The following is a 68,928-nucleotide window of genomic DNA, read 5'->3' on the forward strand; positions in this document are numbered from 1 at the left end:
AGGTGCTCACCCAATACTGCGGATGACAGATGACGCGTCAACGGTCAGTTCCAAGTCAGTATGAGGTGTGCTGGGAGACAAACAGAGAGGCAGCAGGGTGTGAGGGGAAAGAGTAGGGGTGCCACTTTTCAGGGGGTGATCTTAGTCAAGTGATTGTCCCTCTTTGAACTCAGTTTCCCCACTCATAAAATGGGCGTGAGAATAACCAGATCACTGCTGGTTATGTGCTGGGCACGAAGCTCCCTAAGCAGAAGGGATGATAATTCTGGTGTGATTACTACCTGGGAGGTGGCCCCTGGGCCCCTTTCTCCCCTTCCAAGCCTGTGCTGGGGAAGGGTCTGGGGGTCTTGGAAGAGGCTGTCTGTTTCCACGGTGGAGCCTGCAGTTTCCTCACCAGTCCTGTGGAGCCCAGATCTCAGGGGCAGGGGGAGGGGCTGGGGCAGACCCCTGGGATGTGCTTGGCCATGGACAGACATAGTCAACCCCCTCAACCACTGGGGTCTGCACATTTCTGGTGACCACAGACCTGGGGAAGTGGCAGAGGTGTACTGGCCCTTAGGAGCACTTGGTCTAATGGGAGAGGCAGGAAACCCCCTCTACCCTCCCTCCCCCCAACACCCAGTCAGAGGGGGGAGGCAGTATACCAAGTCACCCTCGTGATGACCTAAGTCTCTTCGGAATGTCGAAGCTGGGGGGTCCCTTCAAACCTCTCTCAAGTCTCCAGGGGCTTGGCCTGGAGAGACCCACTCAGGATCACAGGGGCGGGACTCACGTGGGGCACGTGGGGAGAGTGGGTGTGCCTCGCAGGCACTGGGACAAACCGGAGCCTGCATGCCCTCTAAAGACCTTCGAAGTCAGGATTTTACAGGCAGCCCTCCAGACCCACCACCCCCAGACAAGTCTGTGATCTAGTTCCTGCCCTTGGCTGGTCAGCTGGTGAACCCCGTCCCACCTTCCCTTTTTACAGATGGGGAAACTGAGACCAGAACCAGGAGGTAGTTTTCCAGCTGTGAGACCTGGAGCAGATCTCTGCCAGCCTTAGTTTTCTCCTTTGCCTCCGGCACAGGGCTGGTGTGAGGACAAAAGGAAATGGATGTGCAGCACTAACCTAGTGCCTGGCACAGAGATAAAACTCAGCGAATCTCGCTGTGATTTATCACTAATTATTATCGTTGTGAAGCACCAGTGAGGCCCCAGGCCACTTTTAAAGGCGAGGTGATGAGGCTTGGGGAGGAGGAGCGGCTGGGACTCAAAGGCAAGAACGAGCAAAGCTCGCACCGCACCGGAGCGCCTGGGCCCGGATGCCCCGTCCCCTGTCGCCGTCCCCAGGGCCGCCCTTGTTTCCATGGCGACGGGGGCCGCCCCTCCCGGGCCCCCGACCCCTTTACGAGGCGCAGAGGCGGTTCCTCGCAGCGGGGAATGGGCTCGGGCCGGCCGTAAACCGCACGCGGCAACCCTCAAAGGCTGCACCTGCGGGGCTGGCAGCCCGGGCGGGCGGGGTGCGAGACGGGCGCGGGGGCGGGGGATGCTGGGCCGCGCCGCCCCCCACCTCACCCCAACTCCCCGCCCCGGGCCCCTTAATTCACTGCCCCGCTCCCGGGCAGGTGGGCGCCGGCCCCTCAGGGAACCGGAGTCCGACACCCGACCCCCTTGGCCCCCGGCTATTGTCTCGCTCCGCCCTCCCCTCTCTCCGGCCTCCTCTCCGGCTCTCTCCTCTCCACGTGGCCCGGGCTCCTTCCGGGCTTTTCCGGGCTCTCCCGCAGCTTCCACCTCTGTCTCAGGGCGTCTCTGTCTCTCGGAAGCTGGAGAGGAGGGGGAGTGCCCTTGGATGGAGATGGATGGGTGGCCCCAGTCTGGGACGTCAGGGATGGCGGGTGCCTGGGCCCCCAATCTTGGGGGCACTGGTCAGGCACCTCTTAAGGAATCAGGAGATAAGAATAGAGGTTGGATTTTTTTTCATATTATGTACTTATTTTTGAATAGGTCACTGATGCATATGGTGAAATTGTCAACTGCAACAGGAAGAATACACAGTAAAATAGCCCACCACCCCCCAGGTCCCCACCAAGGTTCCCAGTTTCCACACACAATCACACACACTCAACACACACACACACACACACACACACACACACACACACATGCTTCTCAAGGCAGGGCTGTGTCCAAGTCTCTGGTCCCCTCATGCTCAGCACAGGATTCAACACAATACGTGTCAGAGGTCACAGAGCTATCTACCGATGTGAGCATGTGTGTGTCTGTACACACATACACACACACACACCCTACCTAGGGCTTGCTGGGGGCACCTCAGGGGGTCCAACCAGGGAATATGTGAATGGTGGCAAGTTTGGACAAGTGGCTGGGGCATGATGGATGGGATGGCAGACAGATGGATGGATGGATGGGCTGGTGGAAAGATAGACAGACAGGAGCTGCCAGGAGGTGACTACCTGGCTGGGAAGGGCTGTCTGGGAAGTGATGGATGGGACACAGAGAGGGCTGTGAGGGGCTGGGCCCATTGGGGAAGGAAGGAAGGAAGGAAGGATGGATAGAGGGACAGACAGACTGACAGATGAGGGAGACAGATGAGGAGTGGGGGAGGGGTGGGTGGGGGGTGGACGAGTGATGAGAGACCTTGCTGAGAGAGGGGACAGGGTCTTGCTGGGGAGGTTGTGGCACAGATGATGCATAGGACTGGGTGAGGATGGATGCTCACTGCTGGGCTGGCTACAGACAGGTGGACAGACAGATGGACTCGTGGATGGATGGGTAGATGGATGGGGAGGATAGCTGAGGAGTGACCAAGGCCCTGCTGGGACTGGTTGATGGAGACGGCTAGACAGATGAAGGGAGACAGGACAGGAAGCAGGGGCAAGGGTGGGGTGGGTTAGGAGCTCCTGTCTTGTCCCAAGGTGGTCCCTACCGAGCCGCCTAGACCTGCGTGCCTGGACACGTGTGTGTGTGTGTGTGTGTGTGTGTGTGTGTTCAGACATATGCAGTATTGGGGCCATGGCTGTGTTCACAGTACTTCTCAGTGTGTGTGTAGACATGTGAGCGCACAGGCCTGGTGATGGGCATGAGAATAGAGGCCTGGAGTGTGGGGTCCCTGCCCTTCCCTCAGGGGCTAGTAGGGTCCTGCTGGGTTTATCCAGGGCATGGTGGGAAGGGGACCTAGGGCAGGATTCCCGGTGAATGAAGCCTTGTGTGCTTGTCAGTGGTGTCAGGGCGGAAAGGGGCTTGGGGTCAGACTTGGAGGTTTTCAGAAAGCAAACAAAGCAGCTTTCCTACACTTCCTCCCTTCCTCCTCTGAGCCTCCACCAGGCCTGAGGCCAAACAGACAGGACTCAGGCAGGGGGGTGGTGCCTGGCAGGTACTGTGCACCTGGGCCCCCAAATACGGTGTCAGCAGTAAAAATGATCACTGCTGACATTAGCGGAGGACTTGCCATGTGCCAGGCACTGTGCCGAGAGAGTGTTTACACTTTCACGGCTCCCCCACAAGGTGGGTATTGTATTATTTTTATCCCCAGTTGACCAAGGAGAAAACAGAAGCTCGAGAGGTGATGCTCCTCACAGGAGATGGTGGCCGTGGGAAGCCAGAAGTGTACCCTCAGCCCCTTGCCAGCCACGGCTGGATCCTCTTCGCCACATCGGCACAGCGGACTCTGGTTGGCAGGGGCACCCTCAGAACACAGAGCAGGGAGCAGACCAGGGTGGAGAAAGGACAGGAGTGACCTCCGGACCCTTGGTTAGCACTGGGGGCCACGGAGCCCGACGGGCTTGGATTCGGATCCTGCCTTTGTGACTTGAGCAGGTCACTTCATCTGTCTAAGCCTCAATTTCCTTGTCTGTGAAATGGGGAGCATGCCGCTCACAGGAGCTGTTGTGAGGATGAAATAAGATAATGTAGGAACAGCACTTGGCAGGTCTGAGCACCCCAGGGCCACAGCAGAGGATCCTGGAACTCAGGTAAATCCACTGGGGCCCCTGGTCACGCACCCCACCTTCTGCAGCAGCAGGAACCCCCCCATTAGTCCCATTAGTCCTCGTCTCTGGAATGCGTCCTGGGCCTCTGGGTGTGGCTGAGCACCAGATGGTAGCCTGGGCCATCTTCATACCTCTCTAAGTGGGGGAGCCACTGTTTCCCCCCAAGGTACCCACGAGGAAAGTGAGGGAAAGAGAACAGAAATAGCTAGCCCAGATCACACTGTGCTGTGAAGCTACTACACTGTGGGCTCCTTCATTCCACAAAGCTCCAGGCCGGACTGCTGGGGCAGGTACACCATGAAGAAGGCAGGCAGCAGCCCGGCCCTCTGGGAGCTGACACACTAATGGAGGTGGGGTGGGGGAGGGAGACAGACAATAGGCAAATAAACAATAATATGTAGAGCATGGCAGCGGGTGGTAAGTGAGATGGAGAAAAACAGCAAGGAAGGGAAGTAAGTAGGGAGTCCAGGGGTGGGGCCGGTGTTGCTCTTTTATTTTAAATAGAGTGGTCAGCTAAAGGAGGTGAGGGAGCCAGCCCTGAAAACTGAGTGGGGGGAGGGAGTGATCCAGGCAGAGGGAGAAGTAGGTGCAAAAGCCCTGAGGCAGGGCTGCCCTATTCCTGTATCCAAATTCACTTATGCCAAAGGTCTTGATGAGGCACCTTCCCTGCAGCTGATAGCCTTTGAAGGTCAAGAGAAGTTATTAGTGGGACTTCCCTGGTGGTCCAGTGGTTAGGACTCCGCGCTTCCACTGCAGGGGACACGGGTTCCATCCCTGGTTGGGGAACTAAGATCCCACATGCCTCATGCCTCCCCCCACCCAAAAAAAAAAGAGAGAGAAGTGATTAGTGAGAAGGTGCTTACGCTGAGCTATGAGTCAGAAGGCCAGGGCTGTAGTCTTCACGCAGTCTCTGTGACCTCCAGCAAGTTCTTTCCCCTCTGTGGCCTCAGTTTCCTCCTTTGTAAAATACAGAGATTGGACTTGATCTCCTAAGACTCCATTTCAGTGGCCATGCTATGACTCGGTCAGGGGAGGGGTGTGGTCCCAGCAAGGGCTTTGGAGGTACTTTTGCCCCCTCAGGCTCCTGACCTTGAGCAAGTGACTCTGACTTCTCTGAAACTCAGTGTTCTCTGTAGAATGAATGGGGGTAGAATCCCTGCTTCTCAGAGTGCTTGTGTGTATATATGAGGTGGTGCTGCAAAGCTCTTAGATCAGGGCCTGGCACATAATCGGGGCTCAACAAATGGGCTCTGCTTTTACTTAGATTTTTTAATAGTTTATTTTTCTTAATATTTATTTGCTTATTTATTTGGCTGCACCAGGTCTTAGTTGCAGCACGCAGGATCTAGTTCCCTGACCAGGGATCGAACCCGGGCCCCCGGGCACCCTGCATTGGGAGCGTGGAGTCTTAACCCAAGTCCCTACTTTGATTTTTTTAAACACCTGGTTAAGGACTGGCACTCAGAGAAGGGAGAAAGGCCAGTGGTCCGGGGATCAGAGAAGGCTTCTGGGGCGGGGTGGCGGGGGGTGCCTAAGCTGAGTTTGGAAGGGGAAGAGGATGTGGCCAGATGGGGAAGAGGAGGCCAAGAGGAATGAGGGGTGTCGTCCGGGAGCCAAGAGCAGGAGGAAGGGGGCTCCGAATCCAGGTGCGAAGCAGGCAGAAGATGGGCGCCCAAGCGACACTGATCAGGGACACACCTCACTCCCGCCACTCCTCCCAACTGAGGCCCCACCCCACCCGGAGGCTCTGCCCCTTATCCAGGCCCCACAGGCAGGATTTGCAGGGAACCCACTTCAAAGGATCCCAGGAAGCTTGAGCAAGTCCCCAAGGAAGCGGCACAGCCTCTGACCCAACTCTGGGGATGGGGGAAGCCCCACAATTATGGGAGGGCTTCCTCCCACACTGCCCCCGCCCAAATGAGGGAGCCCACATTTAAGTTCCCCTTCCCTGACCATCTCACTGGCGAAGGGGAGCTCAGTAACACTTCTGCTCCGGCAAGTTCACCCCAAAAACCTCGCCTGAAAAGCTGAACTTCAAGTCCCGCTTTGCGGTTGCAACTGGGGAGTGGGTTCCTTTGAAAAAGATGGAGTCCTAGTACCTGCGTGGTACTAGGTACATTTACTGAGCACCTACTGTATGCCAGTCTCCATGGGGCATGGCAGGATGGAATAAAACTGGGTTTCTATCCCTCAAGGAGCCCCCTGCTTAAAGGGGAGGGAAGGTGAGGAAGTAATTATAACCCAGTGTGAGAGCTGAGGTCTGTTCCAGGGTGAGATGATTTATTTGCCTGGGAGTGCCCAGCTGGCTTTTCCAAGTGACTTTTGATTATAAAGGTAACAGTAGCTAAAATGTAAAGCTCACTCACCCTGTGCCAGACACTGCGCTAAGGGTTTAACGTATAATCTCGTTTAATCCCAGCAGCAGTCCTGGAGGGTGGAAATCATTATTATCATGCCCATTTTACAGATGTGGCAGTTGAGATTATAAGGCTTGCCCAAAGCCACACAGTTGGTTAAATGGCAGAGTCCAGGTCTGCTGGACCCATCACTCATTCTTTCATTCATTCACCCACCAGATCTGTCTCGGCACACGCTGTAGGCCAGGTGCTCGCCTCCATTTGGGGGCTCCAGTGTCTCTTCTGTGTTGCTCCAAGGTAAGCCTTGAAGAAGGAATAGGAGTTGCCAAGGTGGAAAGGGCATCCAGGGAGAGGGTATAGCTTGGACAACGGGATGCAGGCATGAAAACACATGGTGTGTTCAAAGAAACACAGCTAGACCGGGCTCTGGACTGAAACACACTTAACTTTTTAGTTTCACCTCTGCCATGTCCTGGCTGTATGACTCTAGGCAAGCAAGTTCTCTCTGAGTCTCACTTTCTTCACCTGCAAAAATGGGGACAATATTAATCCTTCTGGGGCTTCTGGGAGGATTAGATGAGTTTGCATAGGTAAAAGTGGCTTGGCACATAGTAGGCCTTCGAGAAAATGAATTGAAAGAATGGAGAGAACTGATTTAGAGGGTCACCATCAAATGTGAGCACCTCTTGAGTGACTCCTTGTACGGGGCACTGTTCTAGCTGATGCCAGGATTGCAAAGGGGTGTTGGATTCGTTCCTTGCCTCGGGGAGCTTACAGTCTAGTTGAGAGACAGTTCAGAGGCTCCGAAGACAAGAAAGAGTTGAGCTGGCTGAGGCCAGGGTCCTGGAGGGCATGGGGTACAGGGGCTCCAGAGGCTCAAGGGAGGGCCTGATCCCTGGGGCCTTCACTGCAGAGGTACTCATTGGACTGGCCTTGAAGACTCCAGCATTATGATTCCAGGCATCTGGGCTGGGGCGGCTCTTTGGGTCCTGTGGAATTCAGTGTTTTGAGAGGCAGTGGAAAGAGGTACCTGGGAGGGGGTGTGCCGCATTCAGGCTGCCTGGGCTAGAACGCTAGTTGTTTTCCAGCTTTTACAAGCAAGTCTGATCCTCTGCAAAAGGGCACAGTAACAGTGCTCACCTCATGGGTGAAACTATTGTTTCAATGTTTATCTTTGTCGTCTGGTTGCCACCAGCCCCTAGCCAAGTCCTAGCAAAGGGTGGGCACCTGAGCAGGCTGGTGGGCTGGAGGTGGGGATTAGGAGGTGAGGCCCGTGCAACCACACACACACACACACACACACACACACACACACACACACACTCAGGCTCCACCTGCCTGTACTTACGGGAAGGCTTACTTGCTGCAGTGGCTCTCAGGCCCCGAGGGCTCTTTGGGGCCTTTATGGGGTAATTCCATCTCCATTAGGGTTTATTATGTCACTATAAATACCACTTTTCCATGCGCTTTATAAGACTCACCGACTCACCGAAGAACTTTCCTTCTCAGCATCCAGTCACCCAGAGTGGGAAGGACTCAGGGTGAGACAGGAAGAGAGGGAAGGGCGTTGTCACCAGGTGAGTGACTAAAGACCAAGGAGCTGCCCCCACTCCACGCCCTGCTGCCATCTCACACACCACACTTCCCACACGCCTCTGCTCATGTCCTGTGTCATAGATGAGCCACACTTAGCTCTGGGCTCTCAGCCCCCAGCTAGGCACATCCTCCAGGCACTCAGCCCACAGCCAACAGGGCCTGCCTGCACCCCAGCATGTGGGTTCGACCTTGCGGGGCCATACATGGAAACCCACACATGCAAACCCACACATGCCACACAACGACTTTCACACGACGTCGAACTTGCCAACACCTTCATTCACTCATTAGTTCATACACTCAGCAAAGGTTTGCTGAATACCCACTATGTTATCAGACGCTGTCTCTTTTCCACAAACATCCCTGCCCTCTTGGACCGCATCTTCTAGTGACGCGTCCAACATTCAGAGCTTGCAATGGTATGTAACACACATGTACAGAGTCTTACATACAACATACAGGAAATATTACGCTCACCACACAATGTCCATAGCCCAGAGGGTCCAATACAAAATGCAAAACACTTATCCATACCATGTTACACACACACACACACACACACACACAAACACACACACACCCACACCCCTCACCGGCCATGCGCAGCGCCCTGTGCACACCGCCCGCCCCACCCGCTACAGATGCTGCTTCCTCTGGCTGCACCACGTGTGACCATAATAACAGCTGAGATTTAACAAGCACGTTCCGTCATCCTGGCTTCTGCAGTTAACATGCATGATCGTATTTGATCTTCACAGTAACCCTCTGAAGTAGGTTTATACATCTTCCAGATGAGCAAACTGAGCCTCCAAGAAGTGAAATGTCCAAAAACTCATAGGCTGACTCCACAGCCTACAGTCTTGACCCTGCCAAGTATGGCACACTCATAGTCACACGCAAATCCTCTCATGTCCACACATGCTCACACACACACATGTCCACGCACTCAATCTCATGGACACTCGCACACTCACACACTCTCAGAAGACCAAGGCTCTCCTCCCATCATCTTGATCAAAGGCTTTAATTATACTACCCCAACACCTGTAATTAACCCTCCCACCCACTTCCAAGGGAGATGTCTGGACCCGCTTCCCAAGGGCTGGCGTCAAGGCCGAGGGGCCAAGATGTCCACATCTGGCAGGGAGGACCTGGGTACCAGAGTAACTCAGTGTGGCTGTCTGGTGAGCAGGTCCAGGAGAGTCAAGAAGAGGATGGGGTGAAAGAGAAGGAGGTGGGCAGAGGGGGTTGTAGCCTCCCAGGAAGCCAGGCTTGCTACAGCTGCTCCTCCTGGACTGGACTGGCCAAATGGCGATTGGGCAACAGGCAACCGTGGGTGGCCAGGCAGGCAGGAGAGAGGACATTTCCTCTTTGTTTCACTAGCACCAGCCACTTCTGTCAGGAGGGGAGATGAGCTCATGCCTGAGGAACCGTTGGGGAGAGGCCCCTTGAAGGGGCAGGTGGGAAGCAGGTGTCCTGTCCTCCAAAGTGTCAAAGCAGACCAACTGATTCTACCATGCCAGGGTTGGGGCATAGGGGTGCTCTACCCAGCAGCCTCTTGCCCACCCTTTCCCAATATGGGCAGTGGTTAAAGCAGAGACTACCCAGATTCAAATCCTGGCTCTACTACCTTTGAGCTGTGCAAACTTTGGGCATATTGTTTAAGCTGTTGGAGCCTCGGTTTACTCGTCTGTAAAATGGGGATAATGACATCTACCTCCCAGATGAGAATTAAAGGAGATCATGCATGTCTGACTCGTTTTTAGACGAGGTTGCTCTCAGATTACTGTATTCTTATAGGCCCTGAGCAGAGAAGCTCTCCCTGACCTCCAATGGTTTGGTGCACAGTTTAGAAATCCCAGGAAGAGGGGCATCTGGGTCTATTTTGGAGCTCTCTTTCCAGGCAAGGCTGCTAAGCAGGCAACTGCTTCTTGACCCTCCAGGCCATTTCAGCTCAAGCCTTCGGGCCAACGTTGAGCTCGGTCCCAGAGTGCAAAGGGTGAGAGTGGGGGATGGCTCAGCGCAAAACCATCCCCACGTCTGGGCCGAGGATTCCCGGCTCAGAGATCCTCGAGGACTAGCCCTGGTTGCACTGGCGCTTGGAGGCGCTCAAACTTGGAAGGACCTGGGGGGCGCCAGCGAGTCCAGCGGGCCCAAAGAGCCCCTCCAAACCCCTCGGGACTTCCCTTCCCTTCTCGCCGGGTGCCGGCCCGGCCCCTTTAAAGACATTCCTGAGGGCGTGGCTTCGTTGACGTCAGCGCGGGGCATGAATGAACAGGAGCCGGTTCTCACTCAACTTCCATTAAGCACTCGGGGCAGAAGTTACGCGCAGGCGGCAGGAGGGAGCCGGCCATCGAGGCCTGCGCGCGGGCGTGCGGGAGCCGGGCACGGAGAATCGGGCTGAGAGCGAGGAGCGCGGCATGGAGCGTCTGGCACCCCGCGCCTGCCTCGCCCTCCTGTGGGGCTGCCTGCTGGCCGCGGCTGCCGCGGCGCAGGGCAAGGAAGGTGAGTGTGCGCGCCGGCGGCCACCCGGCCCGACCCAGCCGCGGCGGCCGGACCCCCGGACCCCCGCTCCTCCCGGAGCCAGGCGCTCCTGGACGCGCGCAACTTTGGAAACTGACCTGGCGCCGCCCAGTCCCGGAGTGCTGAGGTCGGGAGGACTTGCTGGCTGCGATCGGGACGAATCTGGGACCCCCCCCCCCACCGGGGGTTATAGGGGCTCCGGGGACTAAGAGGTTGGGGCCCGGGCGCGCGGGGTTCAGAGGCCGCAGAGAAGGGGACCCGGAACTCTACTCAATGCTCTGTGGTGACCTAAATGGAAGGAAATGTAAAAAAGAGGGGATATATGAACCTATAACCGATTCACTTCGCTGTACAGCAGAAACTAACACAACATTGTAAAGCAACTATACTCCAATAAAAATTTAAAAAAAGAAAGAAAGAAAGAAAAGGGGGACTCAGGGGGGCCACACGGTTACAGCCAGTGTGGCGGTTTCAGGAACGCGTCCCAGTGGGGGCTCGGGGTCCCTGGAAGAATGGGCTACCTGGGGGCCTTTCCGCCGGCTCAGCTTCACGGTGAATTCGCTAACCTGCTTGCCCCGATTTTGTGGAGGAAGGCGTTTCTGTGGAGGCCCCTCATTTTGGGGAGGGGTCTCTTCGACAGGCGAGGAGACAGACCCCTGCAGAAGCCCCAGCTCCCTGAGATTTTCTCCACGCCCCCTTATGCCTCCAGTCGGGGAGGAGAGCTTGCGGGGAGTTTCGGGCCAATCTGTCCACGCACAGCCTTCCCTCCTTCCCTCCCCGCACTCCCAGGTTCGGGGGGCAGGCTCGGGGCCGCGAGCGCGGACCGGAAGTCCCAAAGTCAAGCGTTCTGAGCAAGGGGTGACTCAGAACGAGGAAATGCGGCAGGTGGGGGCGCGGCCTCCCAAGGTGTGGAGCCGTCACCCCAGGGCCACCAGGGAGTCCGGGCACCCGGGGGTGGGGGACTGCATCACCCACCCCCGCCCCGGCGCTCCCGCTGCCGCGCTGGGCGAGGGGCCGCGGACTTTGCCCTGGGCGGGGCGGGTGGTGGGTGGGGACGTTGCCCCTCGGCTAGGGTCGCGGAGAGGATGGGGGCTCTTGCCCTTGGCCGAGGACCTTCCTGTCCACCCAGCCGAGGCCGGTTTCAGTTTCCGACTGAGAACGAGTTTTGCCCGCTCTCCGGGGCCGAGGGAGGTTTCCGCAGGCTCCACCAGGGGGAAGTGCGGAGGAAGCCCTGGCCCGGTGAGAAGTTTCCTTGAGCCTTGCCTTCCTTTTCCGCCTCCCAAACTGGGGTTGGAGGTTTTGCTGTTCCAAGTTGGGAGGAAAAGAGGCCAGAGCTGGAACTCTTGGAGGGTGGAGGCGGGGGTGGCATCCTGTCCCCGTCCCTGAATCACTCAGGGTTTCTAGTCCCAATGTGCTGGAGGAGTGGGCGGCAGGGATTTCTGTGATCCTCAATACCCGCCCCCCCCCCCAGCTTTTCGTCCTCCCCCTTCCTGGGGGATTGCGGTTGGAGAGAAGGGGAGAGACAGCTGGATTCACTACAGTCCTTTCTTGAAGGCTGCCCGTGGCGGGTGGGGGGATTAGGCAGGAGGGATGCTACTGGGCGATTGTTGTGCTGCAGCCTTGTCCTTGTGCCCCTCTGCCGAGCCCTCCCCAGCCTAGATGACTAGTGCCCCCCCATGGAACGGGGGAGGAAAAGGACAGGGGAACATTCTTCCTTAGGCTTCAAGAGTGCCTGTGAAGGACTCCCTAAGGAGGTGTGCCTGTAGTGGGGGGGTGGGGGAGTGATGGCCCAGCTGCCGGGATTCTGGCTGGATGTGCTGGATCTGCCTGGGGCTGGGTTGTGGGGTGCAGAGACGCAAGTTCCTTCAACCCTTCACCCAGGCTGCTCTTGGCTTCCCTTCTCCTTCCCCGCGAGTGGAGGAGCCAGGCTGCCTTGGGAGATCCAGATGGAGCCTGTTAAATTCTCAACAGCCACTGAATCTGTCCTCCTTTTACAAATGGGGAAACAGGGAGGCCCAAGCCCTCCCTCAGTAGGGCCCTCTGTATAGGGAGGGTTAAGTCTGAGCATCTGGCTTCTTGGGCTGCCAGAGCCCAGGCCCCCCACACCCGGTTGTGTGGTGTGTTTTTCTGAGAAGTGAGAAGAGCTGGGCAGGCGTGCAGGGCTTGCTGACTTGAGGTGCAGCTGGGAGGTGGGCTGGAGAGCACTCAGGAGGCCTGGAAAGTCCTTGGCTTCTTGATTCCGTAAGAGCCCAATGTGCCCTCTGTCCCCTTCCCTTTTTCTTCTTCATTCTTCCCCCTCCCCGCCCCCCAGCCCCCTGCCTCCCTGCTTCTTTAGGAATTAGCTGGTCTTGGTTCAGTAGGGATGGGGGGAGCAGGGAGGTGACACTAGGGGAGTGGGTGGTCGCACTGCCTTTGAGTAAAGAGCCCTAAAATAATATGGACCCAGAAGGATGACATTTATGATGGAACTTCAGACTGAGAAGGAGGTTTTCCTGGGGGTGGGAGGAGGGACGGGGGGCTCCTGGATGAGCCCTGCTTAGCCCAGGCTTCTCAGTGAAGCCTTCGGGGCCAGCCGAGGGGCTGTTGGCCCCCGCCCCTTCCAGGGGAGCAGGAGCCTCAGACCCTGGAAGCCGCACCCGTCAGGGTGGAGGGACCGGGGCTGGGCGCCTGTTCCTGGTGATCGGTTCTAGGGAATTTCCCTGGGAGGGGGCTCCTTCCTGTGTGAAGGCTTCTTTTCTTCTCCGATGAGCCCTGTGGTATTTCTAGAGCCAGGCCTGGGTCTGGAAGGGCAACGAGCTCCGGCAGGGGTGGTGGGGGTCCCTCCGTGCCAGGTTAACCCTTCAGAGCCTAGGAGCCATGAGCCCCCTTCCCCAGGGGCGCAGACTGCAGCTTCCCACCCCTCTAAGGAAGGGGGATGTGCAGGACCTTGAGGAACACTCACCTTTGTCCGCCTACATACCCAGCTGGAGCCAGGAGCCCCCAGATTCCTTCCTGTGTAGCCAGAACATTCCATTTGCTAGTGGGGTTAGTGAGTTTTCCAAGCCTGAGCCTTGGGCATGTCCGAACAAATCCCTGCCCCTACCCGCCCCCCAGCCACCCTCCCCTGTCCCCTCAGCCTTGGGGCCGGTGCCACATCGGATTTCCTCTCCCTGTCTGGGCTGTGAGGCCCTTCCTAGAGAGACTTGGCCCGGGTCAGCAGCGGTCAGGTGGCAGTGCTTCATCCCCAGGCCTGGGGGCCTTCAGCCCAGGGGAGCAGGGCAGTCTGTCCTCAGGAAAGGGTTTCTCAGACTCTACTCAGGCCCCTCTCCCCCTCCCCTCCCCATCTCTCTAAATCGGGCCCATCTCCGCCTGCCCGGGATTCCACCCTTAGAGTCATTCTTCCAGGCCTAGGCCTTGAGGAATGCACCTTCTTGAGGCCGTATTCCTCATGTTCCAGAGTCCAAAGGAAGTAAGCACTTGGTCCCTTCCCCCCTCCACCTTAGGGCTTTACTCTCGGAATCCAGGGACCTTGTGTAGGGTCCATGCCTCAGTTTCTCCAATCTCGTTATCCTCCAGGGAGGGTAGCTTCTATTGGCAGCTACCTGGACCTTACTTGGAAATGGAGGAGGGGGCCATAGTGGGGTCTTGGGTCTTGGGTCTTGGCTGTAGCCCCTGAGCCTGGCAGAACCCGGGGTGGACCAGTGGGAGGTGTCCAAGGGGAGGGCTGGATCTAGGGAAGCCCCTGGTAATGTGTCCTTCCCTCAGGCTCCAGATGCCTCTCTGGGGATAGTGTGGTCCTGGCACCTGGTTCCTCTGGGCCTGGAAGTCCCCTTTAAGGGTTTCCATCCCCGGTCCCCTAGCACCCCTGGCAGGGCAGTGGCCAGGGTGTGAGGGACAGGGGCAGCGGGAGCGATTTTCCCAGGGAGGGGACCTCGCCAGCTGTGTGTATCTTTGGGTCCCTCCTAAAGGCCCCTATGGGTTCAGGGCTTTATCCTGCCGGCTCTGTGGCTTTTGTGGTGGGAAGATGGGTTTCCAGACACCCCCCACCGATCCTGCTCCCCTCCCTGGAGCTGTTTCCACCTGTGAACAGCTCTCTCCTCTTGGAGGGCCGGGAGACATGTGTGTACATACGTGTGCTGCATAGGCACATGCTACGTGGCCTGGGTGGGGCTGAGGATGTTTTGTGCTGTGTGTGTGTGGAGGGGACGTGGCAGGAGCGGACCAGAGTGCCTCCAAGGCCCACGTGCATGTGAAGTGCTGCGGAGGGGCCCTGTTTCAGGAAGCAGATGGGGCAGCGTGGTGTCACTTAATAGCCCTGCTCACCCCAGCTCTCTACCCAGCTGTTGTTCCCCTGCTGGGCCGAGCTCTGTCCTGCTCTGCCCAGCTGGGGGCTGCTGAGGGGGCGGCGTGGGCTGGGAGACGTGAGGCCTCACCCAACCTGCTCTGTGACTTTGACTAGGTCCCATCCCTTGCCTGGAGCTCTGCTTCCCTGTTTCTGGAGAGACGGGTCTCTTGGACATGGTGACCCTGTGTGGTGGGGTCTCTCTCTGAGGGCTGAGGAAGCCTTCAAGGCTTCTTGGGATTCCTGGGGGACTCTCACCTTTTCCACCATGGCCTGACCCCTGAAGATACCCCCAAGCTCACCCAGTGCCCTCTCTCATCTCTTCCAGTCGTCCTGTTGGACTTTGCTGCAGCTAAAGGGGAACTCGGCTGGCTCACACACCCATATGGCAAAGGGGTAAGCCTTCAGGGTGCGGGTGTGGGCATGAGGAAGCTGAGACCCAGGGAGGATGGGGCCTGGCCCAGATCAAACAGCTCAGCCAGGGTTCAAACTCAGGTTCCTGCTTCTCACACCAACTGGGCAGGCTGGGGTTGGAAGGTGGGGAAGGGGCCCGAGAGGTGGAAAGAGCTGGGGAGACAGCTGAAGGCCCTAGCAGAGCAGGACCCTTGGATGCCCCAGAAGGCTGATGGTCAAGAGGGATCCCCTCTCGCTCCCTTCATTCCCCTCTTGGGTGGGAAGGGGTTAAAGGCTCCCCCTGCCTTTGAGGTCCCAGCCCAGGAAGTGAGGGGTGAGGAAGAGACAGGGAATGTGGGCTCCCAGGTCCCCACAGCCCCGGGAAACCAGATCAGGTTCCTTCCTGCTGGGCCCTCTCCCTGCTCCTCCAGCTGTTGTTTCCCTTTCCTGCTCGGGGTTGAGTTTGTTTTGCCTCCTTCCCACCCAAGTTCATTCCCTCCCCTCCCTCTGCCCTGCCCTGCTGTGACCTGGACTGGTGGGCAAGACCCCAGGGTCCTCTCCCTGGCTTTGCCTGTGCCTACTGTGTGGCCTTGGGGAGGATACTGCTGCTCTCTGGGCCTCAGTTTTCCCCTTGTTGAATTTGTTCTGGGGCTTTAGCTGGGGAGAGCGGTGTGTCCAGGGGGATAGCTGGGGACAGTTTCTATTGCTGGCCAGATCTGCGGAGTCAGGCACTTGTCCCTGGTCACCTTAGCTCCGAGGAGGCCTGGAGTTTAACTCTAGTGGATTTCCAGGATCCTGGAATGTTCAGCTGGGAGAGAACACAGATCACCTAATGCAACCCAGTCATTATATAGAGTGGGAAACTGAGGCCCAAGGGCATCTGAGGCCCGTGTGACACAATGCAGCCCAGGTCTTTTTCCTTGGCCCCTTCTGGTTTTTTCATTCATTTGCTCATTCATTCAACAAGTACTTTCCTGAGTACCTACTCCATTTCAGGTAGGCCCTGGGGATACAGAAATGAACTAGGTGCAGTCTCTGCCCTAAGGAGCTCAGAATCTCGTGTGGGAGCCAGGTGTAGTTGTCACCACTTAGGTGCTAAGATAACAGAGACTGTGGGAGCCAGGGGGAAGCACTTGCCCCAATCTTGGCCCAACCTGGGAAGTCTTCCTGGAGGAGGCTGAGCAATGTTCTGAGGAGTGATGGGGGATCATCCATTGTTTCTGACGTAACCTCTTCCCCGCCACTCACACACATCTACACAGTGAATTATAATGATAATAATAATAGGGGTAATAATGATAATGATACCCGCTGCCTTGTATGACTGTCACCCACGCCAGGCAATGTGCTCAGCATTCGATAGACATTCTGTCATTTATCTTCACAGCAGTTCTGTGAGGTAGTTCTTGCCCCCATTGTACAATGGGGACTTTGAGGCTCAGAGCGTTTAAGTGATCTGCCTGAGGTCACATGGGACCCCCAGCCTCCACCCTCAGCTCACTGTCTAATATACGGGTTCAGCACTGCAACACTGGGGTCAGGGACACCAGGGAGTCAGATCCAGCTCAGCCACTTGTAGTGTGTGACGGTGACTTGAAGCCCCTCCCTGGGCCTCAGTTTCCTTCCCTGTAGAATGAGGACAGCAGGAGCCATAGAGCAGCCTCCTGGTGCCCAGCTCTGCCACCTGGGCAATGCCTCTGGGCCTCAGTTTCCCCCAGGCACCTGCCCACACTAACCTGTCGGCCCCTTGCAGTGGGACCTCATGCAGAACATCATGGACGACATGCCCATCTACATGTACTCCGTGTGCAACGTGGTGGCCGGCGACCAGGACAACTGGCTCCGCACCAACTGGGTATACCGCGGTGAGGCCGAGCGCATCTTCATCGAGCTCAAGTTCACCGTGCGTGACTGCAATAGCTTCCCTGGGGGCGCCAGCTCCTGCAAGGAAACCTTCAACCTCTACTACGCCGAGTCTGACGTGGACTATGGCACCAACTTCCAGAAGCGCCAGTTCACCAAGATTGACACTATCGCGCCCGACGAGATCACGGTCAGCAGCGACTTCGAAGCACGCCACGTGAAGCTGAACGTGGAGGAACGCTCCGTGGGGCAGCTCAGCCGCAAGGGCTTCTACCTGGCCTTTCAGGACATTGGTGCCTGCGTGGCGCTGCTCTCTGTCCGCGTCTACTACAAGAAGTGTCCCGAGAAGCTGCAGGGCCTGGCCCACTTCCCCGAGACCATCGCGGGCTCCGACGCCCCCTCCCTGGCCACCGTGGCTGGCACCTGCGTGGACCACGCTGTAGTGCCGCCCGGGGGTGAAGAGCCCCGCATGCACTGTGCAGTGGATGGCGAATGGCTGGTGCCCATCGGCGAGTGCCTGTGCCAAGCAGGCTACGAGAAGGTGGAGGACGCCTGCCAGGGTGAGTGACGGTGCTGGGGTGGCAGAGAAAGGGGGTACTGGGGTGGAGGCTGTGGTCCGGGATCTGGTCTCAGCTCTGGGATGTGGGGATCTTGGTAAGGTTGTCCCTGCTCAGACATGCAGTGGTTCTGTTAGTGAAAATCTCGGAGGCTTCCTGGCCTTATGATTGGATTCACTCATTCACCGAGAATGAATACCTTGAGAAACAGTATGGAGGTTACGAGTGAAGACTCTTGGAAAGAATACCTGGGTTCAAATCCCAGGTCTACATTTAGCTGTGTGACTTTAAGCCAGTTCCTTAACCTCTCTGTGCCCGGGTTTCCTCATCTGTAAAATGGAGATGAACATAGTGCCCATCTTGTAGGGTTGTTATGATAATCAAATGACTTAATACTTGTAAAGTTCTTAGGTCAGTGTCTGACACATAAGCGTTTTTTTTTGTTATTTTTGATTCATCCCACAAGTATATCTTGAGTATCTATTATATACCAGCACTGTGGGCACATAGCACAGTCCCAGGAGCTAGTACCATCTCTGTTAACTCCCTGTGTGACTTTAAGCAAGTCACTTAACCTCTCTGGGTCTCAGGCTCCTCTTTTGTACATGGAGGTGAGTGAATTGAACCCAGGATTCGCATCCCCTGGCTGCACATGACAGTCACCTGGGGAGCTTTTTGAAAAATGCCTTCGTGGAGGGGATACTCAGGATCTGCCCTCCCTACCTGACCCTCCCCAGGGCCATAGCCTCAGATCCTCCCATTGGGGCTTCTACTGATGACAGACTGAGCCCAGAGAGGGGGCCAATTAAATCAGACTCTCTCTGGGAACAGGGCCTGGGCATTAGTGAGCTCACACTGGGAGGCTGTGGCTTGGCCCGGCCAGGACCTGTGACAGCGGAAAGCTCTAGAGCAATGTGGAGTTTTTCAATGGGTGACTTCTTCTGGAAATGGCTGTGGGGCAGGGCATTTGTGAAATGTAGGCTGACCTTTGGAAAGCCAGCTCATCCCCTCTCTCTGGGAGCTTCTTTGCTGAGATAAGCAGGGTGTTGAGAAATTGGGGGGTTAGGCCCTATAGCTATACATACCGACTGAGTGACCTTCAGTAAATCTCTCTTCATCTCTGGCCTCAGGCTTCTTGTCCGTAAGACAAGAAGTTCAACTATACTAGCAGACTGTATACTTGGTTTTTAGTCATGGATCCTGCAACCCATGAAAGGGTTTCAGGTGTTGGAGGAGCCTGAAGCCCTTTCTCATGGGCTCCACTTGCCTCTTAAAACAAATCCTCAGAACCCTGCTTAACACAGTCTGCAAACCCCTGAATGAGACGTTCCCTCAGAGCCTTTCTGTGCCTGTGGTGCAGTCTCTGCTCTGGCGCTTCCCACCACCCTGTTGTCCTCCCAGCTCTCCTCTGCTCTTCGGGCGGCCCCTGCTTTAGGGGACCTCAAGTGCACACTCCCAGTTTCAGACAATGACTGGGGGGGTTGCGAGGGAGCCCAGTGGGTTGAGCAGACTCCTCCCACATGACATCCTCACACAAGAATGCAGGGGTGGGGGGTGAGGGGCAGCTGAAAACTTTCCACAGGCTGGTGATTCAGGCCCTGCAGAGATAAGTGGACAGTTGAGGTTGGGGAGGGGTGTCTCTCTCCAGGAAGGGGGGCAGGCTTCCCTCCCCAGGAAGTGGGGGGTCAGGGCCTCGCAGGCTTTGTTTGTGAAGAGTTGAGCCACCCCAGGGTAGGGAGGACTGGTTTCCAGGAGCGAAATCTTTGACTTTGCTTGTGGGACCCTCTCCACTGCCGGCCACCTGTTGCCTTGGTTTTTCCTCCTTAGGATCCCTCTCCCAAAATTCCCTTCAACGTGGTTTAGGGACCCTCTGTGTGGTTGGGAACCCCCAGCCTGGCTACTCTTTATCTCTCCAGACCTTCCCCAGCACACCTGAGTGGGATGCCAGTGGAGATAATAACAGTAATTCCCGTAGAAAAGTGCTCTTCAAAAAAAAAAGAAAAGAAAGAAAAGAAAAGTGCTCTTCCAGGGCAGGCACGAGCTCGAGCTCGGCAAGCGCTTTATCTGGCTGTTCCTGCTGAATCTGCACCACCTTTCGTGAGAGGCAGGGACTGTTATCAGTCCCACTTAACAGACAGGAAACTGAGGCTCAGAGAGGTGAAGAGACTTGCCTGGAGTCACACAGCTAAGATTTAGTTGCATCAGGATTGAATCTAGGCGATGCAGCAGCGTCCAAGCTGGAGGATGGGTCAGGAAACGGGGCGGGAAATGACCAGTTCCTTTGGAATCCCTGACTCAGCTCCTGGCCCTGGGACAGACTCTCAGGGCAGGCCCGGGATGGTGGATCCTGGCGCAGGATGTGAGGTGGTTGAGGGGCTCTTACTGAGCATGTTAAGGGAGAAATGGAGAGAGATTCAGGGTCTGCCCCCCCCACCCCGCCTCACCCTCCACGGGGCCATGGACCCAGATTCTCCCATTGTGGCTTTTATTGATGACAAACCAAGCCCAGAGAGCGCACTGGGTAGGCCAAGGTCACCCAGCACCTGGTCCTGGTTATTCCCAGCGTTTGTTTCTCCTGAGAGTTCTTTCCCCAGGAAGCTCGCAGCTCAAGAAAGAGTTAAATGGACAACGGAAGAGAGGCACCTCCCAGGTGCTGTGCGGACAGGTGGGCACGCTGCCCAGAGAGCTCTTGTGAGCTATGTCAGGAATGAGCCAGCTTCCCTCCAGCTCCGCCCCCCCCCCACCCCGCCCTACCTCCCCAGGCCTGCCTAGGGGACAGTGGAGTCACTCAGGCTGACCGTCATCTCCCCCGGGGCGGCTTTGTCTCCCTGTTTGTCTCTGCTTCCTGTGCTGGCATCGGCAGCTGAGCTGGTGGGGCCCCGGCTAGCGCCTCAGCCGTGGGGACTGCTGGCCAGGTGAGCAGGTGGCCAGCGGCTTTGGCCAGAGGCTCAGCCCAGCAGCTGGGAGGCCAGAGCTGGAGGTGGGGCTGCAGGGTCAGGAATTCCCTCCTTGGAGGCTCCTGCTCCCTCCAGGGGCTCAGCCCCTCGCTCCTGCAGCTTCTCTGTCTCCCCCAGTTCATGGACACCTCATCCCACGCTGAGCATTTCCCAAGCGAGGTTTCCTTCTGTCTTCACAAACAACCCAGAGAACCTGAGGACTTTATCCTCATTTTACAGATGAGGAAACTGAGGCCCAGAAAGAGGAAACAGTGACCAAAAGAGCTGGGGCCTGGCATGGGGAGGGCTGTCCCCAAGTGCCCCTGGCATATATCTTTCTACCCACAAGCTGTGTGACCTTGGTGAGTCCCCTCTGGGCCTCATTCTCCCCAAGTGTAGAATGGGTAGATTGGAGCCTTGCTGACTTAGCGATCAGAGCCTACCTCCTGTGACTTTCTGCCGTGGTTCCTTTTGAGAACCTGGGTTGCTCTGGCAAGCTGCAGACTGGGTGACCTCACTGTGTGTGCAAGGAGCCGGGTCCTAGTGCTGGCATCCTGAGTGGCCCAGGCCTCTCCCAGGGTCCAGAGTTGAAGGGGAGGAGCTGGTTGAGGTGGTCCTTAGGCAGGGTGTCCCTGAGCCATGGCAGGGGCTGTTGGCAGTCGGGACAGGGCTGATCCCCAGGCGGGGAACTCTGTGAGCTGTGACTCTTGGGCTTGTCCCCTCCCTGGGGAGTGCCACCGGGCCTTATTTCTGTGGAGTTTCCTCTGGCCTGAATGGGGGGTTGGGGGTGGCAGCTCCCACCTCTGTGCCCTGCTCACCCTGCCCTCAGCTCACACTGGGGGCAAATTCAGACGCTGGCAGCTCCATGGGGCGGCCCGTCCCTCCCTCACTGAGGTGAGTGAGTCCCCAGTACGGAAGGAAGGAGGCAGGGAAAGCAAATAGAAGATAAAAGGCTGGTGGTAGGGAGACAGCGGGAAGCAGAGGCTGTGCTTATCACAGCTTGGTTGAGGAATGCGCACAAAGATAATTCCCCAGGGTGTGTGGGAAAAGGGCAAGGTGCTAGCAGCAACTGGGCCCCTGGGACAACTGCTTCCATGGGGGCAACAGGGCCTGCTGGGGACTGAGAAGCTGCCGGGGTCTGGAGTTATCAGTTCCCCTCATTTGCAGGGTCAGTAACTTACGGGGTCGCCTTTTGCTGCCCGTCAGGGCACCAGACAAAGTCCAGGCTTCGCATCCTTGGGCTGAGGGTGTGCACGTGGTCGTCAGCTGGGCATGGCTTGGGGAGGTGACTGGCTGCAGGGAATTGTCACTGTGACCTCTTGACCCTGTGACCTTGCCACCACCAGCCCGGGAGGTTGTTGGGCCTTGGGGGAGGGGCTCTGCCAGGGGCTGGATTTGCGTCATGCCAGAGGGTGTATGTCCCTGAGTCACACCCCATGCTGCCACCTGAGGGGCGGGCATCGGGAACTGGAAAAGCTGGGGTGCAGCTCTGGGTGCAGCCACCATGCCCCAGTTCCCCTGCTCGGAGTGGCCCGGGCCTGCCAGGCGACCGGGGTCAGAGGAGTTCTCCACTGGTGTGTCAGAGTCAGCCTCCGGTGCCAGGCAGGTGGTGTCCCGGTGCACCGTCCCCGCAGGGTCTCCCTGGGGACTGAAACGCCGCTCATTTCTGTGGCCCTAGAGCTCGTGTTTAATGAGCACGTGGGTTTTGTCTTTACTCGCATATTCATTCATCCATCCAGTCAGCAAACACTAGCTGAGCACCTACTGCATGCCAGACCCTGTGCTGGGGCACGGGACACAGATAATTCTTGCTCCCCACGAGCTGCCAGTCTCATAGAGGATCCTAATATGTGCAGAAATCATTTCCAATGAAGCATGAAAGCCAGGCTGTGAATTCCCCTGGAGCAGAAACAGTGTTTATCTTGCCATGGTCTCCCAGCACCCAGCACTGTGCCAGACACGTAGGAAACGCTCAATTTCTATTTGGTAAACATAAGATTGAGTAATAGATGCCCTAATGGTTAGAAAGGGACCAGAAATTGGGCAGTCTGGGAGGGCTGCGTAGAAGAGCTCAAGCTGGGTATTGAAGGATGCATAGGAGTTTGCTGGTTGGCGGAGGGACCATGGGTATTTTGTGTATGTGAGTATGTTTGAGAATGTGTGAACACCAAAAGTGTGACCCCTGTCCCCACTTGCCTGCCCAGCATGCCAGGAAATCCAACCAGGCTAAGTCAGGAAGACACAGGGGCCTGCTGGTGTCAGACACATGATCTCTGGGGCCCCTGAGCACGGGCACACTCTGGCAGGGCCCTGGGAAGGCCCCTTGAGATTCTGTGGTTGGAGGAGGGGGCACCACATTCTCGTCAGGCAAGTACATGCCTTGTTGGTGCTGCCTCTCCACTGTAATATCTGGCACATCCGCAGCGGAAATCTCTCCAAATTCCCTCTTTCCTGCCGGCAGCAGGCGGGCCACCCCCGGGCTCTGGGACCAAAGAATGGAACCCGCCTCTTCCCGCACTTCCGCCTCTTGGCATAGGGCTGGAAGCTGGGGAGCAACCACGTGGTGGGGAGTGGGGACATTGTGGGTTTTGCAGGTGGCTAAAACCTTGTGGGGGCTCGTGGTCCCTCCTGAGCCTGAGAGCCTGAGCGGGGAAGATGTGATCGTGTTCTAGGGGCCCCTGAGCACCCCTACTCAGTGGGGCCTGGACCACCTGGAGCCAGCACTTACCCAGAGTGTAAGCCCCTTGGGTGGACAAGTCAGGGCATTTGGGGGAATTGAGATCCCAGGATAAACATAGCCCAGCTTTCTGAAGTCTCATTTTTACTTGAAGATTTGGGGGAGGAGAGAGCTATTTTTGTATTGTAACAGATAAGTTATGAGGAGGAATGCAAAATACACATGGATTTCTTAAATACAATAGGAGACTTGAAAGACCTTTGGGCCTTGAAGGAGGCCACGTTGGCGGCCCCAACAAACCTCCACCCACCCCCCGGGCTTGATTCTAGTCTTTTCTCCCCATAGGACATAAATGTGCCCAGTATGAGAAGACGTATGTTAAGAGGTGGCACAGCCCCTCGCCCCGCCCCCCAGCTGCTCTGAAATTAGTCTTGGGATTTTCTGGCTGTTGAAGCGGGTCAGACCTCCTCTCCTCTCTCTTCGGGCTTGTTTCAGAACATTGATTTCTCTTTGCTCCAAACTGAAATGTTTGTGAGAAAGGGGGGAGGTTCGAGGTCAGGCATCCTGGGTTTAGGTTTTGGGTTCGTGTCTTAGGAGCTTGTTGAACTTGGCCAAGTTCTTTTGCCTCTCTGAGCATCCGTTTCCTCACCTCCAAAGTGGAATGAATGATAACAGTGCCTAGTATAACAGACTTATTGTGAGGACTAAATGAATGTCAAGTGCGTGGCCCAGGAACTGCACACAGCAGCTGCTGAATCAGTGGTCGCTGTTTGTAACTGGGGCTCCAGGCTCTGCACAGAGCAGGAGCCGGGTCCCTTCTGTCCTGGACAAGCCCCCTTCCCTGCAGCATGTGCCTGAGCTCTTTCAGGGCCTGTGCTGACATTCTGAAGTGGCAGGACAGGCAGAGGAGGTGAGAGAGACTTCTGGGATGGTCCCCCTGGGGCCTCCAGCAAGCAGTCATTAACGGGAAGTCACTATCCAAGACCTTAGGAACTGGGTGTCCTTTGAGTCCTGTCCCTTGACTCCCCACCTCTGCTCGCATAGAGGACTAAAGGACGGAGACTGTCCACAAGTTTTTCTTGATAGTGTAGATCTGACTGTGCCATTATTCTCTACGTCAAACCTTCAATGGCTCTCACTGCCCCCAGGCTAAAGTCCTTGACCTGGCATTAAAGGCCTTCCTCAATCTGGTCCCTGGAGATCGCTCAGCCTTATTGCCTGCCGCTCCCCTGATTTCCGACCACAAAGGCACTCATACTTCCTGTGTTAGTCTTGCTCTTTCTCACTCCCAACTCCTCCTCCCAGTATTTCTGCCCTGCTGAACTCCTACTCGGCCTCTAAACCCCAGCTGAAATATCTCCTCTATGACTCCACAAACCTCTAGCCAAGGTTGTCTCTTCCCCCTGAGCCCTTTGCCTACCCCTTTATTGATTTATTTATTTTAACTTTTTATTTTCTATTGGAGTATAGCCGATTAATAATGTTGTGATAGTTTCAGGTGCACAGCAAAGCGACTCAGCCATACGTATACATGTATCCATTCTCCCCCAAACTCCCCTCCCATCCAGGCTGCCACATCACATTGAGCAGAGCTCCCTGTGCTGTACAGTAGGTCCTTGTTGCACACCCCTTTATGGTGGACATTGTCACGTGCTCCTGCTCCCAGAGGTCAGGGGCTTTGTCTCATCTCGAGGTCCATGCACTGGGCTGGACGCAGAGTTGAGGATCAGTGTTTGATGAACGTGACACTGAGGCTGGAGGTATCTCAGGACCCTCTCCAGAGTAAGCTGAGGGCGGGAATGATAATTGTAGGGTTGGGTAAGGGGTCCCTGGGTGACCCCACCCCATCTTGGTCACTTCAGCAGCTGCCCAATCCCTGGACAGCCCTGCACAGTGTCTGGGTAGCTTCCTGTCTGTGGGACCAGGAAAGGGCTTGGGGCAGGGGCAGGATAGGGTGGTGGGAGGAAGGAGCCTCTGGAATCAGGTGTCTGAGCCCCGCCCGGCCTGGCCAGGACAGGACCTGCCACCGGGGGAGGGAGAGCTGCTTCCTGGCCGCCCTTGTGAGTGGCGGAAATGACTGGGTCCCTGAAAGCAGGTCCAGAGAAAATGCTGGGGGCCTGGCCTTTCCTGCTTCCTGGTCAGCCAGCCCCGGAACAAGAAAGCGGTCAGGTCCCAGGGTGGGGGGAACACCTGCAGAGGTGGCATCCTGATGCCCCTGTCTGATCTGTTAGTCAGCAAACACAAATGGCGAAGAAGAAGCAGTCACTGCCCTGGGCAGCTCGCAGTTCAGGTGGGAACCTGCCAGGCTGGTCCGCACAGATTAAAGGAGATGAGGCAGGTGGGCAGCATGCTCTGTCCAATGCTGAGCCGGCTGTGAGATAGGATTCTTAGGAAGCTGGAAGGTGAGATGCGGGCCTTGAATGCCAGGCTCAGGGGCATGGAGCTTCTTGCAAGAGCCACTGGGGAGGGCTGCAAAGGTTTGGAGCAGGAGGGCAAGGCACTTCCTGGGTGCCTGGCCTGAGCTAGGTGTTTAGCACGCATTTTCTCATCCCAAGACATTTTACCAATGACAAAACAGGCCCATAGAGGTTTAGTGACTTGCCAGGGGTCCCAGGACCAGGGAGTGAAAAGTCGCTGGGGGTGAGAACAGGCTGAGCTGACGTCTGTCCCTGTGCCTGCCAGCCTGCTCGCCGGGGTTCTTCAAGTCCGAGGCATCCGAGAGCCCCTGTCTGGAGTGCCCCACACACACCCTGCCATCCTCCGAGGGGGCCACCGCCTGCGAGTGTGAGGAAGACTACTTCCGGGCCCCGCAGGACCCACTGTCAATGCCCTGCACACGTGAGTCTCACAGCGGGTCAAGGAGGGGTGACAGAGCTGGGCGTGGTGATGTTGACATGTCCAGGCCTACCTGGATCCGAGCTCTGACCTCTGCCCTCTGCACAGGCCCGCCCTCCGCCCCGCACTACCTCACGGCTGTGGGCATGGGCGCCAAAGTGGAGCTGCGCTGGACGCCCCCCCAGGACAACGGGGGCCGCGAGGACATCACCTACAGTGTCACCTGCGAGCAGTGCTGGCCCGAGTCAGGCGAGTGCGGGCCCTGCGAGGCCAGCGTGAGCTACTCGGAGCCACCACACGGGCTGACCCGCACCAGCGTGACAGTCAGTGACCTGGAGCCCCACATGAACTACACCTTTGCCGTAGAGGCCCGCAACGGCGTCTCGGACCTGGTGACCAGCCGTAGCTTCCTCACTGCCAGCGTCAGCATCAACCAGACAGGTGAGGGCCCAGGGGTGGCAGCTGTACCCTTGGGGCCCACCCAGCTGGGGCTTCATGAGGATGGCCACTCAGGGTTTGGCTAGGTTCAGAGAGAGACAGCAGCAAGTGGTTAAAGGCACAGTCCCTGTAATCACCTCCAAGCTCTGTGACTGTGGGCAGGTTACTTAACCTCTCTGAGCCCCAGTTACCTCACCTGTAAAATGGGCGTTCTAGGGCTTTTGAGAGGATTTAATAAACTCTTGTATATAAGGCTCTTAGAACAGTGCCTGGTCCATAGAGAGGTTATAGCAAGAGTCAGATATTGTTTTGTTTTTATTATTTAGGCACTCATAAGTACTCACAGGGTACCCCCGATGTGCTAGTCTGTGGTGGGGCCCAGCCTGGGGCTTTGTGCTCTGGAGCTGGAAGTTGAGAATCCCAGGTCGGGATCTAAGGAGCCTGGGCTGTGGATGGGAATGCGTCTGGGTGCATCCCCACTACTCCGCTTCCCCCGCGTGGCTTTTCACACCCCTCCTCTCCCCCCACCGTCCTGCCCAGAGCCCCCCAAGGTGAAGCTGGAGGACCGCAGCACCACCTCGCTGAGTGTCTCTTGGAGCATCCCTCCACCACAGCAGAGCCGCGTGTGGAAGTACGAGGTCACCTACCGCAAGAAGGTAACTCTCAAAGGGTTGGGGTTGTCCCCGCTGGGCTTCGAGCAGAGGACCAGCTGGTCACATAGACGCTCACTGCACAACACAGCCATCTGAAGAAGCGCTGTTCTGCAGATGAGGAAACTGGGGTCTGGGGTCTTCCTGAGAGTTGCCTCTCCCAGGCCAGCCCAGCAGAGATTTGTGGGAAAGAAGACATAGTGTTCTGGAATCCCCAGAAGAGATAGTCTTGGGTGGTGGGGAGCCAGGTCTTGGGGATCAGACAGACCTGGGTTTGAGTCCTGGGTCACGCATTTGCTGGTTATGACCTGGAGTGAGTCGCTTCACTTCTCTGAGCCTCAGCTTCCTCCTCTGTAAGGAGAGCATCGAGGTTGCTAACGTAGCTTGTCACCTTGCTAAGCTGGGGTTGCTCTCTGGTGGGCTAAGCTGATGGCCCTGCCCTCACTGTCTGTCCCTCCACCCGCCAAACACCCACAGGAGGACTCCAACAGCTACAACGTGCGCCGCACTGAAGGCTTCTCCGTGACCCTGGATGACCTGACTCCGGACACCATCTACCTGGTCCAGGTGCAGGCGCTGACGCAGGAGGGCCAGGGTGCTGGCAGCAAGGTGCACGAGTTCCAGACGCTGTGTGAGTCGGGGACCAGGGTGTGGGCCAGGCCAGAGTCCTGAAACAACCGGGACATCGTGGGCGGAGGGAATGGCTCAAAGAACTTAGAAGTGTCCCCTTCCTGGTCGGCCAGGGCCTAGGACAGCCCAGTGTGGGTCGGCCCCAAGTCTGGGGAGGGGGCAGAATTGAGGGCTGGGGGTGTGGGAACCAGCTGTGTATCCAGGGCAGTGTTGTGAGAAGGAAGGATGTGGGCTCTGGTATCGGTGGGCCCAGTTCAAATCCTGCATCGTGGAGAGAGTGCCACACACCTGAGACTACCTGCTGTATTCCCTGGGGAAGCCCTCTCATTTGCTATCTATGAAATGGGAATAAATATCCTCATGGACCATCACTGGTAAAGGCACCCGGCAGGTGTCTTGGGGCCCTAATGTACAACCGGGGGTATTACCATGATTTGAAGTGTGGGGGGCTCCCTTGTCATCTGCTGGTCTCTCCCTGGCAGCCACGGAAGGATCTAGCAACATGGCAGTGATTGGTGGCGTGGCCGTTGGTGTGGTCTTGCTTCTGGTGCTGGCAGGAATTGGCTTCTTCATCCACCGCAGGTTCGTTGGAGCCTACGCCCCGGCTCCCCAAGGGCTTAGGTGGGACAGAGGGGCGGGAACCTCAGTTTCCTGTATGGAAGATGGGGCTGATAGGAATCTAGTCCCTGCCTCCCGGGGGGCTGTAAAGATGTAATGATCTGTAAAGGGCTCAGCACAGCACCTGCGAGGCTCAGGGCATGGTGGTCATTATGACAGTGCGTCCACACTTCCTCGGGACACGCGGGCAGGAAGCTCTGGGGAGCTCTAATGAGGAGAGCCTTCATTACAGCCACTTAAGGGGCCATTACGGGGTGTAGATCCCAAGGAGTGAGCCCGGCTTGCTCATTTCCTCTCCCCCTGGCCTTCCCCATGCCCTCTGCCTGACTGAGCATAGGGCTGAGCACACCAGGCCCGCAAGCTGGACCAGAGTAGGGTCAGGAGGCTCCCCGGCTGGGGCGGGTCACTGACCTCCCTGCGTGTTTGGTTTCCCATGGGGTCTCTCAGGAGGAAGAGGCTGCGGACGCGCCAGTCCTCGGAAGACGTTTACTTTTCCAAGTCAGGTGAGATGCAGCACCGCCTCCATGCCTGGCCTGCTGTCCCCACGGGCCTCCCCAGCTCTGTGGTAGAGATGGGGGCAGCCAGGGCACTCCCTGGGCGTCCTCGGGCAGCTCAGAGGGCTGAGCCAGAAGCTCCTGAGGTGTCCGGACTGTTGCCTACTCCCCCTCCCCCTCCTCCAAGGCAGCCCCTCGTAGGGACCCCTCCCCTCGCCAAACTGTCTATGACCCTGCCCTTCCTTCCCCTCCCAGAACAACTGAAGCCCCTGAAGACATACGTGGACCCACACACATACGAGGACCCCAACCAGGCTGTGCTCAAGTTCACCACCGAGATCCATCCGTCCTGTGTCACACGGCAGAAGGTGATCGGAGCAGGTGAGGTTAAGCGCTGGTCGAGGGGCCTGGTACGGGTTGGGAGCACCCGACGCCCGGGCTGACTGCGGTGTGTCTCCCACGTCGCCTGCCTGCAGGAGAGTTTGGGGAGGTGTACAAGGGCACGCTGAAGGTGTCGGGCAAGAAGGAGGTACCCGTGGCCATCAAGACGCTGAAAGCCGGCTACACAGAGAAGCAGCGGGTGGACTTTCTCAGCGAGGCCAGCATCATGGGCCAGTTCAGCCACCACAACATCATCCGCCTGGAGGGCGTTGTCTCCAAGTGTGAGGCCCGGCTCCAGAGTGGGGTGTGGGGGACCCACGCGGGGAATGGGGGGGACTGCCCCCCGGGGCCTCTGATAGAGCCTCTGTTCATAGATGTGCCCACCCCAGCCCCGCCTGTGCCTCTTCCCTCCACCCGTGGCCATCCCCTCATACCTGTGCTCACCCCTGCAGACAAGCCCATGATGATCATCACCGAATACATGGAGAATGGGGCTCTGGACAAGTTCCTTCGGGTAAGGACGTGGGCCGGGGTGGGCCGGGATCTGTGGCCGGTGCTTAGGGGCCCTGGTGGGCACGGGGCTGGCTGGCAGCTGAGGGCCTGTGCTCTGACAGGAGAAGGATGGCGAGTTCAGCGTGCTGCAGCTGGTGGGCATGCTGCGGGGCATCGCGGCCGGCATGAAGTACCTGGCCAACATGAACTACGTCCACCGCGACCTGGCTGCCCGCAACATCCTCGTCAACTGCAACCTGGTCTGCAAGGTGTCTGACTTCGGCCTGTCCCGTGTGCTGGAGGACGACCCCGAGGCCACCTACACCACCAGTGTAAGGGCTGGGGCGGCTGTCACCTGGGATGGGGGCCTCAAGGTGAAGCAGCCTTCGCTCTGCTCTGGGGTCCTCTCCCCTACACACCTGGGGCGTGGGCCTCAGGAGGCAAGGATGCCTCTGGGGAGCATGGAGGAAGGGCCCTGACTGCGATCGTCCTGGGGGTGGCCTAAGGGACAGTAGTGATTGGCCAGGTCCCCGCAGGGTGGCAAGATCCCGATCCGCTGGACGGCTCCGGAGGCCATCTCCTACCGCAAGTTCACCTCCGCCAGCGACGTGTGGAGCTATGGCATCGTCATGTGGGAGGTGATGACGTACGGCGAGCGGCCCTACTGGGAGCTATCGAACCACGAGGTAGGCCCCCTCGCCCTGCCCAGCCCCATCCGGATTTGAACTGAAACCCTTTACTCATTCTCGAACCCCAGGGGCTGGGCAGAGAAGAGTTTTGGGGGCTAATCTTCATCTGGTACAGCCCTTCATTGGTTCGCTCAGTGAATGTTTATTGAGGGCCTACCATGTGTCAGGCCTTGTGCTGAGCTCCAGACCCAGTCCCTGCTTACACTCAGCGGAAGGACGAGGAAAGAAGTAGTGGGTGTGGGGGAAGTGTGTGCGTGCATGCATGTGTGTATCTGTGTGTGTGTGTGTTTGTGTGTGTGTGTGTGTGTGCACAAGTGCCTGGTGCCTCATGCAGCCTGGAGGCCTGGAAGGCTTCCCAGAGGAGGCCACGTCTCGGCTAGGACTAAGGCACAATAAAGCAGCAGCCAGGTGAAGACACAGAGGGGGAAGAGTGCTCTGGCTGAAGGGAGCAGAGTGTATAGGCGCCCAGAGACCGCAGGGAGGCTGGCTGCAGGGCACACAGCATGGCTGCTGCCCGGGGTACCCTGTGAGGGAACGAAGTCAGGAGACCCTTCCTCCTCTGGAGACACCCTCTTAGCACTTGTCCTTTGTGTAGCGCTGAAGGTTGTGTGTTGTGCTCAAGGAAGGAGGCCCAACCCCTCCGTTTCGGGGGCTCCCCTTCTCTCCTCTGCCAACCGCTGTGTATGGGGGAGTTTGAGGGCTGTGAAGGCACCCCTGACCATCCTGCTCGCCCCCTCCGCCAGGTGATGAAGGCCATTAATGATGGCTTCCGGCTTCCCACACCCATGGACTGCCCCTCTGCCATCTACCAGCTCATGATGCAGTGCTGGCAGCAGGAGCGCGCCCGCCGCCCCAAGTTCGCCGACATTGTCAGCATCCTGGACAAGCTCATCCGAGCCCCTGAATCCCTCAAGACCCTGGCTGACTTTGACCCCCGGTGGGTTCCATACCCTCTGTCCAGGGTGGCCCCCAATTTTACTCCTGAGCCACTTCAGCGTAATGGGCAGCCAGGGGCGGTGGGCAGGGGGCTCAGAAGTTACGCGTGGGCTTTACTTAGACTGGACCGGGTTGGCTCAGGTGGCACTAACGGAACCAATCAGCATATACGGTAAATGTGCCAGCGTGGCACTCAGCGCTTCACGTGTTTTAACTCATTTAAACAACTTAGGAGTTGGGTCCTGTAATCATCCCCCGTTTGTAGATGAGGAAACAGACGTAGGGCAATTAAGTGTCTTATGTGCCGGCAAGTGGCCAGGCTGGGTCTGTGACTCTGAAAACCTGACTCTCTTAACATTTGGTTATTTCGTAGTCACTGGTGGTGGTATCGTCAGTAGAAGCAGAGGGGCGGCAGGAGCTATAAACACTGAGTGCTCCCGACACATCAGGCAGACTCCCGGAAGCCTACCTGACTTGGCTGCCCCGTTGCCCAGATGAGGAAACCGAGGCACAGGGCAGCTGAGTGAATTGCCGGGGTTAGGGAGCAGCATCATGGGCTAGATGCTGCAGCCCCTCACTCGCGGGCCGGTACCTCCTGTTTCAGGGTGTCCATCCGGCTGCCCAGCACCAGCGGCTCAGAGGGTGTGCCCTTCCGCACGGTGTCCGAGTGGCTGGAATCCATCAAGATGCAGCAGTACGCCGAGCACTTCCTGGCGGCCGGCTACACGGCCATCGAGAAGGTGGTGCAGATGACCAACGAGTGAGTCTGCGCTCGGGCCCCGCCTGCGCCTGCCCCCTCCCGCCTCCTGCCTCCCCAGGCTGCCTCTGGCTCCACCACCCATCTGCTCTTCTCTCTACCTTCCCAACGCTCCCCTCTCTTCTCTTTCTCTCTCCTTCTCTTTTGGGGAGAGTGGCTTTGCAGGAAGGGCAGAACCAGGCTGGCAGCCAGCAATTCTGGTCACTTACTCGTGGCTCCGTCCTCCTCCTACATCTTTTTTCCACAGCGAGAAAATAATAGTAATTGTGATCATAACCGTAGCATTTACCGTGGGGCTGTGCCAACTCTGTGCCCGAGCACTTTGAACCAGCCCTCGTGATAACTTGGCAGGTGGTTCCCGTCCAGTAGTCCCACTGGGCGGGTCAGAAAGAGTACAGCCCAGGGTCCATGGCCATTTGGGGGATTCCAGCCCTGGTCAGTCAGGGTCCAGAGCTCAGGGACCGTGGAGGTCATTAGTGGAGAAACGGAGGCTCAGGGAGGTTACGTGGCTTACTCCAGGTCACACAGTTTGTAGCTGAGAAAAGAAAGGCTTCACTTCACAGCCATCACCTGGTTGAATTCCCTATTTGCCTTGTGAATAGGTGCTATTATTACTTCCCTATTTAAGTAGGGAAACTGAGGCTGAAAGGTTACATAGGTTGCCCGAGGTCACGCAGCCAGTTAGGGGCAGCGCTCCTCTCCAGGATGCTGAGAAGAAATGGGCAGAGCCGTTGGACTTTCCTGGCTGATGCCGAGGAGAGAGGGCACCAGGCCAGCCCATCCCAGGCACCTCTCCCCGTGTGGTTGACTCAGTCCTGCGGTCCAGCTTGGCAAGAAGTGCCAGTTACCCCTTGCCCTGGCCCTGGGTTCTGCCTTTTGTCAGGCTGCCCCATGGGAGCTCTTCTCTCCTCCCAGCTCCAGCATCAGGGACACTTCCCGGCATGGCCTTGGCATGGACACCTCCTCCCACCCCAGGAGGGAGAAGACATTACCCTCTTAGCCTTTTGTGCTTCTAAAAATACTGTTAGTTCCCAATAGCCCAGCTTGTGTAAGGTCCAAGGTCGTGGTGGGAATGAGCCTTGGGGCTGAGAGGTTTTGGGAATCACATGGGAAGGGATGACCCAGGCGTCCCACAGTTCTGGGTCACAGTTCTGGGATTTGGGCCTGTGTCTGAACGTTCTCCAAGGCCTCTGAAAACTGCTCAACTGGGCTTCTGACCTGCTGCTCAAGGCCTCTCAGACCAGGCCCCGGCCTGTCCCAGGGGAAGGCCGGGATGAAAGTCAGGCAGGGACAGAGCTGACCAGAGGGCGGCCCGGAAATGTGGAGAGAAGAGACGGGCCCCAGGGTATCTTTTGTTTCCAGCCAACTGCAGGGTCCAAAGCTTGGGCTCTGCAGTCACACCTGGGTTCGAGTCCCACACTGGCCACTCCCTAGCCGGTGGTTTTGGTCAAATTAGGTTCCATCTTTGAGCCTTGGTTTCTGTTTCCCCGTTGTGGGGATTGCATGGGTGCAGTACAGATGATGTGCCTGGTACGCAGTAAGGGCTTAACCCACGTCACTCTTCCCTTTTCCTCCATGCCCTTGCTTTCCACCCATAGCCCGTGGGCAAATACCAGGGTTCCTCGGCTCCCTCCTCGAACCTGGGAACCTGGAACAGCCCCCTTTGCCCCTCCAGGAGCGCCCACCGAGGACAGTACAGTTTCTCTTCTGGGTGAGCAGAGCTGAGGGCACGGAGAAGTGCATACAGGAAACACATGTTCGTAGAAGCTTCCCGAAATAGCCCGGGGTGCTCCTCGGCCAATTCCTTTCCCACGCGCAGGAGCAGGGACAGGGCTGTCTTGGATCGGTGGAGGGTGTGTGTGCTGTGTTTTGAAAAGGCCTGCATAAAGGCAGGAAGTCATTCCACGCTGCTTCTCCTCCCATCAGCTCCACTGGTGCTCAGACCTGGGGCCTGTGTGACTCACACCACTGCCTCCTTCATTATTTCAATTAAATGAAAGAAAGGGGGGTCTCAAAGTGCTTTTTCACCCCGAGAGTTGTGTCTACACATGCTGTGGATCCCAGTGCGAGGCTCTGAGCCGCTCTCAGAATTCAGCCCTTCTGGGATGGGGTCTGGGTTTCGGCTTCAATGCCCTTACCCCCGCCTTTGCCTCCCTGCTTCCTTTGCCCCCTCCCAGGGGGCTGGCTGCTCGGTTCCCTGTGGTCCCACAGTGGCCACCTTTTCTCGTCTTGAGCATTCACCTTGTTATTTTGGAGTCACTTGAGTTTCTAGCTAGAGTAGTGAGTGGTTCTAAATGTGTTTCGAGGAGCTAATGAAAGCAGTGGATGTTACACCCCAGAAAAATACCCAGTCCAACAAAAGGCCCGTCCAGTGTGCGAGGCTGTGGCATACAGCGTCCTGAGAGGGCGTGGGGACATTGGCTGATAGGTCTTCTGGTCTCTGAGTGCCCTCAGCACAGGCTTGGCTCTGATGGGATGTTTGCTGAGAGGATAAATGATCAGGCCACCTCTCCCTCCACTCTCCTTGCGCCAAGGGCCAGCGCACAGTCGGTGCTCACCGGGGAGGTTGTGGCCTTTGAATTCCCTCAGGCCGGGGCTGGCCTTGCGAGTGCTCAGGAAGAAGGTGGCCTCAGTCATGTGCTTCCCCACCCCTATGATGGGAGTTGATCCGAGGAAGTGACTGCCCTGGATCTCCGAGTGGGGAACTGAGGCTGGGGCAGGAACAGACTTGCAAGAGGCTGCAGGCATTGGCCGGTCTGGGAGCCTCATCCTGTGTGTGTCTCTGCTTATAGTTAGGAAATGAGGCAGGGAAGGTTTGGGGGGCTTTGTGTTGGAAGAGAATGGGGCTGGGGCAAGTGGCTTAGAAGCATCTAATCAGAGCCTCCTATTTTACGTATAAAGAAACTGTGGCCCAAAGACAGGACAGGACCCACCCGAGGCTCTGGTGGAATCCAGGACTAGAATTCGGCCTCCTGCCTCCCAGCCCAGGACTTTTCCTCCTAGATGGACCTCAGAAGCACCCTCAGTTCCCGCCCTGTCAAGTTAACTTCACCAACCTGGGAGAGGGGCCCCAGGCAGCCTGGGCAATGGCTCAGTCGCCACTAAAGCATTCATTCATTCATTCATTCATTCAGCAGACACTCCTTGAGGGCCTCCTGTTTACCAGGCCTATCCTGGACCTTGGGAGGGGCTGGGGGTGAGGGGATGAGCCTGGGGCACTAGGCCCGGCCGTTGCTCTGCTATAGCTAACATAACCCACTGGTCCTTAAACCATACATCAGGGTCTTTGGGATCTGATCAAATGCAGACTCCCTGCCCCACCTTCAGAACTTCAAAGTCAGTGAGTCTGGAGTTGGGCCCAAGATCCTGCCTTTTCAGTAAGTGCCTCCTTCCCTTCTGGTCCGAATACTTATCTGGGAGCCACACTTAGAGACCTACAGGTATGGGGAAAACAGTGCTTCTTTTCCAACACCCTCAACTGTATAGGTTAGAAATGGCACTGTAGTGTTAGGTTAGGAAGTTCTCCCAGATGTCTGACTTCTGGCCTTCCTGCTTCAATGCCTGAGCCACCCTCCCACACACCTGCTCTTCTGTGCTCAGCACTTCTCCAGGGGCTCCCAGAGCCTGTGGCAAAGTCATGTCTCTGGAATTGCAAATAGGAGCTTGCACCATATAATTAGCTCCCTTTACAGCCAGGAGAGGGCCCATAAAAACCTGGGTGTCTTCATGGGTTTGGGCTGGTGGACGAGGATGGTGAAAGAGGAAACTCCCAGAGTAAGCAGTAAGGTCCGCTCCAGGGCTCCTGGAGTGTTAGTGGTTTTACAAGGGGATGGAGGGGCATGGAAAGGAGGGGCAGGGAAGGGCTATGGGCTCCTGGGTGTGTCTTTCTATCTGGTACTAATGCCGCCTTACCCCTCTGCCACTAGTATCCGGGATCTCCCACTCTCCAGTTAGGCACTGTTATCCCATTTTACAGGTGAGGAAATTGAGGTCCCTAAAGGGAAAACCCCTACCTCAGGGTAACCTAGTCACTGGATCTGGTCACCTGAAAGCCCCTCCCATTAGAGACCAGCAGAACTTTAACCTCTGATGGCCCCTCAGCAAGGATTTCCTGAGTCCTTCCTCCGTTATGAGAACTTGGAGGGAGTGGAGGTGAAATAAGGCGATGACTGTGAAGAGACCTTGGGCAGAGAGCTTTGAGCGACACCCCCAGAGGGTCCCTGGCATCTGGTGATGGCATCAGTGCTGCCTGGGGAGGAGCCTTACCTGGGGACAGACCCCAGGGTGGGGGAGGGAAGCCTTTGTTCACAGCTGGCTTGATTCAGCTCCTCCACCTCTTAGCCTGGGTCACTTTGGGCAAGTCACTTCACCTCTTTGAGCCTCAGTTTTCTAGTCTGCAAAATGGGGGTAAAAACAGCACCTACCATAGAGATTTTGTGCAGATTTGATTTTAAAAAAAAACAAAGCTGCTCGCATTCAGCACTTCAATCATCTTCCAAATTTTGTCGGTGTCGGCAGGCTTTCAGGATAAGGATCCTCTCATCAGACCTCTGCCTTACGAGCTCTCTGCCCCCCAGGCACCCAAGGCCCCCTCCCCGGTCCCTCTTCTCCCCCCTCACCTCCCTCCCATGGCTGCCCACCTCTCCAGAGCAGGCCCCTCACTCTCCCTCTCCCTCCCCCGCACAGCGACATCAAGAGGATCGGGGTGCGGCTGCCCGGCCACCAGAAGCGCATTGCCTACAGCCTGCTGGGCCTCAAGGACCAGGTGAACACGGTGGGGATCCCCATCTGAGCCCTGACAGACCTCGTGACCCCCGCAGCTAAGAATACTTGAAGAAACAGACTGGCTTCCCTGCCAGCTCCATGCTGGGCCACTAGGGACCTTATTTATTTCTAGTCGTTCTTTATTGATGCCACCCTGAGGGCTCTGCTGGGGGGTCTTGGACGATACCTTGGCCTGAGCTGAGGAGATGCTCAGGGACCTTGGGCAGGGGGGCCTCTTCACCTACAAAGGACAGACAGCCAAGCACTTAGCAGTCACCATCGTGTTCCCAGCATCCCCTGGGGCAGGAGCCCTGCCAAGGCCTTTGGACACACACGTGGGACATTGCTAAACTGACCTCCCCTTCGCCGTCTCAGGAGGTGGGGCGGTCAGCCTGCAGCAGTCACAGGAGCAGGGTACCTCCCGAGAAGAGGACAAACAGCAAAGTCAGCTGGGCAAGACCCACAGTGGTTCTCCCGTCCCTCTAGTGCCTTCCTCAGCCCCCCAGGCCCCATCCTCAGCCCCCACGGGCCAAACTCTTGCTTCCTCGGGGCCCTCACAGGATGCTTGGTTGTGTGGAGGGTGTTTTTTTTTTTTTAAATATATATTTTGTACTTTGTGGAGAGAATGTGTGTGTGACGGAGGCCTGGCTAGGACTGGGGGCAAACAACGGCCTGTGTCAGACATTCCCAGGCTGGGGGCTGGCCCATCCGGCCTCTCACCCCTTTAGACAACATTTTCTACTCTGTCAGTATTAATGATTTTGTTCTGTTGGGTATTTTTTTTTGAACCTTAATTTATTATTATTTTTTTTATATTTATTGTTAGGAAATGACTTATTTCTGCTCTGAAATAAAGTTGCAGATTGTTCAAACAGTGGGATTGGAGAGGCTTTGTGTCAGCCGTGGGTTGGGGAGGGCTCACCCCACCCAGAGTGTTTAAACAGAGCTTCTTACGCAAGGCACACATGTCATGTAACCCTGGGAATGGGGTGGGTGGGAGGTGGGCGGAGGGCCAGGGAGCGGGCCCTGCCGAGTCCGGCTTCCATGCCAACAGGCCTCTGTCACCTTTGATCTCAAGGCTTCTGGAGGGCTTGGTGGCGGGGGGGGGGCAGGGGGAGAACGGTGAGAACAGCCATCAGCCTCCCTCCCACACATCTCCATGGAGTTGCTGAAATAGATTCTTCATCCATGTAGAGCTCTGAGGTTTACAAAACTTTTCACAAGTTTGGGCTTGTTGGAGCCTTAGTGCTCCGAGTTTTGTGGGTAGCCCCATTTTACAGAAGAAGAAAACTGAGGCCGGGCCCAGTGACAGGGCTTGCCCAAGGCTACACAGTGAGTTAGAGGCAGAGGCCAGACTTGAAAGCAGTGCCTTGAATCCCAGTTAGATGCTTTTCTCACAGAGGGGCGACTGAGACTCAGAGATGTGCAGTGACTTGCCCGAAGTCACACAGCAGGAAGGAGCAGAGGCTTTGGGGGAAGTCAAAGCCCGGATATTGCACCCCAAACCTTCTCCACTGTACCAGGTTGCTGCCCGGTATGCCAGAGGTCGTTCACAGTTGGCCTTAGGAAGGTGTCATACACGGGTGACCAGAGACAGGACCAGATGAGCAGAAGTGGTCTGGGGCACAGGAGGAAGCCTTCCTGGAGGAGGTGATCCAGAGCTAAGAGCTCAGGGACAAGTAGGAATTAACCAGTGAAGCATTGGGAGAGGGTGGTGCAGGCAGAGTAAACTGTGGAGGTATGAAACCGAGTCATGTTGTAAGGAGGAACCACAAGCAATTTGGTGTTATTAGGGCGTGACGTAGGGTGCTGAAGAGGTCTCCAGGGCCTTGTAAGGCAGTTCCAGGAGTGGGGATTTTAAGTTGAGGGCAATGGGGTGACACTCAAGATTTTAAATAAGAAGAGACGTGATTACAGTGCCCCAAACAGAAGTCACTGGTAGAGGCAGGCCCAGAACTCGGGCCTCTTGACTCCCAGCCTAGAGCTATGGGGAGACAGGAGACATTCTGGCAAAGTTGGGAGGGTGCTCAGCTTGCCTTGGGGCCTCAAGATGCCTACTCTGCCCTGACTCCCTACAGCTGCAGGACAGCTGTCTCCATGGGGAGCTCTGGGTCCTGGCCCACTGAGCATCAGTGTTTCCTGAAGTGTTGGGCAGGGGGGTTGGGAAAGGTAAGGGAGGACAGGGACCAGTTCACCAGACCTTTCTCCCATTAGCACTGGGCCACCTGGGTGTGCTGGGCATGGCGGCTGAGTCAGGCCTTCCTGGGACCTGACCCTTGCCTGTCGTGCCCCAGGTGGCCACCGTGGCTCTGTTGCTGGGCTGTGGCAACTGCCACCACCGTTGACAAAGCTGTTGGTCCAGCAAGGAGCAAGCCTATAATCCCCCAGCGGTCTGGGCTGTGAGGGCACCTGAGACCAGGCTCAGTCCCATTCCCAAAGCGACTTAGCCACCCAATGGCCCCACTGGTGAGCAGGAGTGGACACAAGAGGTGGCTCAGCATGGTGGGGAGGTGACAGCCTGTGTTCCCTCACTTACTCTCTCACAGCCCCAGTGGACATAAGGCCTACTAAGGGCATATGACATTGCACAGGCCTGTGGCCTACAGACTGGGTCAAAGGCCAGTGGACAGCCGTCTGGAGCCTCCAACAGACCCCACGATTGGCAAGAGGGGAAACTTAATTTTTTAAATGAGGGCAAACCCAGTTCTCCCCTGTAAAGGGCCTAGAAGCTGTGACATCCTGGTAGCAATAAGCACATCCAGCCCCCAGATCTTGGTTCCTAAACACCACTCTCTAATAAAAAGAATCAGAGCTCCTTAGAGAAATGACTGATTCCAGGGCTGAGGCAGGGAAAAATGCAAGATGAGTCTGGAGCATCTTGCAGTGCTAGAAAGTAGGGAAATGCTCAAAAAATAAACAGATCGCGGGATATCAGAACAGGAGCCAACCTGAAAGAGATCCCAATGGCCAAACCTAAACCAGGATGAGCAACAGAGCAAAAAACAGAATTAGATTATCATCCAAAGTATAAAATAAATATCCATGAGTCCATACTGATATAATGATTGAAGAAATAAATAAATGGGGGAGACTAGACAAATCTCCCTTACAGAAGAATTTCAAATAATTCATGTAGGTTTTCCCCCTCCAGGAGGTGGAGCTTAATCCCCCACTTCTCTGAGTGTGGACTGGACCTAGTGAAACCCTCCAAAGAAAGGAAGTATAAAAAGGGTTTTTAAAAAAAAAGAAAGAAAAAGAAAAATTTTTTACAGTAGAGAAACCTGGCAAACAGCACCATAACCAAGTTAACACCATCAGTGAAAAAACAAACAAACAAACCCAGGAATATGTTGCTTGAATTTGATTGGGTGTCAGCAAACACACAGGAGTTACCAGGTGCCACCCACTGCTCCAAGTGCTTTGCCTATATTTACTCATTTAATCTTTCCAACAACCCTTTGAGGTAGGTACCATCATTATCCCATTTTATAGATTTGAACAGTGAGGCACAGGGAGGTTAAGTAACTCGCCAGAGCCACTGGCTCAAGCACAGAAGGAGCAGGAGTTGAGCCCAGGCAGTCTGGGGCCTTGATAAAGTGGTTTTCCGTTTGCCACCTTCAACTGCCAAGACAGGACATTCTCCTCTCTCTGCTATAATGGGCACTTCCGGAAACTGAGGCCACATAACCTGCCCAAGGTCTCCAAATACCACAGGGCCCCAATGCCCCAGGCACCCAGATTGGAGTGGGGAGGGGAGAGGATGGAGACTGCTTGCTGCTTCCTCCTGCTCTGGGCCATGCTGGGTATTGGGGCGGTAGGGATGAATAAGGTCCTTCTCTGCCCTCAAGGAGCTCTTAGCCAGGCAGGGGCAGCAGTGGCAACACAGCAGGATTCAGGCCAAGAAGGAGAGGAGCTGGGTATCATAGGAGCCAGAGGGGGGCACCTGACTCAGCCTGGAAGGTTCAGGCAGGCTTTCTGGAAGAAGAGAAGCCATCCAAGTTGAGGCCAAGGTCAACAGGGAGTCCATCAGGTGAGGGGGAGAGAAGGGTCCCCAGAAGAGCTTGTCCCTGCCCTCCATACTCCAGACCTTTGTGAGTGGGGCCTGAGTCTCCCTCATTTGACTAGGACAAGCCCTGCTCTGGTTCCAATGCCACCCTGGCCCCTGGCTGTTGCACCATGAGCAGCCCTATGACTCCAGCCCTGCTCTCATTCCCACCCCAAGCAGAACCTTCATCTCTGGCCTCAGTCATCTCAGCTGGGAAGTGGGCCTGCAGCCCACTGCCCTCCCTGGGCTCTGAGTTGCAGGGGCCTTGGCAGCCCTCTGATGCACCCAACAAAGCCCTAAAGGAGGCAAAGGCAGCAATTACAAGGATGCTGGGTGGGGAGTTGCCCTCTTTCTCTTCTGCTCCCGGTCTGGGTCGCAAGTCAAAACAGTATCACCAGGCCCCGGCCTTGGGTCTTCTAGTTAATTAGTAAATCATAGAGGAGTGGGCAAGCTCTCTGCCCCTCCTCCTCACCCCATTCCCCACCTCTAGCTGTGGCCCAGGGCTGAGGGTAGGGCCTGGTACACAACAGATGCCACTAGAACAGGGGTTGGATGCTTGCGATGTGTAAAGTGCTTGCATTCTCAGCTCTGGTCTTCTGTGCCTTTGCGCATGATCGCCATGCCTCCATGGCCCCCTCCCCAGAACAGTGTTTGGCACCCACTAGGCCCTCAATAAATATTTGCTCAATAAACAAAGAATGAAGGAGAGAGGGGCCACGCTTTTGGGATCTGGGGGCTCAGTGGAGCCATATGGAGCCAGATTATTCAATATCCCCACATGTGGGTTGTGTCCGGGAGGCATGCTATGCAGACGGCCTCAGCTCTCGCTGGCTGGCCAGGACCATGCACGCAAGCAGTAAAGGAGAAGGGATTGAGCATTTCTGAGCACCCACTATGTGCCAGTCAGTGTGCTAAGCCCGAGACCCACATTGTCTTATTGAAAGATCACAATGACTCTGCAAGGCATGGATTATCCCCATTATACAGATGGGGACACTGAGGCTCAGTGAGGTTATGGTATCAGACCAAGATCCCACAGCCAGGAGGTGACAGAGCAGAATATGAGACAAGGGCTATCTCATCCCACTGCCTGCTGCTGAGTGACATCTGGGAGTTGTGGGGTTCTTAGGAAGCAGGGCAGCAGGAAGACCCTTGACTGGAAGAAGAAGGGGGCTCTGTCACCTCCTGACGACCTTGCTGTGGGACCCTGGTCATGTCCCTTGGGGTGCTGCATCTCGGTTTGTCCATTTGTCATATGGAGGGTGTGAGGAAGTCCATCCAGGCTGGGCTGAGGGGCTCCTGCTCCCCAACCACAGATTGCCCCCCCCCACTCCTGGCACCCTCTCCCCAGGCAGCTCCAGGCAGCAGGCCCCACTCCAGCCCCTCGGGGTCTGGCTTTCTAATGCAAACCTTATCAGCTATTCTCTGTTGGCAGAACCAGACCGGGGTTTCTGGGAAGCCGCGGCTGCATCCCCCTTGCCAGGGGCCCCATTTCAGCAGCCTCATCACATTCCCCAGCAGCCTCGGCAGCCTGGATGGACGGATGCAGTTTCCACTCTGGTCTGGCAGCCAGGCAGCTGCATGACCAGGTCTCCTGCTGGGCAGAGGGGTCCTTCCCCCAGGGACCAAGCCTCGGGGCCAGGCAAACCAATCCCAGCATCTGGGCCCAGATAGTTACACTCCAAAGCCCCAGGACGTCTCCACACGCCTCTTCCCCCAAACTCCACACCTCTCCCATTGCTCCTTCCAGACACCCCAACCTGTTCTCAATTCCCCATCTGAGCCCTCCCCCATCTCTGCACAGACTCCCCTCCTTTAGTTATGCTTGAGGAAACTGCACTCACTCTTCCAGGCCCAACTCAAGTTCTCCATCCTCCAGGAGACCTCCAGAACCATTCCTGCTACCAACTGATTTGGGAAAAACCAGCCCCATTCTCCCATGCGGCTTCAGCACATGGACCACAACGGGGCTGGAATGACATTCAAGGTGGGTCCTTCTGTCCCTCACTCGCTCCTCTGAGCAAATGAGGGACAGAAGTTCCCTCCACATCCCTTTCTTCAAGAACTCCATGAACTGGAACTGTTATCATCTACCCCATGGGCAGGGGGACTGTGTACCCCATTTGCCCATGATAACTTACTTGGTCACCCTACCGTGGGGTATACAGAAGGGAAAGGCTTGCCCAAAGCCCCGCAGCTGGCAAGTGGCAGAGTCAGGATCAGAAGTTGGCACGTTGGCCCAGAGCCCTGCTCCCCACTGATGGGTTTCTGAGTGAACGAGACTAGGCTTTCTCCAGGGCCTACTCTGTGCCACCCACTGCCTGGACCTCTTTCCCACACACCCTTGGCATGGCCCACCAGCTTCCTCTGACCTTTCAGCGCATGCATCACAGCCTCAGAGAGGATCCCCCATCACCCAACTTAAAGGTACCCCTGACCCCCACCATATCTCCTTCATGCACTTTTGACTCTTTACAGCTACAGGCTCACATGATATGATAATCGTCTGTCATAGACGCCACCTCCTGCCTGCCAGCCAGTTCCATGAGGGCAAGGGCAGGCCTGTTTCGTGACTCCTGGATCCCCAGACCAGACTCCTGTGGGCTGCCCTCACAATTTAATGTAGGAATCGGTGAATGGTTCTTGGTACTAGGGAAAGGGTGGGGAGTGGGAGAATCCAAGTGGTCCCCTCACAGAACCCCCCACCCCCCAGTCTGCCTGGGGAGAGACACTCATGGAAACTAGAATACTCAAAAGTTCAGTGCTGTGTGCTATGACCCAGAGAAAGAGCAACTTGGTCATTCTGGGGTGGGTCAGGGAAGGCTTCCTGGAAGAGGCAGCCTCTAAGCTGACTTGAAAGATGAGGTGGTAGGTTCATCTCAGAAGCCAAAGGACAGCCAGTGTGGCTGGCCTTCCGAGATGGTCTCGTTGCCCTGCTAGGGATTTAATTTTGATCCCGAGGGTGGCACCAAGGAGCAGATTCTTAACATGGGGGGAGGGGGATGGGCAAGAAAAATCTCAACTTTTTTTTTTTTCAGGATTGTGTTGTCCCCTTGTAAAATGTTTTGCCTGCCGTTTGTAAGACCAGAGCCACTGCCTGCCTGGCCCTGCAGGGCCTGCTCTCCAGAACAGGACTGAGCCCCGGAGGATGCAGGTGTCCCGGTCCCACACCCTTCCCACCACATCCCCAGCCATCTGTGTGGGAAGGTCCATTGTGGTGGCCTCTGACATCACGGCGGGGGGCAGCATGATGTCACAGGGCCTCATTGTGGCCATGGAGGGGGAGGTGCCCCCCACCAGAGGCCCGCTCCCCACCCCCTGCCCAATCCTATTAAGCACGGGCTGGGGACAAAGGAAGGCGCTTTGTGCTTTAACCCTGTCTGAAGTGAGTCACTGGCTGCAGAGGGAGGGGACAGCAAGAGGTTGTGCATTCCAGAGCCTGCCACCTCCCCCGGCTGGGCCTCCAGGTCGGGCTGGAGGCCCTGCTGCCACCACCAGTCGCTGCCCCCATGTCCCCAGGGCTCCGCGCTGGGCTCCCAGCAAGTAGGACAGCAGAGATAGGGTCCAGGCCCTGCACCTCCTGCCCCAGGTCGCCCTCAGATCTGGGGCCAGAACCTGTGATGAGGAGGCTAGAGGCAGAAACCCCTTTTGGACCCCTGACATGACAATCAGCCTTGAGGTGAGGACGGGAGGCCCTGGGGGCTCCAGGGGGCCCTGGGTGGGGAGAAGGAGCAGAGTCAGCTGAAGTCAGAAGGCAAAAGTCCCTGAAAGACAGACCTGGGGGAAGCAGCCTCTGTGCACAGATGGGGGACCGAGACCCAGAGAGGGACAGAACTTGTCACCCAGCAGCATCCGTGAACATTTATTAAATACCTACTGAGAGCCATACTAGTCTGTGCTGTGGGTTGGTCGTCTAATCCTTGAAACCCTGGACGGTGGTGGCCAGCACCAACCCCAGGCCTGGCCACTTTGGACAGGGACTCAGGGGTCCCTGAGGGACGAGGGACAGGACTCCTGAGGCTCAAGCTCTGGGGTCAGAGGACCAGGTTTGCAGTTTCTCCTCGGCCTATGCACTAACTTGCATACTCTCCCTCACTGAGTCTCCGTTTACACATCCATAGAATGGAACTAACTGTACCCCTCTCAGGGGTTGTCCTGAGGGCTGGACGAGATAGTATGAGCACCCAGAACGCTCCTCCAAATCATTAGCCCACCCTCACCGCCCCCTCAGCTGGAGGTGGGGGCAGGGAGTCTCCTAGTCCTGGCACCCCAGCCCCACCTCCATCTCTCCTTGGGTTTCAACCTTCCGCCAGGCTCTTCCAGGCTGGCATCTGGAACCTGTCTGGGGCCTCGACTGCTGGCTGGGGACACCTAGGTGGGGGGAGGTACAGCTCCAGGAGAGGCCTCGGCACCACCCCTACCGCCTCCCAAGTAGGCTTCTCCATCTTTGGCAGAGTGCCTGGGCATGCAAAGAGGCCAGGGGTAGCTTGGTTTCGGACAACAAAGTCCTGTTTCTCCCCAGCCTGAAGAATGCCTGGCACCCCCTCCTGCCCCCGCCCCATCAATATCTATTACCTAGGCCTAGCGTTCACTCCATGGGGCCCAGGCTGGGCACTGGCTCTGCCCTGAGCCTCTGGGCAGCGCTGGCCCTTTACAGTGTGAGTGCCACTCCTGCCCCTCAGCAGCCTCCCCTGCCCACCATCACACACACACACTCGCACGTGCACACACACACGCACACACGCGCGCGCGCACCGAACAGCCCAGCCCTTGGGTCGGAGCCCTGAGCCCAGCCCAGAATCCGAGGCAGTCTGGGGCAAAGATGTCTGCAGCAGGCTACGAAGGAAGAAAGGCCCCCAGAGCGTGAGCGCCCTGCCTCACCTTGCTGTTCCTGTGTCTTTGCACTTGATGATGTTGTTAAAATATCCAAACTTGGCAAAGCAAAAAGTCACAGCCCCACCCACGCCTGCCCCTATTTTTTGAATTGGTATTGACATGTGAAATCCCAGGGTCTGAGCCCCTGATTCTGTTCAAGCCCCTTATTTTTACCAAGGAGGATGCAGAGGACCAGGATGGGCAAGAGGTTTGCCCAGGTCCACAGAGCCTTGTAGGGCTGGGCCTAGAGGGAGCGTAGGGACCGGTGAAGGCCACACACACTCCGGTGGGATCTCATTCTGAGCCTAGCCGGGGGCAGGGGGGAGAACTGGCCTCCCTGGTAATGGCTGCACCCTTTGTACAGGTGAGAACACTGAGGCTTGGAGGGGAGTGGCCCAAGGTTACCCAGAGAGGGGCAGAGCGAGGATTTGAGCTCCAGCCCTGGGGCCCTACGGTTGGGATGGATTGTCAGAGATGCTGAGCCCCAGGTCCCCTCCCTGGCCACCGCAGACCCCAGTACAGCCCCAGGCCTCAGCTAGGGCAGGTCTAACTGGAAGGGGTGAGGCGGGTATTCAGGCCCAGGCTGCTGCCCTGGTCTTGACCCCTGGGCGGGCTCTGCCCTCCTGCCACAGCCCTGGCCAGATTCTGCCCAGACACCTCAGGAATGTGGGGGGAGGGGGACTCAGGGAAGATGGGGCCTGGGGTCCAGGGGTGGACAGAACAAAGAAGCCACGTGTCTGGACTCTCCCTGCACCCTGGGCTGGACCATAGCTGGCAGAGGGGGACCCCCGAGGGTGGCTCAGGCATGTGTCCCTGAGTGCTGTGTGACCCTTGGAATGCAGCTACCCGTCTCTGGTTTCCCGGGCTGCAAAATGGAGTGCAGGAGCAGGGGACTGCAGGCCGAGGAGCCTGCTGAAGGTCTGAGGCTGGGGCTTCTGGCAGAGGGGTAGAGAGAAGAGGGGGTCAGCCCTGCGGTGGGCTCCTCTCCCTGCCTCCTGCCGCAGCCTCAGGAATTGCCTTAATTACAGCGTCAGCCTCACTGTGCTTCCTGCCATAAACCCAGGAATCTAAATTAGAAGGCAGGAGGCTGGCTCCCCCTTCCCTCCCACCCCTCAAGTCTGCCGGGAAGTTCTCCTGGAGACAGACCGCTGGTGGGGGGCTAACTACAGAGGTGCCCAGGGCTTAGACTGGGGTGGGGGCCAGGCAGGCGGGCGGCTGCCCCCAGAATCCTCATGTCTGTGTCTGCGAGTGCCTGCTGTGTGCCAGGCACGGGGCTGAATTAGCACATTTGATCCTTCCAGCAGTACTGCAAGACGGACGTCAAGGTCCATTTTACAGAGGAAGAAACTGAGGCACGAGCTCACGGTCACCCAGGGTGTTGGAGGCTAAGCCAGCTGGACCCAGGTTTCCAGCTCCCAGGCCAGGGCTGGTCCCTTTGTAGAAGGCAGAGGGGAGGGTGGGGGACAGTGGAGATGGCTAGTCCTTCCTGGGGAGTGGAGGGGGTACCCTGAACCATGAGCCTGCCCCCGCAGCCCCAGGGGGAGATGGGAGGGAGGTTGCTGGGCGGGGGTTGAGGAACTGCTGTGCAGGGACCAGGCAGGGTGCAGGCCAGGCGCAGGGCATGTGAATGGTTCTCCACCACCCTCGGACCTGGCCAGGTAGACCAGCGCTGGGGCTGGGGCCCTTCCGATTCTGAGGGAAACCCAGCCAGGGACCAGGGTGCGTGCATGTGTGTGTGTAGCTTGTATTTGTGTGTGACAGTGAGTGTGTGCGTGCCTGCGTGTGGTGGGGTAGTGAGGTCATCTGGGCAGAAGGGAGCTGAGCTTGTCCAAACCACTGGAGCCACTGGGGGAGAGAGAGACAGACTCGGGGTGGGGGGAGGCAGGGAGTAGGGGGTGCTGAGGGAGGGAAAGAGACCAAGGCAGAGAGGAGAGAAACAGGGAAGGACAGAGCCAGAGCCAGAGGGATGAGGTGGAGTGGGAGGCAGACAGACAGACAGGATGATGGCGGGTGTCGGGTTGGTGGAGGGGAGACAAGAGATGCCCAGAAAGAAGGCGAATTGGAGAAAGAGGGAGCCAGAGAGCAGAGATGGGGGAGGGATGGGACTCCCCTGGAGGGAAGGGGGCTGTAGTCTAGGCAGCTTCCCACCCATGCCTCCCCTGAGTGGGGGACCAAGGGAGGACCCCTTATGTCTGATTTTGTTCTGGTCAGTGGGTCTAAGATCACCCGTCCATAAGGCAATATTTTTTGGGGGGGGAATATAACAACCATCATTTTTATTTTATTTTATTTTGAATTTTATTTTATTTATTTTTTATACAGCAGGTTCTTATTAGTTATCTATTTTATACATATTAGTGTATACGCGTCAATCCCAATCTCCCAATTCGTCCCACCACCACCCCCCGCCCACCTTCCCTCCTTGGTGTCCATACGTTTGTTCTCTACATCTGTGTCTCTATTTCTGCCTAAGGCAATATTTTGAGGACCTGTTATCTGTGCATGCCAGGGTGTGGTCTACCTAAAGGAGCAAAAGCTCAGAGGCTGAGGAGGCCAGGGAGTGGTCCCAGAGTGTGCCCCGAGAGCATGGGGGGACAAAGAGGGGAGGCTGGCAGAGACAGGAGGGGCAATTCAGATGGAGGAGCAGCATGGGGGTCATCCAGGAGGCTGTGCAAAGCTGGGTCCGGGCCACACCCCGGCAGGGCTAGGGCAGGGACCAGGCGTCCGCTTCTCACCAGCCACATCCCAGACTGGGAGGGGCCTCCCAGTTTTTGGCTCTCCCACCATCCTCCCAGTTTTTGGCTCTCCCACCATCCAACACCCCCTAAGTGGCTTATGAGGCGCCATGGGCCCGGCAACCTGGCTGACTTCTCACTGTGCTCACCCTAACCCAGTGGTTCTCAAGCGCGGTGATTTTGCCCCAACGGGACATCTGACAATGTCTGAAGACATTTTTGTTTGTCACAATTGAGGTATGTCTCTGTGTGTGTGTGTGTGTGTGTGTGTGTGCTACTGGTGTCTAGTGGTAGAGGCCAGGGATGCTGCTAAACATCCTATAGGACAGCCTGTACAACCAAGAATTGTCCAGCATACCCACCACCCTTCTGTTCCCAGGCGTGCCAAAGTTCCTGCCTCGGGGCCTTTGCATGTGCTGTTGGCCCTGCTTGGAATTCACTGTCCCCAGATCATCACATAGCTGCTTGCCTTCTCATCCTTCCAGAATCTGCTTAAATATTTCCTCCTTAGAGTGGTTTTCCCTGACACCCCCATTCCCTCCTGCACTCTCCATCATAAACCTCTGAGTATTTCCCTCCCAGCACTTATCCCCAAATTCTGAAGATCTTGTTTATTTATTCAAATCCTTATTTATAGTTTGTCTACTCTCCACTTGGCTATGCGCTCCATGAAGGCTGGGGACTTTGGCTCCCAGCGGGACCCAGATGCTGAGCACTGGGTGAAAGGATTGAAAGCTCACTTAGAACAGCAGGGGCTGTTTTAAGAACTTTGCTTAGCTCAGTCCTATGAGGTAGGCACCATTGTGATGCCCATTTCACAGAAGGGGAAACCAAGGCTCAGGGATATCAAGTGACTTGCCCAAAGTGACACAGCTAGCCAATGCCCAAGCTGGGATTTGAACCCCCCGGCAGTCTGGCTTTCGAGTTCATGCCCTGAATGGTGCCAGGTTACAGCCTCTCTGCAAATGTGAGCTGAGTGGCTGTGTGAACTGGTCACCAGGATGCATGTCCCAGCAATCCAGGCCCCCGTCTCTCTCTCTCCCTGAGAAAGCCTCCCCCACCGTCCCCTCGCTCCCCACCCCAGGTCTAGGGTGCTGCTGTCAGTGGAGCTGAGGCTTCTGAAAAGGAGGAGGTCAGGGCGCTTTCTCTCCACTCCAAGTCAGCAGGGAGATAAGGCTCATCTTTGCAGATTCCTACAGTGAGGAGACTTGGGGACCCAGACAGGAGGGCTCCACACCGTGGGGATCCCCCCCATAGTCACCACATGGGGGCCACATCCACTACCCTGAGTCACTGTGGGCTCTGCCAGGCCCTCCTGGGCGCTGGAGAGGAGGTGTCCCCCTTCCTCGTGCCTCCCTCGCAGGGCAGGTTGGGCTGAGCCCGGGCTGAGTCTGAGGGCTGTGCTCAGCTCCACACTGGGGCCCTCCCTGCCCCAGCTGGCAGCCCCTAATGAAGAACTACAACCACGAGGGGCCATCACGGCAGGGAGAGGAAGAAGCTCTCACCAGCAAGCTGTGGGTGCCCTGGTCTGTCGGGGACGGGGAGAGGAACTTGGAAGGCTGCCCAGAGCTGTTTGCTGCCCAGATTCCTAGCAGGAGGCCCCTCCCAGTCCAGAGCCCACTGACCGCCCCTCTTCTCATATTGCTGGGCCCTCTCTGCCAGGCACTGGTAACTCTTGACTCAACCAGCAGCTTCATTGTCCTGTCCCATCTCCCCAAAACTTCTTTCCCTGGTCCTGTCCCCTCCCCCAACACCTGTGATGACAATCGAGTGACACTCTGGGCCTGGGATCTGCCAGGGAACTCCTTAATTCTCATTCATTCATTCGTTCATTCATGCATTCTTTCATCGTGTGGTAATTAGAGCATGGATGCTAATCCCAAGGGCTGAGTTAATATTTTGCTTCACCACTTACTAGCTGTGTGATCTTGGGAAAGTCCCATCACCTCTCTGAGCCCCCAGTTTGCAACAGTAAAAAGGGGGAAGAGGGACTTCCCTGGTGGCGCAGTAGTTAAGAATCTCCTGCCAATGCAGGGGACACGGGTACAAGCCCTGGTCCGGGAAGATCCCGCATGCTGCAGAGCAACTAAGCCCGTGCGCCACAACTACTGAGCCTGTGCTCTAGAGCCCGTGAGCCACAACTACTGAGCCCGCGTGCTGCAACTACTGAAGCCCGCGTGCCTAGAGCCCCTGCTCTGCAAAAAGACAAGCAACCACAATGAAAAGGCCGCGCACCGCAACGAAGAGTAGCCCCCGCTCACCGCAACTAGAGAAAGCCTGCGCGCAGCAACAAAGACCCAACACAGCCAAAAAAAAAAAAAAAAAAGTGGGGGAAGATAAACAGGGGTTTTGGAGGTTTCACTGGGATGAGGCATAGAGCGTTGAGCATAGTGCCTGGTTTATGGTAAGTGTTCCAGCCTCAGGAGCTGTTCTTTTTTTTCATCCTTTGCAAAAACTTTCCTGGGGCCTCTAGGGGCACACAGACCCCTAATGGCAACCCCCAGCCCAAACAAGACCTGATTCTGAAGGCCTCCTGAAGGAAACCAGGCAGGAGCCCTGGGTTCTGGTCCTGAGTTTGCCATTACGTTGCTGTGTGACCTGGGTGAGTCATCGCCCCTCTCTGGGCCTCAGGTTCCCTGTTTGAACAATGACCGGTTGACTTGGATGACCTTAGGCAAGTGACCTCTCTCCATCTGAGTTTTTGTCTGTAAAATGGAGCAGTAACAGTGCCCAGCTACAGGAATGCTGAGAGGAATAAGTGAATTAATACATGTAGAGTGCTTCGAACAGGTCTGATACATAGTGCTTCACAGATGTTAGCCCTTATTATTAGCTAACATTATCTCTGAGGATCTTTTTAAAAATTGAGATGTAAGTTACACACTATAAAATTCATCCTTTTAAAGTATACAGTTTAGTCACTTTTACTATATTCACAAGATTGTGCAATCATCAACACTGTCTAATTCCGGGACATGTTCATCACCCCAAAATGAAACCCTGTACCTGTCAGTTTTTCCCCATTCTCTCCCCTCCCCCACCCCTGGCAACCACTAATCTACCTTCTTTTTTTTATTTAAAAATTTTTTTTATTGAAGTATAGTTTATATACAACATTATATGTTATAGCTGTACAATATAGTGATTCATGGTTTTTAAATGTTATACTCCATTTACAGTTATTATACAATATTGGCTATATTCCCTATGTTGTACAATATATCCTTGTAGTTTATTTTATACATAATAGTTTGTACCTCTTAATCTCCTACCCCTATCTGGCCCCTCCCCCCTTCTCTCTCCCCACTAGTAACCACTAGTTTGTTCTCTATATCTGTGAGTCTGTTTCTTTTTTGTTATATTCACTGGTTTGTTGTATTTTTTAGATTCCACATATAAGTGATATCATACAGTATTTGTCTTTCTTGTCTGACTTATTTCACTTAACATAATACCCTCCAAGTCCATCTATGTTGTTGCAAATGGCAAAATTTCATTCTTTTTTATGGCTGAGTAGTATTCCATCATATATATATATATACCACATCTTCTTTATCCATTCATCTGTTGATGGACATTTAGGTTGCTTCCATATCTTGGCAATTATAAATAATGCTGCTATGAACATTGGGGTGCATGTATCTTTTCAAATTAGTGGTTTAGGTTTTTTTCAGATATATACCTAGGATTGGAATCACTGGATCATCTGATAGTTCTATTTTTAGTTTTTTGAGAAACCTCCATACCATTTTCCACAGTGGCTGCACCAATCTACATTCCAACCAACAGTGTACAAGGGTTCCCTTTTCTCCACATCCTGGCCAACATTTGTTATTTGTGCTCTTTTTGATGATCGCCATTCTGACAGGTGTGAGGTGATATCTCACTGTGGTTTCGATTTGCAGTTCCCTGATGATTAGCAATGTTGAGCATCTTTTCATGTGCCTATTGGCCATCTGCATTTCCTCTTTGGAAAAATGTCTATTTAGGTCTTCTGCCCATTTGTTAAATCAGGCTTTTCTTTTTTTGATGTTGAGTTGTATGAGCTGTTTATATATTTTGGATATTAACCCCTTATCAGTCATATCATTTGCAAATATTTTCTCCCATTCAGTAGGTTGAATTTTTCATTTTGTCAATGGTTTCCTTTGCTGTGCAAAAGCTGTTATGTTTAATTAGGTCCCATTTGTTTATTTTTGCTTTTATTTCCTTTGCTTTAGGAAACAGATCCAAAGAAATATTGCTACGGTTTATATACCACTAATCTACTTTCTATCTCTATGACTTTGCCTATTCTGGACATTTCATATAAATGGAATACACAGTTTTGTATCTGGCTTCTTTCACTTAACATAATGTTTTCAAGGTTCATTTACAATGTATCAGTACTACGTTCCTTTTCATGGCTGAAAAATATTCCATTGTATGAATATACCATATCTCTTAATGGACATTTGGGTTGTTTCCACTTTTTGGCTATTATGAATAATGCTGTTATAAACATTCAGGTAGAAGTTTTATGTAAACGTATATTTTTCATTCTCTTGGGTATCTCTGTTGGAATGGAATTACTGGATCACATTTAGCTTTCTGAGGAATTGCCAAACTCTTTTCCAAGGTGGTTGCACCAGTTTATATTCCTACCAGCAATGTATGAGGATTCCAATTTCTCTGTACGCTTGCCAACACTTGTTAATGTCTTTTTTATTGTAACCATCTTAGTGGGTGTGAATGGTGTCTCCTTGTGGTTTTGATTTACATTTTCCTGTGACTAATGATGTTGAACACCTTTTCATGTACTTATTGGTCATTCATATATCTTCTTTAGAGAAATATCTGTTCAAATCCCTTGCTCATTTTTAAATTGGGTTGTTTGTCATTTTTACTGTTGCGTTGTAAGAAATCTTTTTTTTGGGGGGGGTCTGGCTTCAGAGCACTTGGTCTTTTTTTTTTTTTTTTTAGCTTTGGCTGCGTTGGGTCTTCGTTGCTGCACACAAGCTTTCTCTAGTTGCGGTGAGCAGGGGCTCCTCTTCGTTGCCGTGCACGGGCTTCTCACTGCGGTGGCTTCTCTTGTTGCGGAATACGGGCTCTAGGCGCGCAGGCTCAGTAGTTGTGGCTCGCGGGCTCTGGAGCACAGGCTCAGTAGTTGTGGCGCACGGGCTTAGTTGCTCTGCGGCATGTGGGGTCTTCCTGCACCAGGGCTCGAACCCGTGTCCCCTTCATTGGCAGGTGGATTCTTAACCACTGCGCCACCAGAGAAGTCCCTGAACCTGTGATCCTAAGGCCATCATTTTTGATAATTCCAATATCTGAAGTCATTGTGGTCTATTTCTGTCATATTTTTTCAAACTTATTGAAATATATTTGACATATAACATTGTGTAAGTTTAAGGTGGACAAGATGTTGGTTTGATACATTTATATATTGCAATACGATTACCACCATAGTATTAGTTAACACCTCTATCATGATACATAATTATTATTTCTGTTGTCTTCTGTTTGTGCCGATTCTTGCTCATGGTGTCTTGTTCCTTATGTACCTAATTATCTTTGATGGTGTTCAGCTCACTGTATTTGAAAATTATTTGTGAAAATAACATGAGGCCTAAGATGATGACACCTCCCTCCAGACAAGTGTTTTGTTTGCTTCTACCAAGCACCTGGAGACACTGCTAATCTAAGGCCACTGTAATTCAAGTTCAAGTCTTGAGTTTCATGAGTCACCCAGGTGACTGGGCTCAAGGCTTGGTTTTCTTCTGGTTCACCCTTATTCTGAGGATGTCTCTGGTTAAAGAAGATGTGGGATATCAGGCTCCCCATCTTGAACAAAAGGCTAGGCTTACCTTTTATTCTTCCTCCTTCCCTGCCCCCCTTGTGGCCATCAAAACCACAGCTCAGTTTCAAAGCTTTTTCTTCCAGATTGGCAAATGCCCTCAGGGCAAATGTGATCTCCACACTGGGCTTTCCTCTCTGGATTTTTGCCTTCTCCTAGAGTCTTACTAGGGAGTTCTTGTTAATTGTTCGATGGTCTTAAGAACATGATCTTTCTGAATTGGATCTAGGGACTCGTATCTTCAGCAGGAGGGTTGGTCCAAATTATATATCCCACCATTACTGGAGGCAGAAGCCCCTTCAAATCCATAATTTCCCACTGGCATTTCCTTACCTTTGCCCAGGCTGTGCCCAGGATATACCCCCTCCCTGCTCATCTCAGGCACTCCTACTCTCAAAGCCCTACTCAGAATTTTGCCACCAGAGGCTCTCCCAACTCAAGGTACCTTGCTCTCAGCCCTGGTGCCCAGAGTCCACATCTCCATCACTGTACTTATTTACCATCAAACATTTATGTGGTACCCACAGTTTGCCAGGCCCATCCCAGTCCCTGGGGATTCAACTGGGAACAACACAGAGGCTGCCCCTTACCCTCGAGGAGGGTAATAAACAGTTGTTCGCAACCCAGTGGGATCAAGGTTGGGAGGAAGAGGCAGAGGGAGCCACGGAGTACGTTGCAAGGAGACTCAACCAGGGGAGGCTTCCAAGAGGAAGTAATATTTAAGCTGAGGCTTGAGGAATGTGTAGCAATTACCCAGCAAATACAGGTGGAGCAGGGAAGGGCATTGCAGGCAGAATGATCATCTGTGAATGTGCAGAGTGGAGCTGGTGAATCAGAACGGGGTGCGAGGGAGGAGGAGACAGGGTAAAGCTGGGAGGTGGGTCCAGCACCCCTGCCTGCTTTATGGATTCTCCTTTTCCCTCTTCCCCTCCCAAAGACGGGGCTGCAAAGATTAGAGGACCCCACACTTGTGGGAAGGCAAACTCCCTTGACCTTCTGCACCAAACGATCCCTTTCAGGAAAGGTCACCCATCCTTGGCTCGCCCCAATCCCTCAGCTTCGGCCTCCTTCCTCTCCTCCTGCCTGGGGCAGAATGGGGAATGGCCACATCCCCTTGTCGCAAGAGAAGCAGGATATAGAGCTGAATGAAGCTACACAGACTGTCTTCCTCCACTGCCTCTGCCAGAGAGTCCTCCGTACAGGCCCCGAGGCCCTTCCTGCGGCACCTCCGGCTCCATCCTCCCATCCTGTTTGGCTTGGATGTGGTCCCTGATCTAGGGAACTTGGAGGGATGGGGGTGACGGGGTGCAGAGGCCAAGCCCTGAGCCTTCAGAAACGGTCACGAGTAATGCTCTTCTCTATCCAGCCAGAATTCTAGTGACTGGGGACATATAGGACCCCCAGTCCCTCACCTGCCCCCAGGTCACCCAAACATCAAGCCTGGAAGGGAAGTTTGGTTAACCCTCAGGGAACCAGGAGTCGAGAGGGGAGACTAGGAGATCTCTGTCCTGACCACTGAAGGGTTATAGCAGGGAGTTGTGTAATTGATCATACCTGGAGAGGGGTTCCTTTATCCCACTCAGACCCACCCCCACCCTATTGTCCAGATGGATAAACGGAGGCTCAGGTCACATGGCCAATGAGAGGCAGAGGCAAGAGCTGAACCCAGGTCTCCTGCCCCTAGCCCAGTGCTCATTCCCTTCTCTGGTCCCCCCCCAGCACAAATGTCTGACACCTGCCAGGGTGGGGCGTGGGGAGGGGAGGTTTCAAGGCTCACATTTGGGCTGTGGTGGATGGGATGGCAGGAATTAACCAAGGAGTTAACTGTTCTCCAGCCCCAGAGCCTGAAACTCGGCCTGCTGGGAACAGGTGGTGATTACGGGCTCCTCTCCCACCCCGTCATGCTTCATCAGAGGCTGACACGTTCCTGGCCTGCGGCTCTAGGGCCATCAACAAAATGGGCTGAACAAAACATGTCTTGTGCAGTTTTTCTAAGACTTTGTCAATGCCTTCCAGCCAGAGACCACCAGAAACACACCTGAACAAAGTTGGCTTTACTGCTCGTTGCAACGAGGGAAGACACCGAGGGACAGCTCCGTGAGAGGGAGTTAGGCAGGACTTGGGAAGGGATCTGGGCTGGTGTTAGGAGCTTTGGGGAGGGCTTGAGGGAGTGGAGCTTTGCTCTGGGTTGGATGCGTCAGGAAGTGGGGGTGATTCTGTGATTGGGTACCTTAATGGTTTTAATCTGGAAGGGAAGAGGGATGAATTGAAGCTCAAGCTGTGACTGGCAAAGAAGCAGTCGTCACTCATTCAGCTGGGATGTTTGGTCATTTTTGTGGTTTGGACCACATTCACTTTTTGTCTGTGTTCAGACATGATTACGGAGTGGTCTTGTTTTTTGTCTTGATCCGTCGTGGTCCTTGAGGGGCCTTGTCTGATGCTGGTGATCTATGAAATTGCTTGAGCTTAACAGGAGCGCACGGTGGCCTAGCCAGGAGCACCGGGCCAGCTCCGGGCTGTCAGGGGCTGCTTTTCTTTTTCTCAGTGTGAAAGGAAACAGCGCGGAGCCTTGGAAAGCTGGCCACGTCACACAGGAGACCCATAATGGGTAAATGTCAGCTATGCCTTGTGTGTGGGTCCCAAGGCTGCCGAGGAAGCTCAGTTGAGACAGGGAAGCCAAGAGCCTTTGGAGTCAGACCTGGGTTCAAATTCTGCCTCTGTTCATGCTCTTAGACAAGCCGCCTCCCCCTCCCTTGCAACTGCATCCACTCAACAAATACTTAGCAAACGCCTACTGTATGCCAGGGATGGGGGACCTTGGGCAAGATCCTTAACACTCTGGGACTCAGTTTACCCCTCTAGAAAATGGGAATGAGACTGGTCCCTGTCTATCTCCCAGGGTTGCTGTGAAGTTCAATGAAACTTGTGTGGAGTATCTCTAGCACAGTGTGGCAAGTGCCATCTGTTCTTCCCAGGGGTCCCTGACTCTCCCTGACCACCCCTGCCTTGTGGGCCCTGTATTAGTGGGGAAGCAGGACAAGGGGCCCATTCCAGGTTCAGCCTGCTTTGGAGAGTGAGTCCCAGGGACCCGAGATGCCAGCTGGTCACCAAGCGGGTCTGGGGCTGCACAAAGCAGGAGGAGGTCCTGGCCCCTCCGGTCTGCATGTTCAGCTGCTTCCTGGGGCTGAGCCATGTGACACAGCGGGGAGGTGGCCCCAAATCTTGGAATTGCCCTGAAGGCAGCCGAGCCCCCAGCTCTGCCCAGGTACCAGCTCCAGCACCGTGTCCTGGATGTTGCCCATTCTTTGGCCCAAGTCTGACCATCTGTACACTATGGGGTGCCCTCCCAGCACTGATGTTCTGTGGTGCTGATGTGGTTACTAGGACCTGGAGAGGCAGAGAGTGTGCCAGGACTGTGGAGGTAGAAGAGGGCATGCACCATCCTGCCTTCTCCAGGCATGGAGGAGCGGGTGGTGACAGAGGAGGGTGTGAGGCCCGCACAGAAGGAATTTTACGTACCTGCCGGAGATGGCATCGGGGGGGGGGGGCCCTTACATGGGCTTAAGTGGTACGGCAGGTGGGGTCTCTTACCTGAGGGTTGTGTGTGCAGGTGTGTGGATGTGTGTGGGCAGGACTCTGACAGCAGGGGAGGTGCACCTGCATGTGTGCCTGTGTGATGCCCCCACCGTGGTAGGTGGGTCTCACAAACAGCCTGGGTTTAGGGTTCAAACTAGCCGGGGTCAATTCTCAGTTGAACTACCTTCTGGCTATGTGACCTTGGCCAGATCGCTTGCCTTCTCTGAACCTCATTCATTCATTCACTCCACAAGTATAACTTGCTCTCTTGCTGTGTGGCTGCCATTGGGGAGACAGGGACAAACAAGGCAGAGAGAGTCCAATCCCTCATGCAGTTGCTGGTCTCACCTGAGCTTCCCCATCTTTAAAGTGGGGGTGACAATACCCACCTTCCAGATAGTGTCTGTAAAGCGCAGGGCATCGGGTCTTAGTGCTCTGTGGAGATTTGTTTTCTTCCTTGTTCTGGAAACCTTGGAGCTGCACCCCTCCTTCCAAGGGACACAGCTCTCAGCTGGTGGGAACGGGAACCAAGGGGCCCCCTTCAGGGCACGATCCAACTCCCAGATGGCGCTTGTTCTGCCCTGCTGGCATGGGCCCTGGGAGTGAGTGGCAAAGGCATCTGGGCTGGGGTGGATGAGATGGGGGGCCTCAGCATTCCAAGAACCCTGGAGCCTTCCCAGCACCAGCTGAGAGAAGATGTGGGGTTGGGACAGGTCAGAAGGAAAAAGATTCTCTGTGGGCCCCCTTCAGTCACCCCACACACCCACCCAGTATGGGCAGAGGTGTGGGATGGGAACTTCTCCAACAAGTTAGGACACCCTCTTTTCCCTGGGCAGGGCTCCCGGGGAGGGGGCTGGGGAAAGGGCAGAGGAGGTGGCTGCCAACTTCCCGCTGGGCTGCTGTTTACACCCAAGCAATGAGCTGGCTCTTGGCTTCACTGTCTGCTCACCTGCAGGTATGCCAGGAGAAGCTGGCTGGCTTCTGCCCAGCTCCAATCGGCATTCAATGCTCTGGCCCTGCTGGATTTGGGCACCAGAATGGACAGCCGGAGGAGGATGACTCCAGACTCTTGCTTAGAACTAGATGTCTGATTTTTCTCTCTGCCTGATTTCTGTGCTGGGCCCACAGCAACTCCTCTGAGTCTGAGGAACTGCAGATCCTCCTCCTGGGGGAGGCTGGTAGTGCTTCAGGGCACCCCTGGGCCAGAAAGGACGATGCCCCCGGGAAGGGGTTGATGACTTCTCTTCCACACCAGTAGACTGGGGGTGCATCTCAATAAGGGTGGCTGCCAATTGCCAGCCAGAGGCAGGTGAGGAGGAAACAGGCTGTAGCTAAAGTGGGAAAGGTTCAACTTAGACCCAAGAGTCAGTGTAGTCCAAGGAGGCATGCTGGACTCCGCAAGGGAGGCTTATTGAGCTGCTGACCTGACCCCTCTAGGGTCTGCCTTTGGCAGGATTGGGAAGATGGGCCAGGAGAGATGTAGGTTGCGACTGGGGAGCCAGGTCACGTCTCCTGATACCAGGTGAAGGGCATGTGGATCCCGTCCCAAACCTACCCACCCACCCATTCCTTTCCACATTGCCTGCCATCACCATGGAGAGAACCAGGGTTGGGAGTTGCTTGGTTAGAATTGCAGGGCAAATCGCTTTAACCTCTCTGAGCCTCAGTTTTCCTCTTCTGTATGATGGGCAGAGTGTATCTGTCTCTCAGGGTCTATGTGAGGCCACACCATGTCACACCAGCAGCCAGATGTGCCAGGCAATTTGTATCTGCCACGCATGGTTTAATTTATTCCTCCCATCGGCACCCTGAGGCAAGCATCACTGTAGCCCCATTTTACATATGAGGAAACTGGGGCTTAGAGAGTCCAAGGCTGGTAAGCTGGGACATATGCGTCCTGTGGTGGCCCCTGTTCTCTCTCAGAGAGGAGACGAGTGAGGCAGAGTCTCGGATTGTGGCCTGGATGTGTGGCAGTTTGCAGAAGGAGAAGAGACCAGCAGCTCCGTTCAGGGTTGCAGCTGGCCCCATCACAATGGGCTTCTCGTCATCCAGACAGGGTGTTCCCTTCCAGTCGCCTCCCTGAGTTTCATTTCCTTCAGCAATGGGTCCCAGCTGCACAGCTGGCTCCCCTAATGACACTGGCATCCAGACCCCACCAGCTGAGGTTCTACCCAACGCCCACCACCCCAGCTCACGAGGCCTCCCTTGGCTTCTTGGACCTGCCCCAAGGGACACTAGTTTCCTCGCCAGCCCCTCTGCTGTCCAGGCCAGAGCTCTGCCTCTCATCCTGTGCCGGTTCCCGCTTCTTTATGCCCCCTTGTCCTGCTCTAGGCATCCTCTGGTCGGGGCATCTGTGCTGGGGCGTCCAGAGAACGAGGCAGGGCGGTTTTCTGTTCTGACCCAGTTCCAAACTCACTTTTGTTTTACGTGCAAAGAACAAGGTGCAGGGGACTTAAGACACCATCAATATGCCGCCATGTGTTACACAGCAGGAGGAGGAGCTGGGAGTGGACCCCAGGCAGCCCACTCCGGCACCCACACTTCCAACCTCATCCACTCGGCCTCTGTGAAACCTTGTTTCCCTCCATCCTTTTCCAGATCCCTGCTGCTGCCCACACTGTGGCCTCGCCTCTGGCCTCCCATCCTCCAGTCTGGCCCTACCAGCAGCCTCATCTGACCACCACCCACCTCTGTGCTGAATCCTTCAGTGGCTCCACTGTGCTTCCTGGTAGCGTGTTGGCTGCTGGGTCTGGCCTCCAGGGCCCTCCCTGTGGTGACCAGCCCGGCCATGAACCAGCTGGGCCCACAGGGCCTTCTCCTCAAGCTGGGTTCCTGGTCCCGAGTCAGCCCTGCGTCCAGAGTGAAGGACGCAACTGTCCCCTCATGAGTCGCCAGGAGAACTGAGGCCCAAAGAGATACTCCACCATTCTCTGAACCCCACCAGGGCCGCCCATCAGAGGCCCAGCCCAGGGCCGAGCCCTCCCCCTCTTGCCCCCCAAATCCCTGTAAACCAGAGCTGATGAGCAGGTGGGCAGCCTGTGCAAATCACCCCCAGGTGCCGCAGGTGCCCACTGGCCCTGCTGCCCGCCTGCGTGCCCTCTCCTCCCCCAAGCAGCTGCTCTTCTGGGGAGAAATGAACAGACCAGCTACCCTCCTGCAGGCAGGTTTGGGGCCCAGGGTAAGGCTGCAGCTCAGCCCGCATCTCCATTTCCAGGCAAGGAGGTCTCCGCCCTGGTGCCCACCCCTCTTGCCCTGCCCAGGCTGCCCCCAGCAGGTTGTTTTCTGGTGCTGGGCCTGGTTCAGCCTCCGGGGCCTGCAGGTCACGTAGCCAAACTCGTTCCTCCTTTCTGCTGCCCAGGCTGCTGAGCACAGCGGTTTCCTGCTGGAGAGAGCACAATGGAGCCTGCCACACGGGAAGGCGCAGGCCTAGCCAACTCTGAGTGCTGTGTGACCCGGGACAGGGCCCACACCCTCTCTGAGCCGTGGTTTCCCCAGTGAGAAGTGAGGGGGTGAGACAAGGTCATGTGAGGCCATTCTCCAATGAGGATAACAGCAAACTTTCCTTGAAGACTAAGTGCACGCCAGGTGCAGCATCCCCTAATCCTCACAGCCACCCCGGAAGCTTGGGGCAGAGCAAGGTTAAGTCACTTGGCCACAGTTGAATCTCCCTTTGCAGTCCAGCATCCCAGAGCTTCTTCCCATCTCCTGCTTGGAGATCTGCTCCCCATTCCCATCTCCACCCTGCAGCCCCCGTGTCTTCCCCCTCCTCCTCTCAGGAGGCACCCAGCCCAGATGCTGGGGTTAAGAATGAGAGGAAGTGTTGGTCCAAATTAGATCAGAGGGCACTTGACCCGAGGTGGTCCAGGCCTGCGGGCCCCAGCTAGCCGTGGGGGAGAGGGTTAGGGAGACATGGGAAGAGGAACTGAAAATGGGGGTAAAGTGAGGTAGAAGGGAGAGAGACTGAAAGCTGAAGATGGCCTGCAGGCTGGCCAGGGAGGGAGCCAGCCAGTTTGGGACTGAGAATCCCTTGACAAGTCCCCAGTCAGGGGGTTTCCGAGTCTGGGAGCCTGAAGTCCTGCAGAATTAGCTTCTGCCTCCCCGCCTGTCTTCCCCTCTACCACAGGAGCACCCCCAGCCTGGACAACCTCTTATTCACCTCCAAATTTGAACCAGGCTCTCCGACCCAAAGCCTGGGACCCAGGGCCTGACCGTGAACTAGATCCTCTCAGTGGCGGGGAGAGGGGAAGTGGTTACATTCCCACAGTGATACTTACCCAGGATGGAGCCCAGAGCCCCGCTGCCTGACTCTGCCGTGGATCAGGGTCTGCACAGGTGTGTTCCTGGGAAAGCAGGGCCCCCAGGGAGGGTCTTCCTCAGAGCAGTGCAGAGTTTTCTGGATGAGAATCAGGCAGTGGAGATAGCTTTCAGCCAGGACACTGCGGCTTCCCTGGGGGCAGGAGAAGTAGCTACCGTCTCCGCAGCCATGTCTCCCCCTCCTCAGGTTGTGTCCAGAGCCCGGCAACTCCCTTGATGCCTGCCTCTTCCCTAGCTCTCCAGGATTAGAAGGCTCTGGACCTTGCTGCTGGTCAGCCATGACCTTCATCCTGCCCCCTGCCAGGGCTGGAAATGTCACAACGACTCTACTCTGAAGCTCAGGGTCCCCAAAGGGACCAGCCTTAGACAAAGCCCCAGTGACCCATCCTCACCTCCTGCACCCCATCTTCACATCCTGACATAGAGAGCACTGCCTCCTGTGCTCTCCTAGGCAGATAGGATATGGAATCCTGGCACTTGTCTCTCAGAGCCTCAGTTTCCTCATCTGTACAATGGTCCTGAAAATAACCCCCACTTCCTAGGCTGGTGATGAGGACCGAAAGGACAATGTGTAAAAAACCTTCACCCAGGGGACTTCCCTGTTGATCCAGTGGTTAAGACTCTGTGCTTCCAAAGCAGGGGGTGCTGGTTCTACCCCTGGTAAGGGAGTTAAGTTAGACCCTACATGTCAGCGCTGCCAAAAAAAAAAAAACCTTCACACAGTGAGGTGCAGAATCCTAAGAATTTTTATTTTTAATTGAATTTACTTGCCATCCCTCTGTGTGTCTTTTTCCCATCCCGTCTTCTCCTGCACTTCTGACTTCCTTATTTCCATGGTTGTCATGTCCTCGGCCTCCAAGCCTGCTGGAGGAGTCCCCCGTCCTCAGACAAACCCCACCCCAGGCCCTTCCCCAAACTGGCTTCTGCCTTTCCCAGCAGGCCCAGCTGGGCCTCCTCCATCTAATCCCCCAGGGCTTGGGGTCATCCCAAGGTTAGGGAATCAGGACCTGGGTGGCAGGGTTGGGGGGGAGGGGGCAGCAGGGCTCTGGAAGCTGCATGTTTAACCAGCTTCCCAGTGGATTCTTATCCTCACTGTCCTACCTGCTGGAACATCTCACCCCTCAGGAGAGTCCTGGGGGCCCTTCCGTCAACTCCACCCTGACCTGGTTACTGCCCCCCCTGCACTGGGAAAAACACTTTCCCAGAGTGTCAGTTTCTTCCCCCACTCACCCCACCCACTTCTTGGGCTGGGAAGGCAGGAGTGGGCAGGGTAGGGCTGGGCAGGGCTACAGAGACCAGCTGGGCTGTATTTGTTTTGGGGGTTTTCCTCTTTGGCTGCTTTTCTAAACAAAAGGCCTGGGAGTCTGTGGGGCCAGAGCCAGACCCACCCCTCATGGGACCGGTGGTTACAGTAGAAGATGACAGGGGGCATTTCCACTCCTCTCAGAGCCAAGCCATCTTAAGGAAGCCTTGAAGCCCTGTGATGCAGGAGATATTACCCCATTTTACAGAGGAGGAGACTGAGGCTCAGAGAGGCCCAAGGGCATGCCTGAGAGCACACAGCTGGGGAGGGGGTGCTGGGAGGGGGTGACTCAGCAGGGAGTTTAGTTTGGGGCTGCACTGGGTGCTTAGCTACTCTTTCCTCCTCCAAACCCCCTCCTCCCCAATTTTGTGCTCGCCTCCCCCTCTCCGGCAGTGCCTCTCTCTCCTTTTCCTCTTTCTTCTCCAGGTGGCTCCATCCTCAGCCCTGTCCTCATCAGTGGAGGCAAACCCCTCGTGGCTTTAGCTGCCAATGCCCAAACTGTCCAGTTCAGGTCACAATAGCAACATTTAAGGAACTTGCATGAGTCAGGCCCTCTTCTAAGGTGTTACCCAGGAGTAGCTAATTTAGTCCTTACAACAGCTCTGTGAGGTGGGTGCAATTATTATTCCCATTTTACAGGTGAGGAACATGAGGCCCAGAGAGGTGAAGTAACTTGCCTATAGGTGACAGAGCCAGGATTCAAGCCCAGGCAGCCCGTATGCCTCACTTCTCTGGCTGTCCAGCTCAGACCTCTGACCTCTGATTTCCCATGAGCCTCCAGCAAGGGGGTCACCATCCCTGCCTGGCCCTGCCATAGTGCCCATCTCAGTATTAAGGCCTGTTTGCTTCAAGTCCCCACCCCGACCCCATCCCTAGATTGGGAGCATCTCGGGTCCCATTCGTTCACAGCCGTGTCCCCACATCCAGCACTGCAGGTTAGGCACACCGGGGGGCCTCGATCTGTGCTCCAGGAGGGACAATGATTCCAGCTCAGGAGCTGGCCCTAGCTTCCCCACAGTGCCCTCTGCTGGTCAGATCAAACACTGCCCTGGGGCCTTGGGACCATCAGCTCAGACCCCATCCCCATCACCCTAATAAACCCCTGGGTTTATACAGCTCCTTTCTTCCCCTGAGCTCAAAGGACTTTCCCATCTGTGATCTGCCTAGCCTGGGCCCAGCCCTAGGAGTGTGCGAGGGCCCAGCATTTCTCTCCCCACTTTACAGAGACAAACCAAGGCCTGGAGAGGGATGGGGCGAGCCCCAGCGTGCTGCTGGCAGATCCAGAAAAGAGCTCCTTTCCCTAACCTTCTCCGTTACAGATGAACAAACTGAGGCCCAGAGGGGAACAGACTTGCCCAGATGATTCCTGGGCTAGAACCCTGTTGTCCTAAATACTGTCCGGGGCTTTCCCACAACATCAAGATCTCTGCCTGCAGCTCAGCAAGACTTGGCCAAGTCATTAAACATAACGAGTCTCTGTTGTCCCACTTGTAAAAGGAACAGTACTTCCCGCTCTGCCTGCGTCCCAGGGGACGAGGAGATGGAGGACGTGAGAGCTCTCATGACTGACTCTGAGGTCTGGTGATGCGAGAATGAGGGCAGTGGCCCAAACTGCAGATTTCAGCAGGACCCTCACCTCTGCCATAAACACAACCCAGGAGGAGACTCCAGTCTAAGGCTTGACCTTCAGACGGGCCAGCACATTGTATATGCTGTCCACATCCTGCCTCCACTGACCTGATCAGGGTATCAAGGGTGGGAGGTAAGAAGAAATGGTGACCAGTCTAACCCTAAGTCTGAATTCCTGCCCCTGTTATGCCCCTCCTGGCACTTCTCACAATTTGTCAATTTATTATTTATTCCAGTGGCTTGTTTGTTTATCTATTTATTTATTTATTGGCTGCGTTGGGTCTTCGTTGCTGCATGCAGGCTTTCTCTAGTTGCAGCGAGCAGGGGCTACTCTTCTTTGCGGTGGCTTCTCTTGTTGCAGAGCATAGGCTCTAGGTGCACGGGCTTCAGTAGTTGTGGCTCATGGGCTCTAGAGCACAGGCTCAGTAGTTGTGGTGCACGAGCTTAGCTGCTCCGCAGCATGAGGGATCTTCCCAGACCAGGGCTCAAACCCGTGTCTCCTGCATTGGCAGGCGGATTCTTAACCACTGCGCCACCCAGGAAGTCCCTCCAGTGGCTTGTTAATGTTTGCCTTCTCTGCAAGACTCTAAGCCAGGCGTTGGCAAACTTTTTCTGCAAAGGGCCAGATAGCAAATATTTTCGGCTTTGAGGGCCATAAGATTTCTGTTGCAAGTACGCAATTCTGCCATTGCAAGGCAAAGAGCCATTGAAAATAGGTAAACAAATGAGCATGGATATGTTTCAATAAAACTTTATTTACAAAAATAGGCTGAGGGCCAGATTTGGCCCACGGATCATAGTTTGCTGACACCTACTCTAATCTCCAAGACAGCTGGGACTTGTCTGATTACTCTCAACTCTATCCCCTTATTTGAGCAGACAGCACATTGCAGGTGCTGATTTGATCAATATTTGATGAATGTAGACGGGAATGAGGAGGAAACTTGAGGGATACATGTGAAATGGACTAATCGAGGGGAAGCACACAGTCTGTGTAAACGTCCAGAGGCAGGAATGGAGGCGATGCTGCCAGGTCCCAGGAGCTACCAGGCTCGTAAGCGCCCCCAAGATCAAGACAGAGGAGGAATGCTGGGGGTCTCAGGGCTGCCCCAGCATGGCCACAGCTCGGACACACCTCCTAAGGTTACTGGGAGGATTAAACAGGACAGGACCAGGAAGGGTCTCAGCACAGCAGCTGGCACACCGGAAGGTCTCAGCTGCCATGATTATTATTGTTGCTATTATTAATCCAAACACTTGAAACTGCGCCCCAAACCCCTACCAATGGCCCCACCGAGGTCAGCAGGGGGTGCGCCTGTAATGACCATGAGAATGCCTGTCTCTCAAGGAGCTGGGGGACATCGGTCCTAATGCTGGAGACACCTCACCACCTGTTTACTCACCAGGCTGGAAGCTTCCCGAGGGCAGGGGCTGGTGTCTCCCCAGTGCCCAGCACAGTAGCTGTGCCTCCTCCATCAGAACGGGGGCTTATTCTCTGTCCCTCCCCATCTAGTCCAGCTGGTTGCCTGGGAGAGACTCTGACCTGTCATCCCACTCCAGCTGGAAGCCCCCAGTCTTGAGCCTGGAGCTGAGAGTGGGCACATTCTGAGGTCAGCCTGTGGTCTTTTTTCTCAGGCTTCCTGAAAGGTCTCAATCCCTGGTTCCCGGGACCCCTAGGCAGGGCCAGGCCTCCAAGAGGTAGCACCTGGCACCTGAAGACTCCAGGGGGAGCAGGCAGTCCTGCTGGCTGTGGGGTTTCAGTCCCAGCTCTGCTACTAGCTGGCCTTGGTTCCCTTGGTCTGTCTCCACATCTGTACAGTGGGGGTTAGGACCAGGTGATGTCTGAGCTCAGGAGTGTTGCTGGCCTAGATGGAGACTCTGTGCGAATGTGGGTGGATGCAACCTTGCAGTACAGAGCATGGAAAGCAGATGACAATTTTGCACTAAGGAAAAGGCACCCCATACTAGGGCAGACCCAGCCCGTGCCAGAGCTCAGGGCTTGGTGACCAGAGCACAGGCAGGGTTTCAGTGTCCTCCCCCTCGGCTGGGCACCTTTGTGCAGGGCACATGATGCACAGCCTTGAACCGTGGCTGGGTCTGAGTTGCCAAACATGGTACTTTCTGGGTCAATTGGCGAAAAGAGGAAGGAAAATGAAAGCAGTAAAGAATGATGCTGTCTCAGGCTGCCCCCTGGTGGCCATATGACACACATGGCTCAGGAAAAGCATCTCAGGTGAGCCTTACCCAGGGTCTCTACCCTGGTCCTAGCAGGGGGGGCCTCCTCCCTGCCTGCAGAGATCCTGAGGTCCAGGAGTCAGGGTACCAGCCTCTGAACCCTGAGAAAGGGATCCTGTCATGAAGCAGCCACTGTAGACCTGGCCTGGGTCAGGCATTTTAGAGATGAACTCAGTGTACATGTTCACTCAGCAGGCTGGAAGCCTCCCCAGGGCCGGGGCTGGTTTCGCCCCAGTGTCACCAGTGCCTATCACAGCGTCTCCTCCAGCAGACTTGGAGGTCCCTGAGGACTCTGTCTCACCGCCCCCCCCCCATCAGACTGTGGGCTCACCCTTCTCCCTCTCCCTATCCCACCCAATCCAGCTTGTTTCCTGGGGGAAGATGGGGCACTCTGACCAGTCATTCCACTCTGGCTAGAAGCCCCCAGGCCCAAGGCTGGAGCTAAGAGTGGACACATTCTGAGGTCAGCCTGTGGCCTTCCTTCTCAGGCTTCCCAGAAAGGCCCCAAGCCCTGGTCCTTGGGCCCCCCCAGGCCAGGCTGGGCCTCCAGAGAAACAGGGAACTGTATTGGGAACCTCATCTGGGCCTCGACAACCCCTCACCCCAAGAATAACTGGAAGGAAGGTCGGTTTGCAGATGAAGAAACAGAGGATGGGGCTTCCCAGTGCTCTCTGGATAAAGACCAGATCCCAGCGTGAGGCCTTGCAGCAGCCGGCTCCTGCCACCCCCTGCCCCCGTCTCATCCTCTGTGCTCCAGCCACCCTGGCCCTCTCTCCTTCCCGGGAATTGGACACTTCCTCCCTCCCCCACACCATTGCCTGTGCTGTTCTCTCTGCCAAGCCAGGTCCCACTCGTCTTTCAGCTGTGGACTCAATCACTGTCACCTCCCCTGGATGCTCCCTCCACCTGCGAGACCAGATCAAGTCCTTCTCTTCTACCCTCTCAAGAGCTCTTCCCTAGAACTTTCCAGGGCTGTGAGTCTCAATTTGCCTGGGTCATCATTGGGTTAATGCCAACCTCCCCAACCAGTCTGTTCTCCCTCCCCCAGTGAAGGGGGACCTATCTCAATCATGCCGAAATTTCAGCACCACTCAGAGCGGGGCATATAGTAGGTGCTCAATAAGTATTTGCTGGGTGAATGGGAGGTTGAATCAGTCCTGGTTGTAACCACTTTCAAGATGTGTGGCCTTGGACAAGTCTCACTTCCTTGCCTTCAGTTAACAAATATTTATTGAGCATCTACTATGTATTATTCTGGGCACAGGAGTTAAACCTAGATCTGTCTGGTTTCCAATTCTGTTCTCTTTCTGCTTATCCAGCTCTGCCTGCCTTTCCTGAGAAAACAAATATTGAGGAGATGTTTGAGGCTGGGAGGTGGGCAACTCCAGTCTGAAGTCTCGTCCTCTCCCACTGGACCCCCGGACGTTATAGATGCCAGTCCCCCATGGGCTCCTCAGCGTCCCTGCCTCCAAGTCTTTGTGTAC

At 55.7% G+C, this 68,928-nt stretch overlaps 1 protein-coding gene across 4 annotated transcripts; it reads left to right on the plus strand.

Annotated features, from left to right (window-relative positions):
* Positions 1-10,251: 10,251 nt before the first annotated feature.
* Positions 10,252-37,774, plus strand: EPHA2 (EPH receptor A2). Of its 4 annotated transcripts, none has more exons than XM_061184881.1 (17): positions 10,272-10,447; positions 15,115-15,182; positions 16,933-17,602; positions 25,895-26,050; positions 26,156-26,488; positions 27,026-27,141; positions 27,613-27,766; positions 28,248-28,347; positions 28,831-28,886; positions 29,133-29,258; positions 29,354-29,539; positions 29,711-29,772; positions 29,873-30,082; positions 30,287-30,436; positions 31,183-31,376; positions 31,980-32,135; positions 36,819-37,774. In XM_061184881.1, the coding sequence occupies exons 1-17, from the start codon at positions 10,363-10,365 to the stop codon at positions 36,922-36,924; spliced, it is 2,928 nt and encodes a 975-aa protein (XP_061040864.1). In that variant the 5' UTR covers positions 10,272-10,362; the 3' UTR covers positions 36,925-37,774. The 4 variants fall into 4 exon arrangements, with proteins under 4 accessions (XP_061040865.1, XP_061040864.1, XP_061040863.1 ...); XM_061184880.1 differs by having other exon boundaries at positions 16,933-17,232; positions 17,329-17,602; positions 29,354-29,772; XM_061184878.1 differs by having other exon boundaries at positions 29,354-29,772.
* Positions 37,775-68,928: the final 31,154 nt, after the last annotated feature.

Source organism: Eubalaena glacialis, chromosome 3, assembly GCF_028564815.1.
Source record: "Eubalaena glacialis isolate mEubGla1 chromosome 3, mEubGla1.1.hap2.+ XY, whole genome shotgun sequence".
Taxonomy (NCBI): Eukaryota; Metazoa; Chordata; class Mammalia; order Artiodactyla; family Balaenidae; genus Eubalaena; species Eubalaena glacialis.

What these genes read in the sequence shown, in the direction of transcription:
- EPHA2 (XM_061184878.1), top strand. Translation starts at nt 10,363, where the DNA reads ATGGAGCGTCTGGCACCCCGCGCCTGCCTCGCCCTCCTGTGGGGCTGC. An exon ending in GCAGAAGGTGATCGGAGCAG is followed by an intron (nt 29,259 to 29,353) that starts GTGAGGTTAAGC and finishes GCCTGCCTGCAG; the next exon opens with GAGAGTTTGGGGAGGTGTAC. An exon ending in GGGAGCTATCGAACCACGAG is followed by an intron (nt 30,437 to 31,182) that starts GTAGGCCCCCTC and finishes CCCCTCCGCCAG; the next exon opens with GTGATGAAGGCCATTAATGA.